Source organism: Notechis scutatus, chromosome 8 (genome assembly GCF_049901735.1).
Source record: "Notechis scutatus isolate UNSWTSFEM ecotype Mainland chromosome 8, rNotScu1.2, whole genome shotgun sequence".
In the NCBI taxonomy this organism is placed as follows: Eukaryota; Metazoa; Chordata; class Lepidosauria; order Squamata; family Elapidae; genus Notechis; species Notechis scutatus.
The window spans coordinates 8658759-8721357 of NC_142016.1; the positions used below are offsets into that span (position 1 = coordinate 8658759).

The 62599-nt window shown below is 42.1% G+C and overlaps 2 protein-coding genes across 2 annotated transcripts in view; one reads left to right on the forward strand and one right to left on the reverse strand.

The window, feature by feature from the left end:
- The first annotated feature begins 2812 nt into the window (after positions 1 to 2812).
- Positions 2813 to 28025, forward strand: PSMB2 (proteasome 20S subunit beta 2). Its single transcript, XM_026680672.2, has 6 exons — positions 2813 to 2984; positions 4904 to 5026; positions 5879 to 5949; positions 23670 to 23832; positions 25734 to 25783; positions 27814 to 28025. The coding sequence occupies exons 1-6, from the start codon at positions 2894 to 2896 to the stop codon at positions 27919 to 27921; spliced, it is 606 nt and encodes a 201-aa protein (XP_026536457.1). The 5' UTR covers positions 2813 to 2893; the 3' UTR covers positions 27922 to 28025.
- Positions 28026 to 33930: 5905 nt separating this feature from the next.
- Positions 33931 to 62599, reverse strand: part of TFAP2E (transcription factor AP-2 epsilon) — a 79371-nt gene continuing 50702 nt past the window's right edge. The window contains 4 exon segments of the mRNA XM_026680670.2: positions 33931 to 35627; positions 40305 to 40446; positions 50205 to 50323; positions 51190 to 51418. Of these exon segments, the coding sequence (XP_026536455.2) occupies positions 35339 to 35627; positions 40305 to 40446; positions 50205 to 50323; positions 51190 to 51418 (779 nt within the window). The 3' untranslated portion in view covers positions 33931 to 35338.

The following is a 62599-nucleotide window of genomic DNA, read 5'->3' on the forward strand; positions in this document are numbered from 1 at the left end:
ATTTTGACCATTTGTTGTCTGTTTGACAGGAATGCTTCTATCCAATTATGCTGTCATGCCCCTGGTGGAGACTGACTCTGAGGAAGAGGAGGAACAGCCAACAGGGAGTGGGAGTGTGACTCCAGAGGTGGCGGAGGAGGCTGGGGAAGGGGAGAGGCCGGCTGAGCAGTCAGAGGAGGATCCAGGCCCATCCCCTATCCATCCTAGGTTATGCAGAGAGGAGAGGATCAGGGAAAAGTGAGGTCTACTCAAGAGGAGATTACCATGATCCTCCTCGTGGCTTGCAGGTGGGAGTTATGTAAATAAGTTTGCAACTGCGCAGTTAGAATTTGCAGGAGTCAATTTAGTGTTCACCTTGAAAGAGGTTTATCTTTGCTGGCGTTCTTCCCATGGACTTTTCTAGGTTATTTTCCTGGAGTTTATGATTAGTTGTATTGGCTTGCTTCGGAACTCTCATCAATGTGGTTTGTTTTGGTTTTCTGTTTGCCTCATTATTTACTTTTGTGACTTTAAACTGTGCCTAATAAAACAGTGAAGTTAAGTTGAAGGCCTTACCAGACTTTAATATATGTTTTGGGTTTTGGGTTATTTTGAGAGACTACAGGTCATCGCATATGCAGGTGTCCAGAGATACCATAAGATTTTAGTTTTAGGAGTAGTTTGTCGTGTATCAATCAAAGGCTTCACAGAAGTCTATGTAGATTGCATCTGTTGCTTTGCCCTGATCGAGTTGTGTAGTCTATATGTTTTTGCAGTGTAAGAGTTGCAGATTACAGGATAGTATTTTTCTGAAACCAAATTGTTTATTAGAGAGTAGGTTATTTGTCTCTAAGTGGAGGATAATGGATTGGTTAATAATTGTTTCCATGACTTTACAGGTGACGCAGCATAAAGAGATTGGTCTGTAATGTTCAACTAGGCTGGGGTCTCCCTTTTTGAAGATGGGAATGACTATGGCTTGTGACCATAGTTTTGGCAAGGAGCTGGTCCTGAAAGATTTTTCAGAGATTATGCTTAGAAGTTCAGCTATGGCAGTGGATAGCTTTTTAAAGAAGTAGGCACATATTCCGTCCGGTCCAATAGATAGAGATGGTTTTAGATTGCGTAGTTCTTTTTCAACATTGTCTTCTATAAAATCGATATGTATTAGATCATTGTAGTTGTCTGTGGTTCGACTAGGAAATACTGGGCATGATCCATTGCTGTTTACAAATACTGAGCCAAAGAATGTGTTAAAGAGGTTGGCTTTAATGGTGTCATCGTTGCAGTCTTTACCATTAAGTCCTTTCAGGGGTGGGATGGACCTTGAGTCTTTTAGTTTGTTGTTTACAAAATTGTAGAAAGCGTGGGTAGAATTGGTGCATAGAAGGTTTTCCTCTTGTTTAATGTGATAATTGGTGCATTCAGTCTTTATCTGGTGGCATAAATTTTTGTATCGGCTTTTGAAGTTGGCAATGTGACCAGATTTGTTTTTCCACCAAAGTGATTTCTTTTTGGATTGAAGCTTCCTTATTGTTATGGGTAATCTGCTTTTTCTGGTTTTTGGAGTTGTTATTGGTACATATAGTTTGATGACTCTTTTGACTTAAAGTAAAAATATGTTGTAATGGTCTTCTACAGTATTGCATCCAGTGAATAGAAGTTGCCAATCAAGAGATGAGAGATCATTGTCTATAAGATCATAGTTGCCTTTTTTGAAGTTATAATTGGGGATCCCGTCATTATGATGATTTTTGTGAGGACATATGTTGAGACAAAAGTCAATCATGTGTGGTCATGTTGTGGTCACTGTGTGGAAAAGAGTTCTTTAATTTGTATTCCATAAATTGAATTCAAACTATTGCAGAAGATGAGATCAAGGCAGTTGTTAAGTCTAGTATTGTTGGTTACTAGTTGTGTAGGCCAGTGTTTCTCACTTAAGCTTAGCAAAATATGTGGACTTCGATTCTCAGAATTCTCCAGTCAGCATTGTGGAAATGGAAATCTACTCATCTTAAAGTTGGCAAGGTTGGCTTAGAAGTTTTTCAGACGTTGCAAATAGCCTAATAGTTCAAACATTTAACGCAACCTTGTTTCTGTTTTGGTCTAATAATGCTTGTAGTCCAAATGTTGGCAATGGTATTTTCATTTCTGAAAGCTTTCAGGCATGAAATGTCACTGAGATCTTTGGCGTCTTTTATGCTGTCCCTTCTTTCCTAGCATAATAAGAAATTTTGAATGCGAATGTTCTGTTTGCATTCATACAGGAGCTGCAGGACAAAAGGTGGGAGAAAGTGTCCACAAAGCCAAAACGATGGTAGTATAAAAATGGTATGGTTGCATCTTGACTTCTTTGATGCTGTAGTGCAGGAGTCCCCAAACTTAGCAACAAAAGATTTGTGGACTTCAACTCCCAGAATTCTCCAGCCAGGTATAAGGACTTATAACGGCTATGCTGGCTGGAGAATTCTGGGAGTTGAAGTCCACAAGTCTTAAAGTTGCTAAGTTTGGGGACCTCTGCTGTAGTGTTATGTACGAATGACCCCTTGGGACACAGAAGAGCCATACATAGCCAGGGGAACAGGCAGAGCCAGCTGAGCCCACAGGAATTATAGGCCTGGGAAACATCTCAGAAGGGGACCCTCCCGAGTTTCTTGGCCTAGAAAAGTGAAGGGGCAGCCAGGTGCTTTCAGATGTTATTAAGGGAGGCGGAAGAGAAGCCGCTCTGGGCGTCACTAGAATAACAATTGAGGGAGGACAGAGAAGATCTGTCCACGTGACCTCCACGGGAACCATAGAGTCTAGGCCTGATCTCGCGGGACGTGCCCGTGACGTCACTTCTCCGCGCCGTGGCGCCCCGGCTTCTCGCTGTGTCACCGAGGCTCGCAATTCGGTTTCGGTTACTCGGGCGGCCATGGAGTACCTCATCGGCATCCAAGGGCCCGACTTCGTGCTGGTGGCCGCCGATACCATCGCGGCTTCCAGTATCGTTCACATGAAGCGCGGTCAGTCTCCGGGTTTTACTTAGGCGGGCGGCGGCGGCGCTGGGGACCGTTTGGATGACCCCCGTGTGGTCCCGTGGTGGGGTGGGTGGGGTGGGGGGTGAAGGCGAGCCAGGGTGCTGTTGAGGGCGTGGGGCCTCCTTTACGTTCCTCTCGCGGCCGTTTGCAAGACGACGCTCTTGGAAAGGGCCGGAGGATCGCGCTGGCTCCAGGAGGATCCAGTGGAAGTCGAAGGGGGAAAAATACGTTTTTGGATCCGAGCTCCTGGGAAGAAGCTGCCAGTTAGAGTAGGCTAAAACAGTGAGGGCCTGGCCTTTTCTAAATTCCTTTTTCTAAATTCCTGAATTCAAATGGGTTTTCAATTTCATTGTACACGTGTTGTGCACTGACAATAAACGTTTGATGGGTTGATAAATTCCCCTTCTCGCCTATTGATCCCAGAATGTATGAGAGGACATCGGTGACATTTCAAGAGGTTTGGAAAGTTGGTGGGGACACAGAGAGTTTGGTTTGGGGGAGCCTCGTAACAAAATGGAAGTCGGGGGGCGGGGACGGAACAAGAGGCAATAAATTTGTATGAAACTGATTGTTTTGTACTGGATTAAAACATCAAACTCTTTATTTATATAATAATTTATATGGCTGCCCAATTCAGTGACTCTTGGCGGCTTGCAGAGATTAAACCAATATAAAAATAAAATAAATAAAATAAAAATAAAATATAAAATAAAATAAAATAAAATAAAATAAAAAGCAAGAAACCGTCACCCCCTGGTGACAACAGTCAATCAAATAAGCTATTTGGTGGACTCCATGGCACACTGGGTTCCCCATTATTGTATTATTATTGGATTTCTGAAATATGTAGGACAATCTGGTGCACCTTACAGATAAATATTAACATAGTGGAGCATACTATGCTCTTGAGTGAAAATGTATGTGTGGGTCCACCCCCATATACTAAACTTGGTTACTAAATTGTGTTCTGGATTTGCCATGCAGTTTGCAGGGTGCAAAAGCACACTATATTAAGATATAAAAAGAAAAATTGTCAAGCTTTGCATGTTGTGCAAATAAAGCCATTAGGTTTGCAAGTGACTGGACTAAACATGTATGCATAGCTGTAGAATTAAGTTTTTTAAAATATTCTGTGATTGTATGTTTTCAATTGTATTTTTAAACATTTTTGTTAGCTCCCTTGAACATTTAATGCATTAAGCATATTGTAGAATTGTCAACAGATCGGTCATCTGCACCTTTGTTTTTAAATTTTAAATATTTTTACATTACAAAAGCTTAAATATCAATGGTTATTGGAGAACAAAAATCTAAACAAATTGGTTACTTTTTGGCTCTTCAGTCATAAGTAGGGCTTTCTAATTTTATTTCAGATAATGGAAAGTTAAACGCTGTGGAATTAATTGGAAGAATAATTATTCCCCTTCCTTTTTGTTTCTCAGTTTGAAAACTTCATACTTAAACCTTGACTTAAAACCAGTAACTTAGTGACTGTTCAAAATTATAACGGCACTTGAAAAAGTTATTTATGACTGTTTTTTTTCACACTTATGAACGTTGCAGCATCCCCATAGTCATGTAATGAAAATTTGGGCACTTGACAACTGGCATGTATTTAGGACGGTTACAGTGTCTTTTGACCTAATCATCTTTTGTGACCTTCTGATAAGCAAAGTCAATGAGGAAGACAGATTCACTTAACTGTGTTACTAACTTAACAACTGTAGTGATTCACTTAACTGTGGCAAGAAAGGTTGTAAAATGGAGCAAAACTCACTGATCTTGCTTAGTAGTGGAAATTTTGGGCTCAATTGTGGTCGTAACTCAAGGACTACCTGTATCTGATTAATCTTTTTTTCTGACACTGGTGCCTGTTCTTCTTTTCTTCCTCTGTAATGTTAAAGATCATGACAAGATGTTCAAGATGAGTGAGAAAATCTTGCTACTGTGTGTTGGGGAGGCTGGCGATACTGTACAATTTGCAGAATACATCCAGAAAAATGTCCAGCTTTATAAGATGAGGAATGGTGAGTGATGCAGCTGAGTCTCTATGAAAAGTAGCCAATAAGAAACGAGGGTTCCATACTACAACTGATCTAGGTGTTCATGTCTTCAAGTACTGTTCAGGGTAGGATTTCCTCCATTCATTCACATATTTATGTCCTTATCTCAGTTACTAGACACTTTTGTTTTTCCACCTGTGGTAAACAGTATTTAAGCTGAGTGCTAGAACTGCTGTTAGTTTCTTGTGCTTGTGCTCTTGGGAAGTTTCTTAGGTCCAGTTTGCATATTCAGATTTACAGGAGCGTATCTAATGAAAAGGGCTTTCATTAAAAATGCCTCTTATATTTGAAGTAAATACAACCACTCTGATTTCAGAAATTAATGTGAGAATAATAGCTTCAAGTATTCCCCATAACATAAATGGATTTTTTAAAATCCATCTTAATTTATTTGTGTATCATATGAGTGATACATTTTAGAAGTTCTATAAAGCAGTTGACATATTTGATTGACTATAATTATATGTTTGATAAGAATTTTCTCTTGACTTTATATAATTCTAGTTTATAGATTTCTAGCTTTGTCCCCATGTCTATACACAGTTTTTGTAAGCACAGAGTTTGAATACAAGCATAGATATATTTAGATATTGCAAGAGTATTTATTAATAAGGCTTCAGAGGTTTAGGGTACAAAACTGTTAGTCATTTTTCTGTGCATCCACTTGTTCACAAAAAAAATTGAAGTTGAAGCTATCTTATTTTAGTACTTATTGTTTTATACTATAAAATTTAGTTGAAGCAGTTGCTTCCAATGAGTCTAGAATGAATTTCCAGGTAGCTCTAAGACATGATTGTGTTACTGTTTTAACAATAGGATATGAGTTGTCTCCAACTGCTGCTGCCAACTTCACACGCCGAAATCTGGCTGATTACTTACGGAGCAGGGTAAGCCAGTCAGCTTTTATGGGCTGTTTAGGTTTGGAGGTATTGTGTGTTTTCCCCAAGTCTTATGGTAAGGGAATGTAATGGAACTTGCAGGTGTGTCAATTTCATCATTTCCTGATAAGATTATTTATATTTCATATTCCTAAATTGCCCATCTCCCTCACAAAGGGGCTGTGGATGGTGTACAACATAATGTAACCAATAAATAAAATATATAAACAGCAAAAATAAAATAAAAGTAGGATTAAAACTTAAAATTGTACAATAATGACAAACATCAAAAGAGGTGAAAATTCTAATGATGGTTATTACTGGGAAACAGTTCGTGATTCATGCTCTCTCTCTCCTTCAAGATAAAAGGTTAATCTGAAAACAATTTCAAGTATAGGAAGAAGTAGGGAGCATGTTAGGTCAGAAGTCAACTGCCCAATCTATTTAGAGATTCACTTTAGTTGGAGGATTTGTCCCCTTTTTCCCCCCCTCCACTTTTCCCATGCCCGGCCCTACATTGTTGGTGATCTTTCTATGAGGATAATTTCTGTGAATTATACAGGTGGCTGCCAAGGAAGAGGGTTCCTCCTGTAACTTTATCTTAAGATTCAACTGTTCATTTCTTGCAATTGTGTCACTGCTTGAAGGAAACTGTCTACAACCTGGTGCCTCCCCAATACATTGAATTTCAGTTTCCATAATCCAACAACCTGGGTAATTAAAACTGGCTTTAGTCTTTTAATATTCCATGATTCTTTGTAATAGCTATGGGTCATTTTCCAAACGACACTTCCTGCTTCAGTAGGATCCTGAGGATATTGCAGTTAAAAGTGGAAATTGACAACAAATAACTACCGTATGGCTGAGGTCATCTGTGAGAGATTGTGGGAAGACTTGAATGGTAACAGAAGGTATGTTAGATATTAACCACCAATTCCAGTTCCAGAGGGCACCACCTTAGAGAAGTTTGTGTGAACAGGATTAAGGTAACGAACGGATGGCCTATTTCAAATCAGATTGCTGTTTATAATCCAGTGTATTACGAATGGCTTCCCACCTGAGATCTGAGTGATCTTACCTTTTTCGCCTTCTCTTTAGCCTTGTGAAGGCCTGTCTCTCCTCTTGAGCATTGGAATAGTTGAACAGGCCGGCTGCTTAGTACCTGGGGAGAAGGGTATTCACTTGTTTTTTATGGATTGTTGTGAGCCTCCTAGAATAATAAGAGATAGGCAGCCTTATAATTTGTGTAAATAAATAGTTTGTAAGGAACCATAACAAAAAGTAAAGTCCGAGGTTTCTGTATACTTAAAGAAGCTGAACAAAAATGTATAAGTCTGGAATTTGGGTTTTGCCTCATTTATTCTGATGCGCTAATTGTTAGGAGTATGAGCCAAAATTGTCAAAATCAGGTTCTGGTTCAGGGACTGGTTCAGTACATTTATAGTTCTCAAAGCAAATGAGGTCTTTGTATGGGCTCTTTGATTAGCATGGGGCTAAAATGCAGCCATTGTAGTATTGGAGGATCCCAAGGCATAGTTGCCACAATTGAAATTGTGCTCTGAATACTAGAAACTATGGATAGTTCTAAACCAGTGTTACTCAAACTTGGCAACTTTAAGAAGTGTGGTCTGCAACTCCCAGAACTCCCAGGAGCGTAAGAATTCTGGGTCTTAAAATTTCACATATCTTAAAAGTTGCCACATTTGAAAAATACTTTCTAAACCATGAAATAAGCAGGGAGTCTCCTCCATTATATATGGAAGATGATGAAACATCTTAAGTTCAAACCTGGTTTATTTGCTGCAATATCCATCTGAAAGATGACTGAATCTTGCAAGGCTAACACCTCCTTAAATAGGAAAGAACAGTCCTTGCACTGCAGATTAAGTCAGAAAGTGGCTTTCTAAACTTCCTGAACAGCGTATGGTGGGGATATGATTCAAACCATCATGAGCTTGCAGCAACTACAAAACACCTGTTCTGAGCCAGGCTATAGAAAGACAAAGAAAGCATTTATGTCCACTTTCCTCCTTCCCCTAAGTTCCTTGATCCAGCATTTTTGTACCAGCTGCTTCTGATATGGTTGGTGTACTATCCCCCCTTTTAAGAAAAATAAATACAAGCATGTGCGTACTCATGACTAAATGCTTCAGGGCAGAAAAAACTAAATAAAATATGGAAATTGCCTATGATTAGCCTCATGTTTAGAAATGGTGGTTGTTTTTTTTACGGGAGGGAGGGGCCATGGCTCTATGGAGAGGATGATTCTGAGGCAAGCAGTAGGGCCCAGGTTAAACTTTTGTCATCTTACAGGTGAAATCTCAGACTCGATCAGAATAAACCAGCCTGTGTACTAGATCTACTGAGTGTCGATTCCAATAATTGTCAGTCATCCATTTGTGGAGGAAATCAGCTAGATCAGCAGTCTCAATTTAGCAGTGTCCAGTGTTTGTGTTCTTGTTCAGGCTTGTGAATTTTTAATTTGGAATGAGTTGCAAAATCTCCCTGGTCATTACTTAGTTGCAGATCAGGTTCCTGTGCATCCATAAGTTACTTTCAGCAGATTCAAAGCAATGGCTGCAGTAAAATGAACATGAAACAGATCCTGCTTTGCAACAGTACAACAGTAGATGCTTCATACTGATATCTCTCAAAGGCTACTGTCACTCTATGCCTTCCTTGGAAGCCTCATTGGTTTGTTTTAGCCAGTGTAGCTGTGATGACCCGGCATGTACCACAAATATAACAAAAACCAAAACGTAAAGAAAGGTCCTTTAATGCCTTCAACTTGGCTTTACTGTTCAATTGTTCACAGTTGGAGATTAAACTATTTTCAAAATAACGTTCCAAACAAAAGAAATACAGTTCAAATTCAAATATCAGATAACGAAACAAAAACCAAAAACAAACCGCACGGAAGAAAGTTCCACCACAGACCAGGATAATTAATTACAAACTTCAAGAAGATAACCAGGTACAGTCCGTTGGAAGAATGCCAACCAAGATAAACCTCATCCAGGAAAAAAAAACACTTATCTCCAGCATTTGCTAGCAGGCAGATCCAAACTCTTATGCAGATCTCACATCTGCAACCCATGAAGAGGATCATGGCCCTCTTAGCCTGAGTAGACCACATTTTTCCCTGATCCTCTCCTCCCTGCGTGCCCTAGGATGGATAAGGGATGGGCCTGGGTCCTCCTCTGACTGCTCAGCCGGCCTCTGCCCTTCCCCAGTCTCCTCTACAACTTCTGGAGACACCCTTCCACTCCCTGTCGGCTGTTCCTCCTCTCCTTCAGAGTCAATCTCCACCACTCTAGCACTCTAATGTGCCATAATGTGTTTCCTTGCATGCACCTCTATTCTCAGATTGAAATGATCCCACCTAAAAAAACTTGATCATTTCAAGGGGGTAAAAACCATCGGGTTGGAAGCATTGAAACGTTCCATGCCCAGAACATGGCAGTTTGGAAGCAGCAGAATGACAGAACATGGAAGTAGAGTGAAAAAGACACATGCTTGTAAATGGTCTTTTCATTGGCAACTCAGCCAAATTATGTTCTTTGCATTGAAGCAAGGATATGCCACATCTTCCAAGGTGGAATTAATCTAGTTATATATAGACCATCATTGTTCCAGGGGGTACACCTCGCTTGTAAGTTAGAACCTTGCCTTGCCCACAGTAACCCTTGCCTTCCCAAGAAACCAACGTGTGGCAGGCATCTAGCCATCAAAATGTTGCCTATTCCTGCACAATTGGTACATTATGAGATTATTTTTTTTCATTCATGATGCCATCTATTTTCTCCTCTCTCAAGCTGTTCTAACATCTGTCTTTTTCACCTGCACATCTGTGCATTTTATTGTTGCTTCATTGGCATTTATGTTCTTCCCCCTCATAGCCCAAGCTAGCCCTGGCACATTGATTGATTGATTTAACTTACTGTATTTCCAGTTTATCTTTGAATATATTGTGTCTCTTAATTTTTATCTGTGTGGAGTTGAAGGAATGGGCAAGCTATAGCAAAGCATGAAACATTTGGGATGGTCTGCTTAGTAAGTTTCCATGGGTCATTTTGATTAATTATTTATGGTTTGTTTGTTTTGTACACCTCCCAGAATCACATAGTTTGAGTTGGGTGGCCATATGGATTGCATGCGTGCATGCATAGATATATGAATAGACAAATAATTTTGTCAAGAGCTTCACTATGCCATCTTGCTTTTGCTGTTATAAGACTTCTTTTCAAAACCAGCACTTGCAAAGCAAAACATAATCCCCACCCCCAACTACACACTAACAACCTCAAATAACAGAAAGAAATTAAACCATAAAAATGCTGAAATAAGGCCTCGACTTCTCAATAAAATCAGTAGATTCTGTTTAATTTCTTTCTGAAGACAAGCTAATACAATAAAATAGAGCAGTATTGTTTGGTGTAAAAACTGAACAAGAAGCTTAAAATAAATACGGTAATATAATAGATATTGTGTCAGATCCTTGTATCTGTCATTTCTTCAGTGGAAGAAGAAAAGGGGAGGGGAGGCTGATAAAGAAATCCTTTCTTGATGTAACCTGAATATATTTAATCTTATATCGAATTTGTATAACCCACACATGATACGATGGAGGGAAAAAAGCCAGATGGCCAGAACTATCACCTCTGAGAGGCACAACCAGGAGATGAGAAGGTCATAAAAACTCCACAGTGAGATTGTACTTTGGGAATCTCTTGAATAGTTCGTTCTAACAAGAGGGGTGGGGAGGAATTAACATACTGGCTTTTGTTTCACTAAATACACATCGAGATAAGGAGAGGGGTTCTAAACTCTCTTATGTATCCCTGTGTGGCTGAGAGACCTCAGACGCTGCTTTGAACTCCTACAGGAATTGTCTCATCTCAATAAAGAATTCCTCTGTGATACGTTTGGATACGTTTTCAGAAGTTCATTCTAGTTGAGTGAATGGGAAAAGTTCTGTAGCCTGACATATTGTAAGAAGATGGTCTTTGTGTGTGTGTGTGTTTCGGCAGAATCTCATCTGCCATCATCAGGCTTCTGTATAGTGTTCATCTGTGAGTCTATACAGTATACAGAAGCCTGATGATGGCAGATGAGATTCTGCAAACTTTCTACAACTTTAAAAGCACAACTACAATGACGTGGGAAAATACCCGAGCAAAGCTGAATGCCATACATGTAAGTACCATGAAAACTTAAGAAAACACATACACACACACACACACACATATATATATATACACACATATATATATATATATATATATATATATATATATATATATACACACACATATATATACATATACACACATACACACATATATATATATATATACACATATATACATATATACACACACACACACACAGCACACATCAAAATCTGGCAACCCCCAGAATCAGTTTTCTTAGTCATTTTGCAATCAGAACACAGCCTCCCCCAAAAATCTATGTTTAACCCTATTGACTTTCTTATATATTTCTTGACCCTCCATCACTGTGAGAATAGAGCTGAAGACAGAAGCACAATGGTGATGAATGAGTACTTGCAAGCTGCTTCTGATGACTGCCAGCTGCCAGCAGTTCGGCAATTCAAGATCTCACCAGCTATACGTTATATGATTCACACACATGCATATACATATACACACACACGGTATATATATATATAATATGTATATATATATGTATATATATGACTACTGTACACACACACACACAAAATCTGGGTGTGTCAGAATAGTTTTCTTAGTCATTTTGCAAGAAACTGCCTCCTTTAAAAAAACCTATGTTTTTCTCTTTCATTCTGTTGAAATAGTTATGGTTGAGATATATTGTTAATTGATCACCAGTTATCTAATGTCCTTTCATTGTGATCAGCTTTTCCATGAGGCTCAGAGGCAGAGAGGGAAGAAGGTTTGCCAGCTGGAATGGCATGGCAAACTGGCCAATCTTTATTTCTGACTGAGGTCCACTTCCTATTCAGCCTTGCAGAAGTCAGGTTTGTAGAATCATAGATTCCGAAGGGCAGTTTAGGCCATTGAATCTAGCCCATTGCTCAGCATTGGAATCCGAATTAAGACATCTAAGGCAGTGACTGTTTAGCATCTCCTTGAACATAGACATAGTTTTCAAGCTCACTACCTTGGGCCAATCTAGTGCTTTGCACTGTTTCCTACAGTCATTCCCTGGCCTGAACAAACCATGGTTTGCCACCCTCATATTAGGGTTGGAACTTTTATTTGACCAGAACTGCCGTTTTCATAACTCAGGGGGAGAACTGGAGCATATGAGGGGAGGAGGTAGACATGTGCAAGTGTGAAGGTCATTTGCTGCTGATTGATCTGGACTGTGCAATAGAGGCATCGCTCAGCTCACACTTGCTTCTGCCTTTAACTGAAAGGTAAATGTATCTTTCTTAAAATCTAATCTGCAAATTGGATTGTTAGCAATCCCTTTTACCAAAGCCTGTGGTTAAGGCCAAAAACCATTTTAATTTCTACTTAACAATGGTTAAATATCAATTACATCCTTGAGTTTAAGTTTCCTAATAGTTTTTTTTTTTAAAATTTGTTTCTGTTTAACTCTAATTTTTCTGCAGAATAATACTTTCATTTTGGGAAACCGGCTTGTCATTTGACTTGGAGTTTTGATTTTCAAATGAACACCAACCTGGTCATTTTTTTTCCTGCTGTTATATATTCTGCAGGTTATCTTTCTCCTCCTCCTGCTCCTCAGGTCTTAAGAAAAGGAGGATCAAGAAAGGAATATTCTACAAACCTCCTCTTCCTCCTCCTCCTCCTCCTCCTCCTCCTCCTCTGTAAGGAAGATCTCCACTTCTCCCCTTTCACCCCTCCCCCCCTGCAAGGATGTGTCTGCATACAATTACTGGTCTTTTCCCCAATGTGCTGCCGGCTGCCTGTTTTCACGGCCTTGCAGGTTCTCGTGACCTTTGGAGCAGATGGTCCAGGTGACACCGGCTTGGAGCATCTTCACTAACGAAGGCAATTTAACATGCCACTTGGCAAAGCCGGACTATCAGGATGTGACATGGTGAGACCGTGCCTCCTTCCTCTGCATGCCAGGTCCCTGGAGGCCTGGTCCTGCCTCTTGCTCTCCCTCCCCTCCTTCCACGCCTGAGTTTGCCTTCTAGCTTACCTGCTCCAGATGGGCTACGCAGCAGGGAGGACACTGGCAGAAGCAGATGTGTTTGTTTACCGGAGATGAAATGTGGCGCTCTTGCAGATGGCAGGGCCCTCCAGCAAACGGTGCACTTTGACACCACAGTCATGCCACTTGGTGCATCGGAGAGGGACCTGCCTTCTTCCTCTTTCAGCATTGCCCCGCATTGCATTCTGAATAAAAGGAAAATCCTGATTGGCACTTGATGGCACTGGAGAATCCTACTTTTTTAAAAAAAAAAAATCTTCCAATCTCTACAATATATTTTAGGAAGGAGAGTCACTGCAATGGCTTGACAAAGTTTGTAGACAGTCTAAGGTTAAAGTTTGGGTGTAAAGACTTGGGTGTAATCTAGCTGTTGGTTATATATAAAGTCATGTTATGGCCAATGTTATTTTCAGTTTATTTTCTAATGATTCAGAATTTAAAAATGTTGGTTTTGGGAGCTTGTGGGAGGGTGATAATGACAACTTACTAGGTTAACATTTATCTGCCATAATTCCTAAGGTTTTTTTCTTTGTAAGTCATATGAAATCCTTCTAATGTATTTGGCAGCCCTAAAGATGACAGGGGAAATGCAGTTTTCCTCGGAGTTTTGATTCTGTTGGAGGTGTTACTTAGAAGTCTGACAATATTTCTTCTAAGTGACCAGATATAAGTCAAGGCAGTTCTTGATTTCTGACTGGTCACTTAGGTGAACCCAAATTTGAAGTTCCAAAAGCGGTCTCCTCCTGGTCACATGATCCCTTTTGGGACATTTTGCAACCAGCCCGCCTTTGTAGCCGTTTGCAGCACCCCTGGCCATGTGACCGCGATTTACATTGTTGTTTTGCCAGAAACTGGCATTTACATCCACTTACCAACAAAAAGTGCCCATTCTAGACAATGGGTTTTCTTAATGACTGGCATAAAAATTGTCACAAAATCAGGCTGGTCCCACAAGTGCCTCGACTTACAATCGTGGTGATATTCTAAGGAAATTCCAGCTCCATTATGGCCATAGGCCTACATGCATAGATAGATAAAGTCTGAATATGAAATTGCACAAAAGCCGAGAACATACCCATGCATGGAAGGGACTTCATGGTAGAACTGGTGCTGATCATTCCCAGTGTCTGGATATGCCCAGTAATTTACTGCTCGGACCTTTCCCTGTCAAGTGATTCTAATTGCAAGATGCATTAAAAGGGAATCCTTTCATTTGGTCTAAAGCAAGGGTGTCCAACCTTGGCAACTTTAAGACTTGTGGACTTCAACTCCCAGAATTCCTCAGCCAGCTTTGCTGGCTGAGGAATTCTGGGAGTTGAAGTCCACAAGTCTTAAAGTTGCCAAGGTTGGACACCCCTGGTCTAAAGGCTGAGATGTCAGAAGAGCAATGCTATGTTTTTGTACACACCCATGAAATCTCATGTTAGGGTAAAGCGGTGATATCTAGAATTAAAACTGTAACATGCAGTCTTAGAAAATAGATATCCTAGAGCCAAACTGGTTTGCGAATCCACATGTGGTTTCATTGATTTTGTTGGGAACTAGTTGAGCATTACACCTGCATGCACCTTTTGCTTATCAATAACTCCCATCATATTTCATCCTGCAGGGGTTGGTGAATGTGTACGTATATGTGTGGGTGTATGTAAAGGGATCTAAATGTTGTCATGATTTTCATTTGCTGTGCCTAATAGCTTTGTAGGACCAGGTAAGCTTTCCTTTTCAGCAGATTCTCTCTTTATAAACTTGGAATAAACAAATGAAAAGTTCCTTTGCAAATCTTTCCATGTGAATGACTGGGAAATGCTCCAAATGTTTGTTTTTTTTCCCCAATGACTTTCCACATTTGCTGTAAAATGAGGAGAATGAAAGAAGTTGTATTCTTGGAACCAGGACATTGAGATTTCACCCACATCGATCTATTTTCCAGATATGAAAATGGCAATTTTTCCAATTTGGCATCCTCTGCCCCAGCTTGATTGATCTCTTGTTGCCTTGAATTTCCTTCTCTGTGAATTCATATTTTACACGCTGTGAACACTTGCATTTTCCATGTGTGAGCAAATGTTTCTTATTTATAGTATTTTGTTTTGTGGTTTGTAATTCTCCCTCGACTTTAGCCATGTTGGTTTTGACTGATGGGAGTTGGAGCCCTTCTAGGGGGTGGGTTTAGAGCCCTCTGAAGATACTTGGATAGTCTGCTATCTTGGCTAATAATCAACGGGAGACTCATGGTTTAGGCCAATGCTCTCATGCCCTACTTGGGAATTTCTGGGGCAGCTCTTTGTGGCCTCTGAAATGGATTGGGGTTTAATTGAGCCTGACAGTTTTTGAGCTAAAATGTCAAAGCACATTGCTGGTCCTTTTTTATAAGATGCATAAGTTTGATAGGGCAATCTGTTTCATGTTACAGCTTCCCTCAAAATATGTTGGGTGCCCTCATTCGTTTCACAAAATCCCACATTCTAGCTTGCTTTAAAATTCAGAGGAGCATCAGAGCTTGGTGGCTCTTTCTCCAAATTTTTAATTTTCAAGAGCTGTATTAGTGAAATGACAAAATAAAGAAAAAAAAGTCACATTTTTGAGAGAGAGAGAGAGAGAGGGAAAAGAAAGCAGTTTTTTTTCAGGCAAAAAAAATTTGACCTTTCAGTGACAACAATTCATTTCTTCCCCTCCTCCCCCCTTGAAACTTGCCTTTGAGCTCTTGCAGTATCTTCAAGATAATTTTCCTGGTGAGATGCTCCCTGCTCAGACCCACTTCCTCTGGCCTGATATTCTCCAGATACGTTGGACAGGATTCTATGTGTTCCTTGTGAATGCCCAGGCTGATTAGTAATTCTGGACGCTATGCTCTTTTTTAGTGTAACTTTATTAAGCCTTTTAATATAAAAACTAAACAAAAACTAATATTTAGAAGAAAAAAAAGGAAGGAAGAAAAAAAAAAAGCCAACTAATTGTAAAAAGCCAATTTTTACAGCAGTTATTAGTTTATGTAAGATTATTATATGCAGAAAAGAAAAGAAACAAGCTTATTTTTAATCCTTTTGGAGGATGTTTGATTGAGTATTTAAAGCGATGAGTGAAGATAAAGTCAATAGAATATAGATAAAGAAGATAAAATTAAGCCATCAGTATTAATAAAGTTAAGTCTTTTCCCTTCATTCATTGTGCATCAGCTTATGGTGGCTGAATTCATTGGCTTTTCTGTACATTCTGTCTTAATGTTCTTGAATTTTCTTTTTCCATTGCCATTTCTCCTAGTTATGTATAATATAATATAATATAATATAATATAATATAATATAATATAATATAATATAATATAATATATAATATAATATAATGATATTATATTATATTATATTATATTATATTATATTATATTATATTATATTATATTATATTATATTATATTATATTATATTATATTATATTATATTATATTATATTATATATGAAGCCATCAGTATTAATAAAGTTAAGTCTTTTCTCCTTCATTCATTGTGCATCAGCTTATGGTGGGCTGAATCTCATTGGCTTTTCTGTACATTCTGTCTTAATGTTCTTGAATTTTCTTTTTTCCATAAATTGCCATTTCCTCCTAGATTATGTATAATATAATATATATATATAATTATATGATACTAAGTGTTCCTATCAAAAAAAATTAAGACCCATAAGGTACTTCTCTCTGCTCTTAATGCTATTCTTTTATCTGTTCCTTTTCTCAGTCCTTAAGTAATTTTTCAATAGCTGTTTTCTACTTGGGAGCTTATGCTGTATGGATTTCAGCTGCCTTACTCTTTCTGGGTTGTTTGCTTGCCAATTCATGAACCATGTTTCTTTTAGATTCCCACAAGACAAATGCTAACTTTCCCACAATCTAGCATGTTGCAAATATTAAGCAAATTGTCAGTCCTCCCAAGTAAGCCAAACAGGAAACAACGACCATAAGAGTCAATTCTACTTTGTTGTAAGGCTGCATTAGGAGAATCTTGCAAGTCTGAAAATACAAATCTCCCACCATCTCCTTAACAGTCTGATCCATGAAGATGGGGCCTTCCTAGGTTTCTTTTTTGGCCTGTTGTTCACTTGGCAGCACCTCTTCCCCCTGGTCCCTCAAGGTCCTCCCCACATCCCTTTACACAACTTTTAGAGGGTTAGAGTCAAGGGTCATGCTTGGTTTTGCAGTTATGTCCCAGGAGCTAAAAAATAGACAAGACCAGGGAATAGAAAAAATGTGGCTGAAAGCAAAATGATATTAAATATATTTATGTTTATGGTAAAATTAATTATATGCAGTTAATATAATTACAGTATAATAGAAGTGATTTCCCCATGTTTGGACTTAGAATTCAGTGCCTACTTTTTGAAGAGCTGTCAGGCCACACTTGAAGGTTTTGCTAGACCTTGGACGTGCTTGTGTGAGTGATGTGTGTGTTTATGCATGCATATGGATGTGAACCTATACTCCACAACAGATTCATTCTGGCTGGCTCTTGTATGGTATTGAGAAGATATTCAGGAATTCTACGTTTATAGATGATACAGAAACTTGAGTACCTATGAACACCTGTAACCAAGGGACTGAAGCAAAGAAATTGATAATCTGTGGGCATCTCATCAGCTAGAGCAGGGGTTACCAACCTTTTGGACCTCAGGGACCACCAACCTCATAATTTTAAATCCCGTGGACCAGAGACCCTGGGAAAATGCCCCCAAAAGTCTGCAGGAAAATTCCCCACCCCATTTTTTTACCAATCGATCATTCTTTATTTGGGATTGCAGGATACCGTCTCCAGCTCTGTTCTCAGGGTGGGGGAGAGAGAGAGAGAGAGAGACTTTGGGCTTCATGCAAGAGAAGCAGCAGAAGTCCTTCTTTCTCTCCCCCAAATTCTGCCAGAAATGAGTCTTTGCTGGCGCAGCCTCTTGGAGCAGGAGGCCTTGCAGGGTCCCAAAGACTCATTTCTGGCAGAGTTTGGGGGAGAGAAAGAAACACTTTTGCTGCTTTCCTTGCGTGCAGCCAAAAGCAGAAGAAGAAAGAAGCGGGAAGAAGCAGCCTGGTGGCCAGGTGAGGCACGTGGGGTGAGTGGGGCAAGTTCCCCCCCCCCCGCCCTTTCCCCCCTCCCCTCACTACCTCATGTTGTTTGCAATGCAAGTGACGCAAACCTTGTGTTCCCGCAGGCCAGGTGGGCGGCGCAGCCTTGTGTTCCCGCGCAACCTGGATTAATTGCTTTGGGGGGTGCTTTGGGGTGACATTTTTCCACCAAAATTTTCTCGCGGACCACCACTGGTCCCCAGCCCACTGCTTGGTGACCACTGAGCTACAGCAGCGGTTGCCAGCTGGTGGGTCACGAGAAAATTTTGGTCGGCTGCAGAGAAATCTCACCCCTAGAGCACCCCCCCCAATGCAATTAATCCAGGCTGTGCAAAAATACAAGGCTGCGCCGCCCCCATGGCCCACGGGAACCCTCCCCATTCACTCACTCCTTATCTGGCAAACTTGCCTGCTAAATTGCTATTTTTCCTTTTTCCGACCTCAGGTGTTCTGCTGTGCCGGGAGATTTAGGTTAGCTAGGAAGCAGGAAATGGTTGGATTTCTTGCTTTCTAGCTAGTCTTTAGATCTTCGGCTCTGCTTTTAAGCACAGCTGAACCTCCCTTAGGACTGAAGGTTCTATTATTCAGTGCAGACTCACAGCAAGCAAATTTGAGAGACTGAGCTAGCCGATGGCAGATAGATAGATCACTGAATGATTCTGTGAGCAACTCAATCTGCCTGCCGGCTTTACCTGATTTTGGATAAAATTTGCTCTTTTTTTATAAAAAAATAATATTTTCATACATGGTGTTAATTTTGTGATTTTGCTTGCAAGCAAATTTTATGTGACAGACTGAGCTAGCCGATGGCAGATAGATAGATCACTGAATGATTCTGTGAGCAACTCAATCTGCCTGCCGGCTTTACCTGATTTTGGATAAAATTTGCTCTTTTTTTATAAAAATAATATTTTCATACATGGTGTTAATTTTGTGATTTTGCTTGCAAGCAAATTTTATGTGACAGACTGAGCTAGCCGATGGCAGACAGATAGATTTCTGAATGACTCTGTGATTCTGGGAGCAACTCAATTTGCCTGCCTGCTTTGCCTGATTTTGGGTAAAAGTTGCTCTTTTTTTAATAAAAAAATTCAATATGTATATTATTTATAATATTTACATACAAGCCATGCCCAGCCAGTCACATGACCACCAAGCTACACCCACATATTAGGCCACGCCCACAGAACCGGTTAGTGGTTCCCTGGGATTTAAAATTGTGAGTCTGGTGGTCCCTGAGGTCCAAAAGGTTGGCGACCCCTGAGCTAGAGGAGGCTTTTACGTGCTCTGCATGTCCCAAGGCACACATGGTATATAGTTAATGTGTCATCGCAAATCCAGAGAGTTTTTATTTAAGTTGGTCCTTGATGGTTTTGCACAATGAATCATTTGAGTCCCTGGAAACCGAGTGGGATCTGCATCTGTTTGGAAATGCAGTTTCCTACCAAATACAAATTAGGAGTTCTGCATTTTCTTGGGTCCTTGTCTTCCTATTTATCTCTGAGAATGCAAAGGGGACTGTTGAGGTTGCATAAAGAATTGCAGGGTGCCATCCCTCTCTTTCTCAACGCAGGCATTACTCTTCCCCAGCCAAATGTAGCTTCTTACAAAGCATTTAATTATAGGTGGCTCAGCCTGGCCTGGGTCCAAAGGCAGGTTATCAGCTCCTGGCTGATTGTCCACGCTTGGTGGGATGCCTTCCTCGCACCCTTATTCCCTTTTCTTCCTCTCGCTTGCGACTTTGGCTTCCGCCAGATGTCGGATGCCAGCCTCTCCCCCCCCCACCCCCCATCGTTTGTCACCAATTTTGCTGTGTGTGTTGGTGGTGTAGTTTGTCACCACTGTTCCTTCCAGTTGTAAATGTTGAAGGATGTCACGCTCTTTCTAATCACTGTTGTTATTTTAAATCAGAATAATGGGGTTGAGATTGCAGTCCCTTCCCCCATTTTTCCAGCCTTGTACTGACATTATTTCTACATACTCTGCCTGAATCTTCCCTTTTAACCTGCCTGCCCACACGTGAAGCTTTCCTAATTGCCCTTTAAAAAATTACCAATCGCTGTAATTATAACTTGTAATTATAAAATCTAAAGTGGATCTGGATGTTTGTTGCTAGGGTTCACAGTTTACAGGCAGGTAGCAATATTTAATTGAGGTTTCAGTTGTTACTCGGCTACAACACCCTGAGGACCAGCTATATTTTTTTCCCAGCAAGTCAACATGTACCCACCTTGTCAGCACAGGCAGACCAGATGTCAGGTGCAGGAAGTCAGGAACCAGGATAGAAATTGAAAAGTTTTATTTCGTGCTACCTATACACAAGGATCTGAAGTACTAGCACAATGGCCCCCAATCTTTTGGGCACCAGGAACTGGTTCCACAGGAACTTTTCCCGGCGCCTGGAGGGGCCTGGTTTTGCGTGCTGCCTACATACCGCGGATGGGGCTTCGCTGGTTTGCAACAGCCCAGTTGCTGGTATGTCATGGATCAGTGCCGGTCCATGGACCGGGGGTTAGGGACCCCTGTCCTAACGGTCAAGCAGTTAAGAGTCAATGGACTGTTAAGGGGGGATGGGCTTCGATCTCTTACAGGGGCGTAAAGACTCTAAACTGATGATGCCTTCGATCCCACCTTCGGGCTTAGCCTGGTCGTCTCCTCCATCAGAAGCAAGTAAATAAGGCTCAGGCCAAGGGTACAGGGGAACAGCAGGGAGCTTCCATAGCTAGATAATCTAGATTTATATAACCTTTCCTCAAGTAGTATATATTGTTTTGATCAATTATCTTTTCTTCCTCTCCAGGCTAAATCTTCCTTCCTTACTTTACAACAAGTTACCTCTTGGTGGGCTTTGCACTGTAGTCTGAATAAGGCTTTGAAGGGGAAGGCTGGCATTCTTCTCCAGCCTTGTGTCTTCCAACTATCAAATCCCACATCTCCCCAACAGGCATGGCCACCCTTGCTAAGGAATTATTACTCCATAGGCCTACACAATGGATCTGGGTGCCTTGTCCCCAGTTTGTCTCCAGGGAATGTCACAAATGTTGCTCTTGTAATCTCTCTCTTTTACTTTGGGATATCCCATTTTTCCATTCAAGAAAGGTAGATAAAGTTGCTGAACATGTAGTTGAAAACAAAACACTAAAACAATTAAAATTAAGCAACCCCCCAAAGCAAAAGGCATGCAATTCCCCCCCTAAAAATATGTCAAATGATTTGCTTTCAAACGTGCACCTTAGCTTTTTTCCCAAAGTTGAGAGTAAAATTCGGGGAGCACCCTACCCTCATCTCCCATGCCTCAACCCAATTAAATGTTGAAATTCATGACTCCTTTGAAAATGCTTTAGCAGTAGAAGTTCCTGCCTGGACAGATTCAGAAGGAGACAAGTTATTTACAAATTTATGGGGCTTGTTGCATATATTTGTTGTGCAATGTGCTACGATGCTGTGGTGCATTGCACCAGAGCTGCTAGTGTGTAGCATCTCTACCTGTATCCGACTTAGCAACAAGACCAGGGGTAAATTAAAGTTATGATTAGCATCAAATGAGAGCAGAAGGTAGTTTGGGGGCAGCTTCTGTCCTAAAGTGCAGCTCTCCGTGGCTGTACTGCTCCCTGCAAACCAGGGGAAAAGTGAAAAGAGACACAAGAAAGAACTTGGGAGTGCCTTCTGCAGTCCCCTGTACCCAACCAGCTTTCCCAATCAAGTTGCTGCACAGCTGCCTGGCTCTAATTAGCTTGCGCATCATTTATGTATGTATGCTTTGACATCTGACACAGACACGGCTCAAAGTTGGCATCTAGAAGCCATGTTTGTGGTCCGGAACTTGATTCGCCAATTACAGTAGAACTTTGGGTTGACGGCTTCTAGATGTGCAAGATGCTTAGGTGTATAGAAAGGAGTGTTAACACGGGCTAATTAATGCCATGACTGAGGAGCAGCTTTTAGTCCCAAACCCTTCTTACATTTTCCCATATTTCTTTCTAAAAATAATATCTTATCAGCAGAGTCTGATTGTTTAATAATATCTTAAAAGGAATGGATCCTGCTGGGTAGAGGTAAGAAGCCTGTAGCCCATGGAGTCTGATCACACTCCCAAATTTCATGGGGCAATTGGTGAAAGTTGGCCAATTTCCTTCTTTTTTTTCGGGAGGAAAAAAAAAATCCATTTATAAGTCTTCCATTGATCTTCCATTTTACCTTTTATAAGAGGGGGTGATGGAGATCCCAACACATTTATCCCAAAATGGAGATGGGGGAGACCTGGAGCAATCATCAAAGTGATAAAACTTTTCCTACCCAGCCTTATTTCTGGGGAACGATCCCTTTTTAAAAAGCTTTTTCCTCCAGTCACCTTGCTAGAAATGGCCGTCGTTGTGTTTATTACCACAAAGATGAATCTTAATCATTTCTGAGTTTTAGGTTTAAATGAGGAAATCTCGCTGCTCCTTTTCTGTGACTGAGGTTCGAAATATTGTTGATGTTATGCCATTGTAGGTGTCCGCTGCTTCAACCATTTTGGCTTCTTTGGGGGAAAATGAATAAAATTATATAATGTCCCACTATGGTTAAAACAGGAGTTCTCTTCCCCAAACAGATGTCTTGGCCTTCAGTTCCCATAATTAGGTGATCTGGACAGGAACAGGGTGTGAAAGGTTGATGTTGAGCCTTGTCTGCCTTTATGTATTGTTTTAAGGGAAGGCTTGCTACCTACTAGTCAGTTTTGAACTCCTGGCACTTGCTTAAACTAGCCCCTGCAATTTTCTTGCCACAATTTCAAAAGTGGTTCGCCTTTGCCTACTTTTTATTAGGGGAGAGAGAAAGAGAGAGAGAGAAAGGCCCAGAGTCACCCAGCTGGTTTGTGCCTAAGGCACGGTTAGAACACAGATCTCCCCAATTCTACCCCAAATTGGCTGTTTGCGTTTATTAACTAGCAATTCAACTTTCTCCCTTCGTGAGCAACGATGGATTACAAATAAATACCCCATCTTGAAACCTGGAAACACCCCCCAAAATTTCTACTGATCAGGGATGTACTGATCTGGGGTGTTCAGCATCCCAGAAGGGCTGAAATATTAAACATATGACAACTAACTTAACATAAATTAATTGGTATCAAGTTTAATTTTGTCCAATCCAGTCCACTTTATGGAGTGTCAACATTCAAATGCCAAGTTCAGCTTTTAACTTGAAAATTGGGGTGTACCCGATCCTTACAGCTTGCTGATCTCTGAAGGTGTTGTGTTGGGTACTATATACTATATACTTATATACTATAAGGATGGCAATCACAGATCTAACTCTGTGAGTTCCTATCAGTGTTAATGCGATTCATTCTTTTCCAGTCTTAACTTTCCCAGATAATTGGGGTTATATCACACATTATCTCAAGCCAACATGATTTATTGATACATACACATCCTTCCCCTTGGTTTTCTTGCAGACTCCTTATCATGTCAACCTCCTCCTCGCTGGCTACGATGAACATGATGGTCCTGCCCTTTATTACATGGATTATCTTGCTTCTTTAGCTAAAGTTCCCTTTGCAGCCCATGGCTATGGGGCATTTCTCACGCTCAGCATTCTTGACCGCTACTATAAACCAGGTGAGTTTGACAAATGTGAAGCAGGGCACTTGTGGAAACATGGAGGTTTCATCTTTATGAAGCAAATTTTTATCCATTGAGATTTGCAGAAGGCCGGTTTGGCATTGTGTAAGCCAGATATTAGCAATCAGAAGTTAGGCACATGGAGCTCACCAACTTTTCTGGGCATTTAGAAGCAGAGTTGCCTTGGACTGTGAGATGGGCAGTACATAAATTTAATAATAATAAATCTAACACACTATAACGCTTCTCAAAATCTGTAGAGAATGTTCTATAGACTTTGGTAATGTGATATCCTCCCCATTTCTCCAAATAATTTTTGTAGGTTCCAGATTATTAATGCACATTTGTTTTAAAAAATCAGAGATGGTTTGCTTATATCCTGCCTTTATTATTACATTATAAGTAAGACGGCAAACATATACATCACACCTTCCTCCTCTTGTTTTCCCCACAACAACCATCCTATGAGGTGTATTAGTCTTGAGTGGGAGGAACTGGCTCAAAGTCACCCATCTGGCTTCCATGGCTAAGGCGGGACTTGAACTCATAGCCTCCTGCTTTCTAGCTCAGTGCCTTACCCATTAGACCTGTGATGGTGAACCTGTGGCACACAGAGCCATTTGTGCTGGTGTGCGAGCCACAGGCAAACTTACCTCACTGCGCATGCGTGCACCTCACAGCTGTTTTTTTTTTTTTCCCCGGTTGGTTTGAGGCCTTTTTCAGCCTCCCAGAGGCTTGGAAAAAACCTCTGCAAGGCTTTTCAGGACGAATTATAGGCCTGTTTTGTCACTTCCTCTAATACCGGAAGTGACAAAACGGGCCTATAATTCGGCCTGAAAAGCCCTGCAGAGGTTTTTTCCAAGCCTCTGGGAGGCCGAAAAAGCCACAAACCAGTCGAAAAATCAGCTGTGAGGTGCAGTGCAGGTAAGGGGGTGGGGATTGCCTGCGCAGGGGGCGTGGGGGCCACGCCTTGCATTCTGGGTGCTGGCATGCAAGTGCGTGCGCAAAGTTGGGCACAGGAGCCCCCAAAGGTTTAGCCACCACTGCACTAGACCAAACTGGCTCTGGTTTCAACCCAAGCTGTGTTGGTTACCCTTGGCTCTTCTGTTGAAATGAGTATGAAAAGTTTGCTCAAACCAACCGGCGTCCTGCAGAATTCAAGTGGGGTAGACGTCCAGCTAATTCAGTCTGCAGAAAGCATATTCAAAAAGACAATTGTGTATGCCAAGCTTGGCCTTTCTTTTCAGCTGTTTTAAGGTGTTCTTGGCTGCCTTTTCCTTCCGGCAGCTCCACTGCTCCCTGTGATGGAGCGGAATTATGCCCTGCCCCCTCCCCCCTCCCCACTCCGCCCGCCTTCTCCCATATTTTTGTCACACTTCGTTGTTCTCAGCATGGGCGAAGCTTTCTTCTGAAATGCAAGAATAGCTGAGGCACTCTGCACACGTGCCACTTCCATTGTGAAACCCCAACGCCTAACAGGGAGCGAAGCACTAAAAGTCTGCGGAGGAACACCTCCTCGCTCCCTTGAGGGATTCGCAGCCAAGCATGGACCAGATGGAGCTAATTTAAAGCCATAATAAGCTCAAGAAGGCCGAGGTGCCCAGTCTCTCCAAGCCCCTGGCCGTGGGAGGCAGAATTCTGCCGGGTTTTCCATTAATGCAGAACAAATCGATTTTGGACGGCTCGTTGGGCCACAGAGCTGGGGCACAGGTGATCCTCCTTACATGTGGAATGAGTTTTCTCCAAGCTGGGAACGGGACTCCGGTTCCTTTGTGCATGCACTGAAAGGCTGTTCGAACTTCATGAAAGAGTTTTTTTTTTTTTGGAGGGTGGGGAGGGGGTTCCGAGACTCGGCCACTAATTAAAGCGGTCTGCCGGGGTCTCCTTCCTTCCTTCAGGTATCACCCGTGAAGAAGCAATAGAAGTTCTCAAGAAATGTCTGGAGGAGGTGAGTGACCTGACTCAGCCCAGGAAACCAATGCAGTATTTGCTTCCTTTTGTTTAGCCAGCACTGTTTGCCTCTCTTCTGCTGCTGGGAATTCTCATCCCCCCCCCCACATTCCCCCCCCCGGGAAAAAATATTCCTGCCAATAGGAGGAATCTCTCTAAGGCAGCCAGATGTGGAATTGGCTACCAGAGAAGAAACTATTTTTTTCCTCCTGATCTTCATTTTCTTCGTGTCTTCCAGATTCCAAACTCCACGTTTTCTTTTTAAAAAGAGGAAAAAGAAACAGATCTTGCTACATTTCGTGTTAATTGCCCGCCCCTCGGCCTCTTCTGGCCAAGAGTTTTGTCTGTTTCATTCTCGTATTCAGTGATTGTTATCATTTTCACTAAAAATGGGAAAGATGGAAATCAGTGCACACTTAATAAGCAGGATTTGGGGAAGGTTGATCATGAGAAGATCCCGGTCTAGCCAAATACAACCTTTTTAATGCTGTTTCGAGAGAGGATGGAATGAGAAACTATTTACCTTTATTTACCTTTATTTTGTTTTTATGCTGCCCGTTGCTATGTGACATTGCTAAGAATCAGCATTCTCTGGCTGAAGGTGAAATTTTCTGGTTGCTATTGAAAGCTTCCTAAAATGCCATCATGACTAGGAAAATCCCAGCTGCCTTCTCAATATAAAACTGTCACTCTTTTTTCTTTCTTGCATATTTTGTTAATCAGTGCATTAAACATTTTCTCATAGTATACGCTGACGAATCTGGTGGTTGATGTACCAGTTCTTTACTCTGATACAAAAGGAGCTTGCCATGTTAAAATTGCCCTTTTCTTTTCTGATCCCTTTGATCCACCTCAGTGTATAAATCAGTTTCTCTGCCGGTTATACCGTCTATTGAGAATCTGGCAACTTTCAAATGTGTGGACTTCAACTCCCAGAATTCCTCAGCAGCCATGGGAGTTGAAGCCCACAGATCTAAAAGTTGCCAAGGCTGAGAAGCACTGACCTACACACTACCAAATTTAGAAAGTGAAGTCACCTTGTTCAGTTTCAAATGGTGCATCATTCCTCCATCTGAAAAGGCGTAAGTTCCTTGTTCTTGCACCATCAACACTGCAGAGAGGACAGTACATCATTCCCCTGCATTTAATATAACTTGCAGGATTACATTTTGACCGCAGGGCATTAAAGATGCACCTGGAATGAAATTCTCTGTGTTGGGTGCCATAACTCCTCCAGCATTCATAAGAGGAGGCTGAGTTTGTTTTATGATGATGATCAATGCTGCTTAAATGAAATTTTCAATGTGCTTTTCTTAATTTGTGAGGATATGAAACCTGGACCCTTTTCTGGATTCATTCCCCGGATAGGTTCAAGCTGACTTTAACTTCACAGATGCTCAAATATGGACCATACAAGTATGCTGTTGGTGAAATATGAAATAAGGCCTTCTTTTCTTAAAAAGATCCAGTGAAAATGCCACAACAGCTGTTCAGATGGGCAATCTGTTGATGATCACTGATTTATCAGACCTCTCTTTTTTGCAAGTTCTTAGTCCTGCTGAGATTTGCAGGCCCAGAAATCAGTGGTGTGTGATTTTTCATTTAAAAACCCTCGATTCTGTATAAAGGATGGCTCTTTGACTCACGCATTCATTGCACTCCCCTGTGAATGTTTTACGGGCCTCTGTTTAAAAGAACAGCAACTTTCCTTGACTGAGCATGCTCCAGATATCTTGGGACAGCAACTCCCAGAATTCCCAGCCTTAGTTGGGGATGCCGGTAGGAAACATCGGTTCTCCTCTCCATCTTTGCCATTTGATTCTAACCTTGTGAATTTCTTAACTGTCAAAGCAAGGATGGAGGGCAGTTTTAATAGATGGGTTTACTGCCGAGGGGTGTGTGTGTGTGTGTGTGTTAGGGCATCAGTGGGGCAAAGAAGCTGAAAGGGGCTCCTGAGCAACCATAAGACAGATCTTAACCTGATTTGCTGCCAATGCTGAACCAAACGGGTTTCTCTCCCTCTCACAGATCCAAAAACGCTTCATCTTGAACTTGCCTTCTTTCAACGCCCGGTTTATCGATAAAGATGGTATCCACGAAGTGACCAATGTCCCGCTCCTGAAATCGGTGGCCTGAGTGTCATCTTCTTTTTGCAGTGTCCGATCTCCTTTTTGTACTTGTTGGAAAACCAGAACATCTTTATTTCTGTTTCCAAATGCAAATAAAGATTTAATCTTTCATGGTGCTTTCCCACTCCCTACTTTTTAGCTACTTTTGTAAGGTTTTTTTAAAAATGGTTTCTCAGGCAGGGGTTAGATCAATCTGTGTCTGTGAGAGAGGGAGGGAGGGAGGGAGAGGGAGAGCTATTGGCTTACCTCTGGTTGCCAATAAAGTTTTTTTAAAAAAATAAATTTTAAAAGAACTTTAAATTTTAAAAAATCCATTTAACAGCGGATTAAGTTTCCATGAAATAAAAGTGAACAAAGCTCGCTTATTTAAATTGGTTCGTATCTCCCATAAAAGCCTTGTTTTAACAAACTACAATTGCTTGGGTTCAAACACAGAGTTACCCTTTGTAGCTACACATATTCTGTGAACTCAACAACAGAAGCAGGCACTGATCCATCTGGCTCACCGTTGCCCCTAAAATTAGTCAGCAACTTCAAAATGGGTGGACTTCAGCTCCCAGAATTTCCCAGCCAATTCTGGGAGTTAAAAGCTACACGTCTTAAAATTGCTGAGGTTGAAAAACACGAATACATACTGTAGTACGTTACTGAACAACATTAGACATTGAGGCTAAGTTGACAGAAAATGCTGTACTATTGGTTTTTGGTACTTTTTATAAACCCAGCCATTGTCTTGGGGTGTCTGAGTCCTGTCTATCTATCTGTCTATCGTCCATCCATCCATCCCTTTTACGTAGTCATCCTTCAGCAAAAGCAACTCTCAGTGGCATACTTAGTGAACACACTAAACTTAAGGTTTTCATTGTAAGTCAGCATTTTCCATCTTCAGTTGCTTGGCCTTGAAAGTGTGACAACATTCTTGTTGTCCTTTTCTCTTTCTATTCACTGTCAGGAAATGCTTGTAGTCATAGTCTCAACATATCTCAAGGGTGGCTGCTGATAGAACTCTGGCAGTTCTTCCTGAAGGAAAAACAGCGAAAATGACCCATTTCCAATGCTGTTAGTTTCCTACCCCTTTCACCTTGAATTAATGTCGCTCCTTTAATCGGCCTTTTAATTAATTTCACCACAGATCCCGGTGGCTTTCTGGGTATTTTGTCATCAGCCAGAAGTCACAGATGCTTGGATGACACTAGAGTCTTTTGGTCATGGTGTCTGTTCATTAAATATCGGGCAGAAAATGTATTTAACAGAGCTTCAAGTCAAGATGATCTTTGTTGCGGATCAGAGGAAAGCAAAAAGAAAATCCATGCACGTTTTTTTGAAGTAAACATGTGTTGCACAGAGAATTGCCACTGTTAAATTGGATAGGCACCCTGTATGTGTATAAATGTGTGTGTTTGTTTCATAGCTGGTCCTTCCCTACAGGCAGGTGATAGTTTTATGTATATTAATGATTTCACCCCCAAACAGCCTGGTGGAGTTGGATTAGAATGGAACATATGTTTTGCCTCAGGGCAACGGACCAACTACGAAATCCCCTCTGACTCTATAGATATGGGGATATGTTACGCTGGAAAAAGGCAGGGTTGCAAGTTCGGGGGGATTAAAAAAAAAAGTTCTTGCTACAAGGTGCAGACAAAGAACTGCCCAGTTCTCCCAAGCCATTTATGTAAATATAACACCATTTTATTTTACTTTATCCTATTATTTTTGAACGGGAAAAAAAAATCAAGCTTCAAGTTATACTTGGTTTTTTTATTAAGACCTTTCTCTTCCATTCTCCTGTTCGAGTCAACCTTTTTTGTGTGCGTGTTTGAACAAAAAGAAACGGCTAGAGGCAAAATACAGGAAATAAATAACTGCCATTTGTAATTGAACTTAGCTGTATGTGCAGCAGAAGCTTTCCCACTCCCGAGATTTCCAGAAGGAGCAATTGGCAAAATTGGACCTGAGCAAAAAAGAATAAAGTTTATGTGTTTATTTTAAATGTATGTGCCACTCGTCTTACTTTGTAAAGCAACTCTTAAAGTTGAGCTTGTGTGTGTTTTGAAGTTTTGGACATACCTTTCAGAAGCTGAGAAGGGCAGTTCATAGCATTTCAGTGGTACCATCTCAACATCCACCCTCTGTGGACACCCTTGTCCCACTTGCTAATTTTCCTGGGAAGGTGCCTTTACTCCCGACAGTAGCAAAAAGCCCTTAAAACTAGAAGCTGTTGAGAATCTGATGCTGTCTGTCGTCTTTTTACAACCACTTCAATTCCTGGACATCAGATCTCATAGTTTAACAAAGTATTAAATTGGCTGACCAACCTTGGCAACTTCAGCTCCTAGACATCCCCAGCCAGCCATAGTGTTAGTTAAAGGAGAAAAATCTTGCTGTTGGTCTTGGATTGCAATTTCCGCACACTGCATATTTTAAAACACTGCACTTCTCTAATGGTCTCCTTTGGCCATCTTTGCAAAAAAAAATTGATTCATCTTTCCCCTTCATCTGCAATATTGAATGTTCCTAATGTGCTCCGTGACAATATTATCTTCATTCCCGTTCTTAATAAATCGGGCCTACTTCTCCTCTGCAAAGCTCCCTTCTCTGGCAGATCAATTTGCATTTACATATCGGAAAAAATGGGTCGCAGTGGCTCAGTGGCTCAAGATGCTGAGCTTGTTGATCAGAAAGGTCGGCAGTTTGGCGGTTCGAATCCCTAGCGCCGCATAACGGAGCGAGCTCCCGTTACTTGTCCCAGCTTCTGCCAACCACTGTACTTTGCATTGTGGGAAAGGGAAGCTGCCAATTTAGAACACCATCCCTGTGGAGGGATCCTCTTGAACTCCTGATATGGCTTATTCTGTTTTTCCCCCACCCTGCCTAGCTGGGTGTTACCAGCCACAGGGATCCACTTTGGCTTGTTGGGAAAGGACTTCTCACCATACAACCTCTGCACGGAGTCCTCATCTGACAACACTTCATGACCATTTAAAGCAGGGGTGTCCAACCTTGGCAACTTTAAGACTTGTGGACTTCAACTCTCAGAATTCTGGGAGTTGAAGTCCACAAGTCTTAAAGTTGCCACGGTTGGACACCCCTGATTTAAAGTGACAAGAGAACCTGAAAAATTTGAAGTTCTGATAACCACCCATGGTCAAGGAACTCCATTTTGGGTGCTAATGGCTACCAGCCCACATCTGCAGCGTCCCATGGTGACATGATCACCATTTACAACACCTAGTTTCTGGTAAAAAAACAAAACAAAACTGCCCATAGAAAATAATGGGTTCACTTAACCACTGCTGCATAAAAAGGTCATAAAGGCAGTATCATGTGACTACCTGAGCCTCCAAGTCGCGACAGTCATTAAGTGCTTAATGACGGTCATGACTTGGAGGCTCAATTACAGTTGTAACTCAAGGACTATGTGTAGTTCAGAAGAAAGTTCAAAACTACAGTCCTGAAACAGGAACCTCAGGATAAAATATGTTCTTCCTTTTTTGCATTGTGGGGTGAATTTGGTTGTTAGGACACCACGGGATTAAAAAAAATACAGCTGAGATCTTTTTTTAATGTTGTACAACCGTGAGTTAAAAAGTGCAAGAGAAATGTCCTTTATTGATGAAAACTGATTGTTCAAGGAAGCAGTGTGTTGAATAACCCAAACCTGCCCTGCAAATTAGCCCCCTCTCCCCAGCCCTCTGCTCTTCCCCCCCCCCACCCCCCTGGCCACAGACCTGCTCTGGATTCCAGGTCAGGAAAGTTTTTCGATACAGAGGCTGAAACAAGCCTTGTCCAAATCTTTCTTAATGAAATTAGCCACTCCGGAAGTGGCAAATACTTGTAATCCCAGAATGGCCCTTTTTATTTTAAAACAAGAAGAGTGGGGGGGGGGGAAGACAACCCTCGCATTGACATTCAAGAGTTTCCTCCCTTCCTCTGGACAGCTGGCTCCAGTTAAGCTACATGAATGCATTTATTGGATAACTACTTAATAGCACATTAGCGCTGGACCAAATGGCTCAGAACGTCATTTTCCATTTTTGAAGATGGCTCCATTTGCTGCAATGCCTAACAGAGATTGAGGGTAGCGGGAGGCGTCACAACTAGGATCAGAACACGCTGATGGGACAAGGGGAGAACCAGCAGAGGAAGCTGGCTGTCTTCTAAACCAACCATCTGGGTTTGCACAGCATGTGACCATGGGTTGTGTGCATATGCGCTTCCTCACCTAGACGTCACACATTCAACTGAGCCGTGCTCAGCCTCAGCACATTGTGAGAATAATTATAATATATATATACCGAAAGCATTTACACCAAGACAAATTCCTTGTGTGTTCAATCACACTTGGCCAATAAAGAATTCTATTCTAAATCCATACCAGATAATCTTCAACTCACAACTGTAATGGAGCCTGCCTATTACAGTCATAAAGTCATAAAATGACTCACCCTTGTGACCAGATTTTGATGACCTTTTTTTGGGTAGGGGTTGTTAAGTGAACCTATTGTTTTCTATGGAGTGTTTCTGCTGACAGTCAAAAGTAGATGCTGGGTTTTTTTGGCAAAAATGTCGTAAATTGTGGTCATGTGACTGCGGGACGCTGCAAAGTAACTCTATAATGATTCATTTCAATAATTTAATTTTTTTAGCAGCGTTATGCCAGCATCTTATTGTTGCATTTAATTTTAACTGTATTCCTAATGGACGGATTATCCTCATTTAGCACCCACAGTTGGGACTGGCAACTTGGGCATTAAGTGAAGTGGTTACTAGTGAAACTGTGACTGTGCTTACAATCTTCAGCTTTCTTTTGCTTTGTGGACTTGCAAAGGTCGTAAATGCCAGGATTGCTTTCTTTATTCATCTCTGGCATAACTGCAAATGGTCACTAAATGGGGCAATCACCAAATGAGAGCTCACCTGTACTCTGACATTTACTTGTACTGTATTTATACTCCCATCATTTCTGTTCCACACTACAGCACAATAGCTGTCTTCTGTGTTTAATACTAAAGTGCATAACTGTTTTGAGGAGAAGCCTCATTTTGCTTGGAAAAATGATGGTGTTTTAGACGATTCCTGTAGAGGAGAGGAGAAGAAGACAGGGAGGGAGGAGGAGAGGGAAGGAAGGAGAGAAGGAGGAGGAGAAGGACAGGGAGGGAGGGAGGAGAGGGAAGGAAGGAAAGGAAGGTCTGACGAAGGGGGAGGGAGGGAGAGAGGAGGGAAGGAAGAAGAGGAAGAGGGAGAGGAGGGAGAAGGAAGAGAGAAGAGGAGGGAAAGAAAGGGAGGGAGGGAGGAGAGGGAAGGAAGGAAAGGAAGGTAGAAGAAAAGAGAGGGAAGGGAAAGGGAGAGGGAAGGAAGAAGGAAGGGAAAGAGGGAGGGAGGAGAGGGAAGGAAGGAGAGAAGGAGGAGGGAGGGAAGGAAGAAGAAAGGGAGGGAAGAGAGGGAAGGAGAAGGAAGGAAAGGGAGAGGAGAAGAGAGGAAAAGAGGGAAGAAAGGGGGAGAGGAAAGGAAGAAGGAAGGGAAAGAGGGAGGGAGGGAGGGAGGAAGAGAGGGAGGAAGGAAAGGAAGGAAGGATGGATCGATGGATCAATCTAGCTTCTGGCACTCCTGTTCCTGTTGGCACAATGGCTAATGGCAAAGGTCTTTGTTTTGGTCCCCATCACAAAGCAGCTCAGGTCCCTGCGGAGCTTTTATATTAGGCCAATCTAGGTTGTATTGGGGAAGTTGTGACTCAGCACTTTTACAATTCCATTAGGAACGAGCCAGACAAACCCCGAGGGCCGCCTACAACAACCCTTCCCATCACTATTTTGCATTGATGTCCCTGGGATCTTTCCCAGCCTCACGGGCTGAATTGTATCAATGCAACGTGTCACCGTTATTAAGTAGGAAATGCCGTGTACAGCTGCTGTGTAAGCCTTAGACTAGGCTTAAAACTTCAGGCAAAAGCCGGAATCACTCCCTTCCACCTCGCACCATTCTCTGCCATAATAAAATACAGGTCTGGAGATGGTGGTAAATAAAAAGAGATTTTATTCAGATAATAACGGTGACATTTTTGTTGGGCGGAATTCATACATCTATTGCAGCTTTTCCAGAGAAACCACAGGAAGTACAAAAGGCAGAAGTGGGGGAGAGGGGAATTCCAAATGTGCTGAAATGCCTCTTAATTTATGTGCATTGCAAACTCTAATCCATGCTCCCCTGTGTGCGTTCCAAAACCTCATCCCCGAAAATGGCAAGGACTGACTTTCCTTTTCATAATGGGGAAGAAAAAAAACAACCACCCTAAAGGTCCCAACTTAAAGTCATTTTAAATAATGCACACTGGACATGTTAAAACTTTTTTTATTTATTTAATTACACATAAATAAATATATACAGATTTTATTATAGTTCCGTTTGGCCTCTCCTTCAAGGGCTAGTCTTGTGCTTCAGATCAATTATTAATTTATGGTTCCATTATTTAACATTAATAGCATTATGAATGTTTCAGAACTTGGAAAGGGAGGCTGGGTTGGACGACCTCTCTCACCTGCAGAGAAACTGAAGTGACCCTTTGCGGGAAGAGAGAGTGGCTAAGAGCAGGGATGTTGTCCCCTTTCGTGTTGGGGTGGGGGCTACCAAGATGGCTCTATCAGCACCTTCACCATGAGGCCTCACTGCACCCCCAAAAAAATGGGTAAACAGAGTTGTACAACATTTCCCAAGATTGTATCCCTGGGATGTTTTCTTCGCCACAAAATTGTAGCAAAGGAAAGCCACGTCAAACTTTAGGAATTGTGATTTGTAAGATTGTGATGGAAAGAAGTGCTGATGGAGCCTTCTCTCTCTCTCTCTCTCTCTCTCTCTCTCTCTCTCTCTCTCTTGCAGGTGTCCAGGCCTGTTGCATGAGTCAAAAAAAAATCCAGTACTCTTTGACTCTAAACAGGCCTTGATTCTGAAAAGACCTTCTCTAGATTTTACCTGAAGGCCTCTTCGTCTCGGCTTGCTCCTTGGCAATGCTGCCTGGATAATCCCAACCTTTCTTTTCTGAGCATGGATTTTTTTTTTCCAAAGAAAGACATAAAATCATCAAAATAATTGCACATATAACCAGGCTTCCCAGTCTCTCCTATGGAAAAATCCAATGTGTCAACCCGAACCACTAACTAATTTCTTCCGGTGCTGAGGTTGGCTCGGCCTCTTCTTCTTCTTCTTCTTCTTCTTCTTCAATCTTCTCTTTTTCATCGACTCGATTTCAAAAATGCATTCGTCACAGTTTGGAAAACCTGGCAGGAGAGAGGTGGGTTGATCAATCTCCCTCCTCCCGCCCCCGCAACACTTCCAAGACTGTTGAAGGACCTTCCTGTCTCTCACATCCTGGAAATGAGAAGGAGCCCTCCGATGGGGGAGATGCAAAGGGTCACTGCCTGCGGACGGGGTCATTTCCGATGCTTAACATCCTTTTCTGAGGTTTTGGAGTCACCAGCCGAGTGGCCGTTGCCTGTGCTGTTCATGAACATTTTGTCAAGCCCTTTGAGGGACTCCACCAAGTAGTTCTGGAACGCGGTGAGAGCGGCGCAGATCGCCGGCCCTCCAAAACCATGGGTGATTAAACTGAAGTGCGTCAAGCAGCTCTGAACGCCAGGTTCCAAGATGAGGGTCGGGCGGCTGTTTCCCAGAGGGGAGCGATCTTGAGCCATCATATCAGCAAACTCTTTGCAGATTTGCCTGGAGTGAGAAAAAGGGAAATGAATGAGAATCAGAAGAGAGTTGGAAGGGACCTTGGAGGTCCTCTAGCCCAGGGGTCCCAAACCCCCGGGCCCCAGACCGGTACCGGTCCATGGAACATTTTCTACCGGGCCGCCGGATTGCTGGGCGCCGCCATCTTGTTTTGATGAGAAAGTGCTTCCGGTGAGCTTTTCCGGTTGGAAAGTAGCGTTTGGGTCCTGAAGGAATCTTCGCGCCTTAGTTTCATTGAAGGGTGTGTGTGGCTTCGAACAAAACTAAGGCGCGAGGATTCTTTCAGCACCCAAGGCAAGGCGAGCCGAGCGACCGTCCTGAAGCCGTCCCGAAGCCCATCGACAAAGGTACAAAGGAGGAGTTGAAGGTGGCGGGGAGAAGCGGGGGACGGCTGGCTGGCCAGTCGCTCGGCTCGCCTTGCCATGCATGCTGATGCCGGTACCGGGGCGTGGATCATTTTGTGATGCCGGTACCGGGCCGTGGCACAAAAAAGGTTGGGGGCCACTGCTCTAGCCCAGCCACCTGCACAAGCAGGAGACCCTGTACCCATGGTGGCAAACCTATGGCACACGTGCCACAGGTAGCATGCAGAGCCCTCTCTCTGGGCATGCACCCCATGGCCCCAGGTCAGCTTCGCCGTGTATGCGCACGCGCCTCCCACCGGCCAGTTGGTCTTGTCTTCAGGTCTCTGCCGTACATGCATGGGGGGTGGGTTTGTATGCATAGGGTGGTGGGGCGCATGCACTTTGGGCACTCAGTGGCGAAAAAGTTCACCGTCACTCAGGGGCGGGATTTAAATTTTTTAACAACCGATTCAGTGGGCATGGTTTAGTTGGTGGGCATGGCTTGGTGGTCATGTGACTGGCTGGGCGTGGCCAAGTCAACATCACTCACATCGAGGCACGCATCTCCTCGCCTGGCCTCTCATGACTGTGGGGATGGTGCAACAGTCGTAAGTGTGAAAAAGGGTCATAAATCACTTTTTTCAGTGCCATTGTAACTTTGAATGGTCACTCCACACAAGCAAAGGACCAGCAAAGGAGGGGGGGGGAAACTCCAGAGACGTTCCTGAGACAGGAAGTCTAGTCCTGCCAAGAACGTAATAAGGGTTAACGGAGAGGCAGTTTCTGCAAGCAACACCAGAATGTTTCCTTCCTGCCTTCCTTACAGGATTAGACCAGTAATTTCTTCTAACAACTGGTTCTCCAAACTGCTTAGAATGTTAACAACTGATTCTAGCGAATAGGTGCGAACCGGTAGAATCCCACCCCTGCCGTCACTGCCCTATACCATTTCAGACAAGTGCCGGTCCAGCTTTGTTTAAAAGCATCTAGTAATGAGGCACCTACAACTTCTGAAGGAAAGCTGTTCCTGGTCACTGTTAGTAAGTTTCTCCTTAGTTCCAGGTTGCTTCTCTCCTTGAACATTCATTGTTTCTTGTCCTGCCCTCAGGCGCTTTGGAAAATAAATGATATTTAAATATCATTTAAGATATTTAAATATATTAAATGGGATGTTTAAGGTGGGAAGAAGGGCACAGGTGATCTCGTACCCGACAAAGTTATGCTCATTTTGACGCCTTGCTGATACTCCTGCAGACCCCCCAGGTATAATTCCCTAACCTTTCCAAAGGATCTACAGGCTCTTTGCAAAGATTCTCTGTGCAGGTGGTCCTCGACTTACGACCACAACTGGGACTAGAATTTCCATTGCAACACAGTGAGACACATATGATTTTATCACCTTTTTGTTAAGCGAATCACTGCAACTGCTAAGTGAATCAGTGCAAATCTAGTTTCCCTTGTTGACTTTGCTTGTTAGAAGTTGGCTGGGAAGGTTGCAAATGGTGATCATGTGACCCCAGGATGCTGCAATGGTTGCAAGTGTAGGGACTGGTTGTAACTCACTTTTTTTCTGTGCTGGTGTAACTTTGAACACTTGTAAAACTAATGGTTACAGAATTGCAAAGTAACAGAATTGGAAGAGGCCTTGAAGGTCTTCTAGTCCAACCCCCTGCTTAAGGAGGAGACCCTATACCAGGAGCCTCCAACCGTGGCAACTTTAAGATTCGTAGAGAAGCTGTCGAGCGTGAACGAAAGCGTCCTAACGCCATCTTATTGGGTCTAGAGGACATCAATGACAATGATGATATCACAATTGTCCGCAACATCATCGGTGACTATCAAGCATCAACCATCTCCCCTGATGAAATACTTGACATTTCCCGCATTGGCCGAGAGCTCAAAAACAGAGACGGCTCTGTGGCCCCACGCTTCTGCAGGGTCATTTCCAAAAATGAATTAAGCAAACCTAAATTCATTTATACTATAAATTCACTCGCCAAAAACAACACCAACCATAAAAACCTCCGATCTCGTCCTAACCTAAACTTACAGCAATGTGCCCGCTCCCGTATACTATGCACAGAACTCAAAAATTGTCTAGACAATGGAGAGTAGGACCTGTACATTGATTACCATGCAGACTGTATCAAAAGAAAGTCACACAACCCACAACTCAGCATCCAACCCTACTTCAACCAATCCACCATCACCCAAGACTAGGCATGTACGCCCCCAACTACCTCAATTCCAACTACAACTGGCCTTAAATGCAAGCTACTCAATGCAAGAAGCCTTGTAAATAAAATACCTGAATTTCTCCTCTTACTAAATACGGCTAAATTCGACATCATATTTGTCTGTGAAATATGCCTCAACGCATCTCTCCCTGACTCCATTACCTCAGTAAGAGACTATCATGTTTACCGATCTGATCATGAAATCCATAGAGGAGGTGGTGTTGCTGTCTTCTATAAAAGCTGGCTGAGGAACTCTGGGAGTTGAAGTCCGCAAGTCTTAAAGTTGCCAAGGTTGGAGACCCCTGCCCTATACCATTCCAGACAAATGGGTGTCCCATCTCTTTTTAAAAACCTTCAGTGAGCCACAACTTTTGGAGGCAAGTCGTTCCACAGATTAATTGTTCTCACTGTCAGGAAATTTCTCCTTGGTATTAACACATAATCCTTCCTTTTGCAATTGTTCAGTATTTGCTACATCCTTCTAATAGTAATAGCATAATTATTGAGCAAAGATCCTCTTTCAAAGTCTGATCTTATCCTCTAACATTCACTTTAGACATGTTAAATAAAAATACGTATAACAATATTGTCCCCTATTTCTAATTTTTTCCTTTATTCTAATTTTTAATACAGCCTTTTTTTTTTAGATAAAAATCCTTCCTATCCATCATCTCTCATCCTCTTGGAAATTCCACTTCTTCTCTTTTTGACTTGCCTCCCATACTCCTTCCTTTTTGAATTTATATTTATATTTATTTCGTTTTAGTTTAGTTTACTTTATTGTCATTGCACCTCGTACAATGAAATCAAACAAAATCAAACACCATCTTCAGTGCACATCATGACCATGAAAATAAACACAAACGTACATCCTTCACACTCCACACATTGAACTGAAACCCCCAACATTGCACCAACACTACATTATACAACAGAATTCAAAAGAGTTACTGCCCTGGGATAGAAGCTGTTTTTCAGTCTATTTGTCCTTGTTTTTATTATCCTATACCGTCTGCCAGAGGGTAATAGTTCGAAAAAAGGGTGCCCAGGATGAGATGGATGTTTAATAATGTTTTGAACTTTTCTTAGGGCAGCAGGAGCTATAAAGCTCTTCCAAAGAGGGGAGAGGGCAACCAATGATCTTCTGGGAAATGACATTAACCCTCTGGAGTGCTTTCCTATCTGCCACGGTGCAATTGGCAAACCATACAGAGGTGCAGCAAGTTAAAATGCTCTCTGGTGCAGCGGTAGAAGGTCACCAGCAGTTTTTCATTCAGTTGCTGTTTCCTGAGAAGTCTCAGGTAGTATAATCTTTATCTGTAGCAATACTATTTTTGTACCAAAATGAATGATAATCAGATCCTACACTATCCATGAAATGATACTGGTGTATGTTTAAAAAAAAACTTTACAGGGAAAAAAAGGAAATTTCTCCTTAAGCTAAACTGGATCTCTCTTTGATAAGCTGCATCCATTACTTCTTGTCCACTTGATTGTAGTATTAGGTGGAATACCACCTATACTTTTAATGATCAGTGCAATGGAGAAGTCTGTATATTTATAATTTGCCACCTGCAACTACTCCTAACCCTTCAATGAAATATTTCCAATATTTTACAAAGGTGTTTTATAATATAAAATAAATTTAAATAAAAATAAAAAGGGGGTACAGGAAAGCATTGACTTCTGACTCTTTCCAGTACAGTACAGTGAAATAGTAACTAGATTTACAGCCTCAACTTTTTGCATTACATTTAGTTACTATATACCATTTCTACACTTATGCAATTATTCTTCAAACTAAAGTCTATATATTCCTTTCCCTCTCCCCTATTTTCCATATGAAAAAAAGCAAGAGCAATTTCCCAATGGAAACAGACCTGAATAAAACAGTTTAATTTTCACCAAATCCACTTTTCCCCATCCATCTTTTTTCCATTGTGAGAAATAATACAGCTTTCTATTAACACTTATTGGATTTTCTGCACTGCCATCGTGCATAATTGCAAAAACGTGTGCGTTATCCTTCAAGCCGACTTTCATGCTCGCTTGTCTTCCACCACAGGTGGGATCCTATTACTTACTTGGTTGCTAAAAGCATGTTTTTCCGGGCGTGGAGCTCGCTGGGATCCGAGTGCTGGCGGCAGAGATATTCTGCTGCTGCCTTGGCTGGGAACTCTGTTTCGCACACATAACCGAAGTCTCGAGCAAGATGAACAGCCTCCCCTGGAAAATTAGAGCACCCATAAGAAGGAAAATCAAGCTGGGATGGTACAGGTAGTAGTCTCAACGTATGACCACAATTGGGGCCAGAATTTCCATTGCTAAGTGAGTTTTGCCTCATTTTACGACCTTTCTTGCCACAGTCCTTAAGTGAATCACTGCAGCTTTTAAGTTAGTAATAGGTTGTTAAATGAATCTAGCTTTTTGACTTTGCTGACTTTGACTTGGCTTGCCAGAAAGTGATTTACATGACCCTGGGACATTGCAACCATCATAAAGACATGACAGTTGTCAAGCATCCAAATTTGGATCCTGTGAGCATAGGGATGGTGCAAGGGTCATAAGTCACTTTTTTCAGTGCCATTGAAACAGAATAACAGAGTTGGAGGGGACCTTGGAGGTCTTCTAGTCCAACCCCCTGCTCAGGCAGGAGACCCTACACATCATTTCAGACACAATGGCTGTCCAGTCTCTTTGTCAACTCTGAAGCAAACCCAGCTGAAGCCTCATAGTTGCCACGAATTTTGAAGCGGGGAAAGGGAGCGGGAAGTAAATAGACTGGCTAACGGTGAAAACAATTTCTTATGGGAACCAAGGTCATCCCAACAGGTGGCAGTTGAAGGAGGAGAGGAAGGACCAAGCAACCTACCAGCTACTTTCATTGGACAAGGTGACTGGGTGACATCTGGGGAGGGAAATATTTGCCGTTTTAATTACCGTAGGCACTAAAACCGTGGGAACTTTTAGAGCTGGTTTTCACTAGCTGTGCCAATATGATGTATCCAATAAACATGTTCTTTGAGGAATCTACTTGCCTCAGAGTTCTGCTTTTGGCGGATTGTTACTCTTCTTAAAAGCCTCCAGTGATGGAGTAACCACAACTTCTGAATGCAAGTTCCAATTCAAACAGTCACTAAATGAATGGTTGTAAGTTGGAGGACTACCTGTAGCCATTTGCTGCATTTGAACCAATTATCTGATTAGATCAACTGTACAGCATCAGCATCTTAGACTTAAGTGTGAGAGGAGCCACGGTGTTTCATAAACTGCCACTACAGCATCTCATTGCCTCGCCCAGCCCAGTGGGATCCAGAGGGATTGGAGACTGGGCCATAATCACCGACTGCACTAAAAGGAACTCTTGTCATAAGAATAGGAGGCATGTCAAGGTGACATGACCCAGGTCTTTGCTTGTTATGTCACAAGGCAAGCACAAAAGGAGTGGGGAATTGACAACACAACTCACTTGGTCATTCCCTCCCCTTCTGTAAGGGTCCATCTGGCCAGAGTGACTGGGAGCTGCAGTGGCCCAAACCCACTCAGTCACAAAATAAGCTAACCAAGGTTTATACTAAGTCAGTGAATACAGCTGCTGTGGTTTTAACCAACCTGGTTAAATGCAGAAGACACATTGGTTAGACTGGACAAATATCTTTTTAAAAAAAAAAAAAAAAAACTTTTTAAACCTGGTTTTTGGGAGGTTGTGTTAGAATTATGTTGGTTGTTTAGCTTTGTGTTTTACAATAATTGTGTATGCTGCTCAAAGCCCTAGGCATGAAATAAGCAGTTATTTAAATTATTATGTATGTATTTATTATTAGAGTTCTAATGCTGCCCATCTTGCCAAGACAACTCTAAGTGGCTAAATAAATAAATTTAATTAGATTAGAGAACCAGATAAATCAATAAACGAATAAGATGCTACCAGATGCCGTGTCATTTTTTTTTTTTTTTTGCCACAGACTAACATAGCTTTTGGGTAATCATCTTGGATAAAGTGGGCTGCATAAACACAGCCCATCATTCTAAAAAGCAGAGCAAGTTGTCAAGAGTTGATGGGGTGCATCTCTTCAAATTATGTCCCGTGGGGGGAAGGGCAAGAAAAATAGGGCCACCACCACAGAGCCATCAGGACGTAGAATTGTGGGGAGAACAGGAAGGGAAGACAAAGGAGAAGATTACACAGCTATTCTTAGGATTGGAAAAGGATAATTTGGTTTTAATTTTCCATCAGCTTTCAGTGCTGTTATTGTTGTTGCCAAATTAATGCAAAAGACAATACTGTAATTGCATTGAAGCTTTTTATGCTATTATTTTTACAGTATTTATAATTCACTTCATTATTTTTGTTTTACTATATTATACTATTTGTATGTTATTTTATTAATCTTTTTTTTTCACTTTATATATCAAAATTTTACTTTGTTTTATGATGGCATTATTTTATTATATTTGCATGTAATAATAATTATTAATATTTTTCCATTATGTTGCATTATTTTATTTTTATTTGATTACTTGTACTCTACAAAGGAAAAATGCGTAGGCCGATGTGATCTTTGTCGCAAGTGTAGTAGTTATGGATTTATATATATATAGGTAGTAGTCCTTGAGTTATGTCCTATGCTTGTAATACTTGACAGTTGTAAAGCAGGCCAGTCATGTGACTGATCCAATTATACCTTTTTTTTGTGGCGGTCGTTACATGAATCGTTGTGATTGTTAAGCGAGCCAATGTGACCATTGGGACTTCAAATATGGGTTGTAAGAACCTTCCAGGTAGGTCTGCTTGGAACCTCAAATAGCCACTAAGCGACTGGTTATAAGTTGAGGAATACATGTGTGTGTTTGTGTAGGTACTGTATATGTATATAGTATGTGTGCGTAGGTATTCGTGTGTGGGTGTTGTATTTCTATCTCACATTTCCTTCAATTGATCCAGGTGGTATACAGTATAGATCAGTGCACAGGTGGTATTCAGCAGGTTCTGACCAGTTCTGGAGAACTGGTAACGGAAAGTTTGAGTAGTTCAGAGAACCGGCAAATCCCACCTCTGATTGGAGATTTTACAATATCCTTCTCTTGCCACACTCACCAAGCCACACCCACAGAACCGGTAGTAAAAAAAATTTGAATCCCACTACTGGATCAGTGGTTCTCAACCTATGGTCTGAGGACTCCTGTGTGTTCTGACCTAGCTTTGTCAAACTTAATAAAACACAAGCTGATTTTAAAAATAAAACTATTTTAATGCAACACTGGGAATTACTTGCATTCCCAGCCAAAATTCATTATACACCGTTCCTCCAGATAAGAGCACGCTTTTCAGTGCTTCAGAATGCTGCCAAGAAACAGAAGTCCAATTAAGGCTAACATCAACCAACCCAAAAACCTAGAAAAAAACCGACCAGAGTACCGAGCTTCAAGAAGTACTCAGAGATTACTGAACTGCTTTGCTTCCTGCAAAGCTTTTCGTCATTGAGGTCTGACTTTTATCCCTGATGGGAGGGGCAATCACCTCCCAGCCCTACTCCCGAGTCGCCCCTTTTGTTTCAGCTGCTCTCGCCTTCTAGCAGTTCTGCACATACGCGCCCTGGGAACAGGCTCCCTGGGGTCCTTTGCCTCGCTGCTGCCAGACTCCGAAGGCAACACCCCACGCTCAGACGGTCCTGGCCCCATCCCTGCATCGGATGCAGGACCCTCGTCCAAGTCCTCGCCAGACTCCCTGACTGGTCCCCATTCTTCCTCACTGTCCAATATCTCTTCAATCCACACTGGCTGCCGGCAAAGCACAACACTGGGTGGCCCTGATGTCATTACAGAGGGTCCATGAAGACTTGAAAAAAAAAAGTTAGGATTTAAATCTTGAGTTAGGTCTTGGGGGGTCCATGGCCAGAAAAGGTATTTAGGGAGGTCATCCGTGGTGAAGAACAGGTTGAGAATCACTGGCATGGCGTATTCCCACTTCCACTTTATCCCTTACAACAGCCTTGTGAGGTAGGCTGGACTGAGTAAAGTGATGTCTCCAGGGGGTCTTTCCTGGTGTGGTTGGACTTGAACTGATCTCCCCCAGATCTCTGGCCGCCCTCTGACATCGGCTGCCTTTCTTCTGAGATTGATAGGCATTGGCCCGTATAACCATGAGGGCTGGAACCTTGTAGGATTTGATAGCCGATTCTTCTCAGAAGGACTGACGGAGAGGCCCAGGCCTCACACTGAGGTAGACAGCGAGGCCAGCAAGTAGGTTAACACATTATAGGATGGATGGCTTAACCCGCACAGCAGGGGGAGGAGGGAAGATGAATTAACTCTGTCTGTGTAACCTGAGTTCGAGAGCTGGGGTGTGATCGATCGCCCATCCGCTCCGATTACTTCCACGGCCATGCCTGAAGCTGGATCAATTTTCACCAAGGCAGGGGCATTTGCACAGAATGATGGATCCCCCTTCCTGACTGCAGTCGCTCCAAGGAGATCGGGAGCTTTGCTGTGCAGAAAATGTCCTCTGCCTTTTTTCTTACTGGATTGCAAAGATTTCGTCTGAAAATGGGAATTTGGGGGAAAATTTTCCTGGATCCTGCCCTCTGGGGTGCCCTGTGGGAACGCCCAGTGTTTCATTCCACCATGGTCTCTGTGTTATCAAATGATCAATTCGACTTGCAGGTTCATCAAAGAAGTGAATTGGAGGCAGCCTTGAATCCAACTCATTTCTCAGTTGCAGGGATCCAAATGGGAACAGACTCTCCAGCTTTCCTTCGGACCCTTATGACAAGCAAACCTTCTCGGGGCATTTAAATAAGTTTTATCTGTTTTATTAGCTTGTTCAATTCAGTTTTTATTCTTCTTTATTTAATCTAGACTTTTGGGAAGGGCGAGTGGGTGGGGGGAGGATTGTTAACACTTAACAGGAATGCAAACAGGCCAGGCTGCTTTTCCCAAAAGAAGGCCATTCCACGAACCTAAGATTTGGCGGTGCTTCAGATCTAGCAAAGCCTTTCCGAAAAACCAAACAAACAAACAAAAGCCGATGGAGATTCTCAGTCATCCAGATCATGGCTGTCCCCAAAGTGCTTTTTTTTTTTCAAGAGACAATAGGGAATTTTTTTGTTTGTTTTTCCTTGGAAGACATTTCACTTCTCATCCAAGAAACTTCTTCTTCTTTTTTGGGACAAACAAACAAAAGGAAACAAGAGGAAATGCTGGGCCAGAACAGGAGACCCTGGTTTGCATGCTGGGATGTTTAAGCAGCAATGCAAAATTGTGATCTCGTCTATTTCAATGTCCTTCGTTGGAAAAGCTGGGGCAGCAAATAGGAGACATTTATGATGCCAACCCCCTGGAAGGCCTGGAAGTGCTAAATAGGGGGTGGAAATCCTCCAGCCCACCCACCCACCCTCAATGCCCTTTCCTAGACTTCATTTACCCTGAAGAGCCCTGCAAATAGAGGGTTGCCGTTGAAGAAGTCCTCAAAGGAAGGGCCATGCTTTGTGGGGTAGGACTTATTGTCCTTGGGCAAACAAGCTATCATCTGTCATTTACACTGACCGCCCCCTGATCGGCAGTCAATGACAGCTCCCAGCTGTCTGGGCTGAGCCCGAATTGCTTGTTTCCCTGCCCTCCTCCTCCTCCTCCTCCATCTCCTCCTCTTCTCATGGAAATAAACCATTCAGGAGCCTCCAGTCCCAAAGCTGCCTTTACGAACCACCTCAGCCTCCTGCAACACCCCCGTTTCATCTGCTGCCAACAAAAGCCAAGGGTCTTCCTTCTGTCCTTCTCCAGCAGCTGCCTTTCCATCACAATAGACCGCGGAACGGAGACCATCCCCAATGCAAGGAGGGCCTTTCTACCCATCGTGACGTTTCGCATCGAAGCCGTCCAGGTGACAAGAACTCCTCTGATGGGCAGTTGGTGACAAGCCGAGAAATCTTGCAGCCTTTTCTTTCCCCCTCACCGGTTCTCCCTCAATCCGGTCAAATCGCCTTCGCCTTCCAAGAAGAAAACCTTGGTGAATTGTCCAAGGGAAGGAAGCAGCGTGAGGCTCTTGTACGTACAGGCGGTCCTCGATTTGCAACCGTTCATTTCATGACCGTTCACGGTTACAACTGGAAAAAAAAACCTGACTTAGGGACCACTTTTCACACTTAGGACCGTTGTAGCATCCCCTGGTCAAAATTCAGATGCTTGGCAACTGGCTCGTCTTTATGACGGTCGCGGTGTGATCCCCTTTAGCGACCTTCTGGCAAGCAAAAGTCCATGGGGAGGTCAGATTCACTTAGTAACTGCAGAGATTCACTTAACAACCGTGGCAAGAAAGGTTGTAAAATGGGGCAAAGCTCACTTAGCGACATCGATTTGAGGCTCAGTTGTGGGGTTGCAAGTCACGGACTGCCTGTATTTCAAGAGAAATATCACTTTCACTGCATCATCCTCTGTCCAACCCCTTTCCTCCTCCTCCTCCTCCTCCTCCTCCTCCTCCTCCCGGCTTTTCATTGCTCCAAGTATTTGCTGCCTTCCTGCTCTCCATTTACTCCTGTTCAAGTGTTGGGAAAGCCACCTGGGGCGTCACGCTCCGGTTGCAAAGCGTAAGCGTAGGCAGCCAGAGAGGCTTCCTTGATGGAAAGCAGCACTCTCCAAAACAATTACCTTCAGAAGTTGTGGGGGCTTCCATCACAGGAGGCTTTCAAGAAGACATTGGACTGCCAGTCGTCCAGTGGTGGGATTCAATTTTTGTTACTACCGGTTCTGTGGGCGTGGCTTGGTGGGCATGGCAGGGGGAAGGATACTGCAAAATCCCCATTCTCTCCCCACCCCACTGACCTGCTTTCCAGCTCCCTTCTCCTGTGCAGGGCAACCAAAGAAGACCCAGCCAATCAGCTGGGACTCGATGGGAGGTGGAGAATAGATGGGGGCGGGGCCAGTCAGAGGTGGTATTGGCCGGTTCTCCGAACTACTCAAAATTTCCGCTACCGGTTCTCCAGAACTGCTCAGAACCTGCTGAATGCCACCTCTGCATTTGTCAGAAATGATGTAGGGTCTCCTGCTTGGGGGAGGCGGGGTTGGACTAGATGACCTACAAGGGTCCCTTCCAACTCTATTAATCTAATCTAACTGCAATGATCAGACCTTACCACTTGACTTGCAGTCAGAATTTCCATTATTAAGCGAGGCAGTTGTTTAAATGAATCTCATCCAATTTTTCTCTGTGTCGGTTATTAAGCGAATCACTACATTTGTTAAATGAATCAAGCAGTCGTTAAGCGCACCTGGCTTCCCCCATTGACTCTGCCTGGCGGAAGCCGGCTGGGAAGGTTGTAAAAGCTTATCACGTGACCTAGGGATGCTGCAAAGAACATAAACACACGCCGGTTGCCAAGCGTCCAAATGTTGATCATGTGACTGTGGGGATGCTGTGATAGTCATCAGTGATGGGACTGGTTATAAATCCTCTCACACGGCCATTGTAATCTCCAATGGCCACTAAGTGAATGGTTGTAAGTTGAGGATTACCTATACTAGCTAATCAGCGCAAACAACACTGCCAAGAGAAATTTGGAAGAACTCTTCAAGCTTCCCACAAACAAAGTAGAAAGCCAGAGGCACAGAAAAGAATGACAGACTTGGAAGGGACCTTGGAGATCTACTAGTCCAACCCTCTGCTCAAGCAGGAAACCCTAAAGCAGGGGTCCCCAACCACCGGCCCCCAGACCAGTACCGGTCCGTGGATCATTTTGTACCGGGCTGCAAAGAATGGAAGTAGGGCCTACTTTGCTTGGGCGCCGCCATCTTGTTTCGATGGTGCTTGAGAAAGTGCTTCCGGGTGAGCTTGTCGGTCATCAGTTGGAAAGTGGCGTTTGGGTGCTGAAGGAATCCTCGCACCTTAGTTTCGTCGAAGAGGGGGGCGGCTTCGAACAAAGAGCCGTCCCGATGGCGGTGGAGTCTCGCGTTACTCAGGAGGAGATTAAGAAAGAGCCCGAAAAGCCCATCGACCGCGAGAAGGTACAAAGGAGGAGTTGAAGGTAGCGGGGAGAAGTGGGGGACGGCTGGCTGGTCGCTTGGCTCGCCTTGCCTTGGTCGTGTGTGCTGATGCTGGTACCGGTCCGTGGATCATTTTGTACTGGGCCGTGGTACAAAAAAGGTTGGGGACCACTGTCCTAAAGCATTTCAGACAATGGTTGTCCAATCTCTTCTTAAAAACCTCCAGTGATGGAGCACCCACCCCTTCCACTGATTAATCATTCTCACTGTCAGGAAATTTCCCTTTAATTCTAGGTTCCTTCCCTCCTTGATAAATTTCCACCCATGGCTCCTTGTCCTGCCTTCAGGTGCTTTGGAGAACAGGTTGACCATCTCTTCTTTGTGGCAGCCCATTAGATATTTGGAAGACCATTATCATGTCACCTCTAGTCCTTCTTTTCATTAAACTAGACATACACATTTTCCATGAATATTAAGGTCAAAGATATTCCCTTTTTCACAGTCTGTTTGAGCTGTTTAATCACAATGATTTCCTGATACTCTTTTCCTGATACAGGCTGTCCTTTGAGGCCCATTTCTCTTCATGGCAATACCATGGTGTGCAGGAGAAGACAGGTCCAGACTGCAGTGGTTTTGCATTGAGATGTCCACTAGAGGTCTTTGATACCCTTGCTTTCCCCTCTGTCCTCCTTATGCTCTGGACCAGGAGTCGCCAACCTTTTGGACCTCAGGGACCACCAAACTCATCATTTTAAATCCCGCGGACCAGAGACCCTGGGAAAATCACCCAAAAAGTCTGCAGGAAAATTCCCCACCCCGTTTTCCTACCGATCGATCATTCTTTATTTGGGATTGCAGGATACCATCTCCAGCTCCGTTCTCAGGGGGAGAGAGAGAGAGAGACTTTTGGTTTCATGCAAGGAAAGCAGCAGAAGCAGCAGAAGTATTTCTTTCTCTCCCCCAAATTCTGCCAGAAATGAGTCTTTGTCTGCGCAGCCCCTTGGAGCAGGAGGCCTTGCAGGGTCCCAAAGACTCATTTCTGGTGGAGTTTGGGGGAGAGAAAGAAGCCAAAAGCAGAAGAAAAAAGAAGCGGAAAGAAGCAGCCCGGGGGCCAGGCGAGGCACATGGGGTGAGTGGGGCAAGTTCCCCCCTCCTCCCTTTCCCCCCTCCCCTCAATACCTCGTGTTGTTCGCAATGCAAGTGACGCAAACCTTGTGTTCCCACGGGCCATGTGTGCAGTGCAGCCTTGTGTTCCCGCGCAGCCTGGATTAATTGTTTCGGGGGCGACATTTCTCTGTGGACCACCAAAATTTTCTCAACGAGCACCAGTGGTCCCCAGCTCATTGGTTGGCAACCACTGCTCTGGACTGTAATTCTCACAGTTGATTGTCAGTGTTCCTACAAGCCCGAGGCTAATGGGAATGAAAGTCCAAAACTTCTGGAGACCACCAAATTGCCTGTCCCTGTGATTAATGATTTTGGGTTAAGATGTGTGAAGGACTCTGCTCTATATCAACACTGCTAATTGCATCCATCTCTGAGAACTTGTCTCTGTAACATGTTGCATTCTTAGGGGACACTGTTACACATGCTCTGCATTGGTGGCACCTGCAGTGGTAGGGCAACAGGACTCAGGTGAGTGTATTGCATGCATGTTTTATTTGGGAAAAATAATGCAAATTCTGCCTCATGGATTGCAGTTTTCCTGTTATTTCCTCACAAAGCCCAGTAGAAATTATGCCTCCATTTCATCAATGTTTGGCTGTCAGATTGTGGGAAATAAACAACCAGCAGGCAGTAGGCTATAGATGGCTCACTCTTGCGTTAAGGAGATGGTGATGGCTCAACCCCAAAATAAGCATCAAACTTTGAACTGAACTGAAATAATCTCCTTTTTTAATCCTCTATCCAGGGTTTTCTGTGGAATGCAGTCCAAAAAGACAAGATGTTTTAAATCCCTACACAACCCCAAAAGAACACCTTGCCAGGCCAAACACGAATAACCTTACCTTCCACCAGGGACGTTAACAAGGTGACATTTGCTGCTTTGCGCCTTCCAGCTGGTAGATTTAACCCTATCTTCTCCAACCTTTCTCTTAAACATCTTCCACCATTTTTAGATTTTGCCCTAAAACAGGAAAGTAGAAAAATGAAACAATCTGAATGGGATTTAAAAAAAACAAACAAACTAAGGAACCCTTAATTTCCAAAATCTGATCTCCAACAATTCTAGGAAAAGTCATAGGACTATTTGTAAATTTTGCAATTAAAATGTAGTAGGGATTCATGGTAACAACTTCTTATATGCATCAAAATTAATATAAAAAACACATACAGATGGTCCTTGCTTAACTTCTCCCTTAGCAACCATTCAAAATTACACCAAACCACCGGAGGGCTACTTATTCTGTGGACTTACTAATGACTGTGGACTTACGAATGACCCCGACCCTGTGGTCATGTGATCACATTTTTGGCACTTGGTAATCAGCTCTCATACACATCTTCTGGCAATGTCACATGGTTATGTGACTGCAATTTTTGGTATTTCTTGCCAATTTCTGGTGTTTATTTCCAGTTTCCAGCAAAAAAAAAATGCCTACCGAGTCAAATGAATCCATTTAACAATTCTGACCTTGACTAAATGACTGCGGAGTTCACTTAATGACCATGATGTTTGCTTAATGACCACTGCAAAAAAAGGTTGTACAATCAAGCATGGTCATGTGACTCAGTGACAGATGCCACAACTTGTGACTGTAATTCCGGGTTCAATTACGGTTGTAAGTCTAGGACTACCCATATAGTTGTTTGTAAACCTGGGGTCAATTTGTTCTGGGTAAGATTTTACCAAGGTACTTTGGCTGACCAGCTCTCTTATTTATTTTTTCATTACTTTTTTATTCAGTTCATATGGCGCCCATCTCAAATTCACGACTATAAAAAACAGATCCAGTTTAACAAACTAAACAAACGGATGGTGTGAATTCCTACCGCCGAAGGACACCACCAAGGAGAGACGCGTTGAGGCATTCCGGGGGTGAGAGCCTCCTCTGAACTTCGCCGACTGTCACTTTGTACTTGGAGGTGGAGCTGAGGAGGGACAATCGCCCAGGAACAGAGCAGAAGACTTCGCTTGGATTGGTCACCCCTCCTATCAGGGTGTCCTTGTTCATGGTCAGGGAAGAGATGGTGGTCCCGTTAGCCTTCGAAGGGATGGGCACTAGAAGATCAGAACAAACGAAGAATGAAGGAGCTACAAAGAAGCATGGGTCGATTTAGGATTAAGCAGCCATTCTGTAATAACACAGCCAGGGAATAAGAATCCTAAACAGGGCACTAGACCAGATTTAATGAGAACAAAATCATTCCAATCCATCAAAGTTTTTGTCAGCAGTCTTTAAGATGTTCAGAGTCTCACCTTTGTCTTGTTTAATGTTGAAAAAAAGAACATGGGAAAGACGAGTGCTAACTAGTAAGAGCAAAGACAAAGAGTAATACCTTTTCAGCATAAAATAAACTTCTAAAAGAGATTGTCCAAAGCTGAGAAAGGAGACACATATGGCAGAGAAGTCGTGTCTAATATAAGATCATTTCCTCTAGTAACAAATTCTATTAGTGTTATAGCAGAATGAGTGGATTTTTGGGGAACATATTCCAATAATATTTATCAATCCCAATCAACTCATTTGCTGTTTACCAATTTCTGAGAGTTGGAACAATATTAGTCCTCCAGTTGTGGATGGATTGCAATTCTCATGAGCTTATCATTGTCTGGTCTGGTCAACAGGGGTATCCACAGGTGTGGCACTTGTGGCTACCATCTTGACTTTTTTTAGCGTGGCCTGTGGACATCCCTGGAGCTGAAGGAGATTGACATCCTAGAACAAACTTCAATTAATACTATTTCTCATCTTTAACCTACATAGATGGACATGCCAGTGTGGGCGAAATGCACCATTCCTATGTTCTGGTGGCTCGTATGGGAGTTAAATGACATGGATGTAATTTACATCAAAATAGGATTTGGGGACAAAAGTCCAGGGTCTCTAAGAAGAATGATCTGGTGCAGAGGAGGGCAACTATGGTTGCTTTATGACCTATGGACTTCAACTCCCAAAATTCCTGAGCCAAAATGGAGTTGAAGTTGAAGTCCAAAGGTTCATAAAGGGGCCCTAGTTGCCCACCCTGACTTGCAGGGTTTTCCAATACGGCAGGTCACCTTGTTACTATTTGTAAGAAAGTAAAAAAATATACAGCTAATCCTCAACTTGCAATCACAATTGATTTCCAAACTTATGTCATTAAGCAATAGAATAGAATTCTTTATTGGCCAAGTGTGATTGGACACACAAGGAATTTGTCTTGGTGCAAATGCTCTCAGTATACATAAGAGGAAAGATACATCGTCAAGAGTCAAGAATCATCAGGTACAACACTTAATAGGGTACAATAAGCAATCAAATCATACTAGGAAACAGTCAATATAAATCGTAAGGATACAAGCGACAAAGTTATAGTCATACAGTCACAAGTGGGAGGGGATGGGTGATAAGGAGTGATGAGAAGATTAACAGTAATAGTAGTGCAGACTTTGTAATAGTTGAACAGTGTTGAGGGAATCAATGTAGTCATTATGTGAGTTGTACCTGATTTTATGACTGTTTTACCATGGCTGTTTAGAAATCACAATCATTATGTGAATCCAGTCCCCCCTCCCACTGCTGTAACTTTGTCAGAGACCAGTTGGGAAGGACACAAATCTGCAAAGCCTACAAGTGACCTTTTTCAGCACCGTCTAACTTTGAATAGTTGCTAAACAACTGGTCGTAAGTTAAGGATGACCTGTACATTACTGTACACTGAACAACGGTCTCATAAAACAAACTGAGAATATGACATTTCTTAACCACATAGGAGGTGTATGTAGGGGGCTGAAGCTTTTTATCCTTACTTTGTGGGGGCCATGAAGCAACAACGGCAGTTACAAAACTTGAGTGGAGAGGAAGTGGAGAAAGGTCTGGCATATGTTGGTGTGAACCAGAAGGATGAGAATAGCAATTAGATTGCTCAACTTCCACACCTGCCAAGGCACCACAGGCTATGAACTCAATTCACTCAAATCGCCAAGCTAATTCCTGAATATGAATGGCTTGACTTAATCTGAACAGATCTCGTTTGGACTACAGGAACTCAACCATCCCCATTGGCATCCATGGTAGCAACTTAGTACAAGCGTTGGACTCGGACAAGGGAAGCCCAGGATCAAATTGCACACTTTGGGCCAAGGCCACCCCAATGTATCTCACAGGGCTTATGTGGGATGAAATGATGGGCAGCCTGCATAGGCTTCTTTGAAAAGAAAAATACAATATACACGACAAATGAATAAGTCCAAGGGGTTCTTATTATTTAGTTCCTGGCCAAAACTCTCTAAGAACCATCAAAGAAACACCAAGAACACTCTCACCAACACTAGTATATAAAAATAAGAGCAAATCCCACTCTCTTCTAGCTCTGATGATATTACCTAGTTTGGTAATTAAACATCTGCAAGAAAACTACAAACTCAGAGAGCGCTAAGGACCCCATAGCACTCTTAAAACTTTTTGCTATGCTATTAAACTTTGGAACATCCAGTTCTACAAATCCTCTCTTTTGATTAAAAAAAAAAACAGAGAAAAGAGAAAACTTCCTCACTTGTAAAATTTGTTTTGACAAGATCAGGAACAAAAGTTGTTTTCCTCTACATCAGTGTTTCTCAAACTTGCCAAGTTGTCTTCAACTTCCACAGTTCCCTAGCCAGCATGAGAAATTCTGGGAGTTGAAACCCACTCCTTTTAAGTGGCCAAGTTTGAGAAACACAGCTCTACTATGTCATATATGGTACGTGATGCCTGGGAACGTACAATCAGTTGTACAAAAACAACTTACATAACTTAGCGTTCTTACACAGCAAAGGATAGATGTCTGATTAAGTGGTGTGACCCATTTTGCAGCCAATAAAATGCATCATTGTGAATTCATAAACACGTCATGAATAGTGAAGTATGAATTAAGAATTTAGACAGTGCCCACGTCACGTGGCTTGCCAACCAGGATTGATTATATGAATGGTAGAGAAGGTTTCCAAAGCAACCCCCATTTTGTGTGTGTGTGGGGGGGGGAATCAGAACTAATATTTCCACATTGGCTCAGACTAGAATGAAGAAATTTGACAGCTATGGTTTGCCTCCCTTTCTAATTTTTTGTTCTAAGCTCATTGCATCCTCTTTCAGTTTGTTTTTTTAAAGCAAGCACTACAGACAATCCTCAACTTATAACCATTCATTTGGTCACCGTTCAAAGTTACGATAGCACTTTAAAAAGTGACATGCAACTGTTCCTTGCACTTATGACTTTCACAGCATCTCCACAATTACATGATCAAAATTCAGGCGCTTGGCAACTAGCATGTATTTACAATGGTTGCAGCATGCTAGGATCATGTGATTGTCACTTGTGACCTTCCCAGCTGGCTTAAGCCTCACTGAACTGCAGTGATTCACTTAACAACCATGGCAAAAAGGTCGTAAAATTGGGTGTGATTCACTTAACAACCGCCTTGCTTAGGAACCAAAATTCTTGCTTCAGTTGTAGGATTGAGGATTAGATCATTGTTAGGTCATTCTATGCATATTTCTTTTAACATTCCCATTTGGTTTGCAATTTTGCCTAATATACAGTTTTTGCCAAAAAATAATAATAATAATGCCATAGAGTCATACACTTTTGTACATGGTTTTCAGGTGAATTTGGGGAGATATTTCCCTGGTACGTTTTGATTTTTTTTAATTGACAAGCTGCACTAAAAAAATCTTGTAATGCTTTTTGCTTGTTTCATGATTTTTAAAAGATCCATTAAAGTAAAACCAACCTTATTTGTCATTTACAACTTCAATAAAATACAATATTTTAATAACTCAATTTATCTTAACACATGCATATTTCCTTGATGTATAGATCCTGATGCTTTGCACATTTATAAATATGAATTTTCCCCTTCTTTAAACTGGATGAAGACCCGACTCTTGGTTTCAATTACAACCTAATTCTTTAATCAATTTGGGTGTTTAAGATTTTAGTAGCTACTTTGGCTACTGGTTTATTGCTTGTTCTTTCAGTTACTATGAGCCCAGTTCAAATTGGGTTTATATGCAGTCCAGATTACAACAATACCTTATTATATTTGTAACTGATATAATTCTTTTAATTCACAGCAGATAGAATCCAGCAGCCAGCAGTTTTTTGAAAGCTGAGGAAACTTTTGCTATGGCATTTTTGGTAGTTTCTGAAACAGGTGTTGATTTATGAATCTGCCCCATGTTTTAAATATATTCTGAATAGACATGTTTTGAATTATCTGTAAACACATGTGTTTAATAATAGTATGTCTCCTTCTGGATTAAATCTATGCCTTGGCATATGTCAAGGATGTTCTCTTTTGACTTTTGATTTTAATAGTTCTTGCTGAAACTATCAGGAATCCTAAAATTATTAAAAAGCTCATAATGGTGGGTCATAACATTGGAACTTTCTAGGAGACTTCATTTCAGATCTCTAATTAATCATTGTGGAAAAAATGAAATATTATCAGTATTATTAAGCAGGATATTGGGTTAGATTGCAATGACTGTTACAACTGTTAATTGATAAAATCTTTATAATCTGTCTCACAAATAACCTGTATCAGCATAACTAACCAGTCTTCTCTTCCCTTCTCCCCTTTTGCCAATTTAAATTCTACATCAGAGTCGACAATCCATGCCTCTGATGAAGTGAACCTGTATCTTTTAATAAGATTTTGTTAGTCTGAAAAGCTGTTGCCAAATTCCTTCAGATCTATAACAGGAAAAGCAAATGATAACATTCTTTTATATGTGAATGGTATGTTGTGTTTTATAGAGATTTATGTTTATGCTTCGTTTACCTGGAAATAGTTTTCTAGAAACTCTCACAAGTGGTAATTTTTACCACGTATTATATAGGGACACAACAGAAAGTAGATAAACAAGATGATTAAAATGTCTCAAAGGTGCTTTTTCCAGAGGTAACTGGACTTTCTGGTTTTTCTTTGAAAGAGTTTCACTTCTCATCCAAGAAGCTTCTTGGATGAGAAGTGAAACGTCTTCAAAGAAAAACCAGAAAGTCCAGTTACCTCTGGAAAAAGCACCTTTGGGACAACTATGACCTGGATGACTGAGAATCTCCACAGACATTAAGCTGATTTAAAAAATTTAGTCAACTAATTTAGTAAAATTTAGTTAGTGATTTGAGCTTTAGGTTGCATTGTGATGCTTCGTTTACCTGGGTATAGATGCCTAAAAATTCTCACAACTGGCAAATTTCACAATGTATTAAATAAGGATGCAACGGAAACAAGAAAAAGTTGATTAAAATTATCTTAGTGAAATCATTCAGTTAGCGATTTGAGGTTTAGGTTGTGTTTTGAAGCTTTTGGTTACCTGAGTATAGATTCCTAGAAACTGCCACAAATGGAAATTTGGCAATATATTAAATAGACGCACAATGGACAGAAGATAAACAATAGTTGGTAAAGCCGTATCAGGATTAGGGTTAATTGGGCTTTTGATAATCTCATTATTTTGGATCAACTTTGTCCTGATAGAGCTGTTTTAAAATGTTTGTAGAACTTAGAACTGATTTTGATTTCTCTGAGAATTCTTCTTGCTATATTAGTAAAGTCCCTTTTATTCAGATAGTTTTGCTTTGATCTCATTCTGAAATCCCCTGGCTTTTTGATGGTTCCTAAAGCAGTGGTTTTTTTCTTAAGAAGTTGGAGGAAGTTATGGGATTGATATGAACTCTTTCCCTGAAGAGCCTTTGGAAAAACAACATTCTGTTTTTTATTAAAGCAGTAGAAGGTTGTTTTAAAGAATAGGAAAGTAATTTCCTTTTATCTTAAGGGAGGTTAACACAGCAGAAAAATCTGTTCACATATTCTGGATATCCAAGGGAATGTTTAATAAGGGTTATTGCTTATTGGAGATGCAATTCAGGAATTGAAATATTAATTCACATGGTCTGGACTTATTTTTGTATACCACATTCAGGGTTGAAATGTATAGGATTATGAATATTGATGTAGTCTCATTGTGTTCCTTTTCCGTTGTTTATTTTATGGTACCATTATTTTACTCCTGTTTACACTCCTTTCATTTTCTTCCTTTTTATTATTGTAACAGATAGAGTAGCTCCACAGAGAGTTGGTGGCAAATAAAACAACAAAATAATGAGGATGATTTTTAGATTAATTGTACATAAAGGGAACCTGTATTTTGTGGGCTAGCTTCCCTGTATCTAAATTTCAGATATTGTGATTGTTTTGTGCACAGGTATGGTTAAAATAATTATTATTCAAAATTTGAAGGACAAATCTACACACTGATTTGCAGCCGCAACATACATACAGTCGGTCAAAATTTGAATTGACCAAAGAGCCCAGGAAAGGATCAAATTTTTGGAGTTATTTTGTTTTTGAGATAGTCTTTTTCTTTGCTCTCCTAATTATAACATAATGTTTCATTAACTGTAGTGTGCAATTCCCCCCCGCTAAATGGTTTGATGCTATAAAAAGATGTTTTTTAAAAAGAGTCTATTTGGTGTTCTCTCTCTCTCTCTCTCTCTCTCTCCCTCTCCCCCTCTCTTTCCCCCTCCCTCTCTCTCTCTCTCTCCCTCCCCTCTCCCTCCCCCTCTCTCTTTCTCTTTCTCTCCCTCCCTCTCTCCCCCTCCCCTCCCTCCCCCTTCTCTCCCACACCCACACACAGGTACATTTGGGGATGTGAGGATCAATTGAAGAGAGCTACACAAAATCTGTCTCTTGCCAGGTTTTGTAACCCTGTTTATTCCTTTTGGCTTTGATGGTGTTTTGGGTTTGTCCTTGTTTAATTACAGATGTTTTTATGCATGGGTTAAGTTAAGCAACAATATTGGATTGAAATGGATGGAAAGATGGAGTATAAATATTTTAAATACATAAACCTAATACATTCTAATGTATTAAAACCTATGTAAGAAGATGTGGGTGCTGCAGAGGAGCACTAAGATGATTGTGGAGAAGGAATTTGATATTAGCAAAACATGAAGGTAGCCAGGGAAAAGAGGAAAGCTTCAGAAACAAACTCAGTTTGTCCCGCCTTGATTCTCTTTGGTTTACTTCATTCCATGCCAAAACAAGGCCAGTTGGACACCAAGACTAAGGATCCACTTATTCGTGAGTTTCTTTTGAATCCCGGCATAAACCATGTGGGGTAGAATTTAATTTCAAAGCAACAGATAATGTGTCTTGTCAATTGTTTTGACAAATGGAATTTATAGGGAGATTCCTTATGATTAATGCAATTTCTAGGCAGATGTATTTGAGGGAAGATTCAAATTATGTCGTGTGTCGTCCCCCCCCCCCGCCCCCGCCCCCGCCCCCCGTGTAGCTATTAGATAGGTCATAGCAAGTCAAGAAAACCTGTTTGACTGCTTTGAAGTTTATTGGCCTTGGAAAAGTGCAATTGAAACCTTTCAGTCGCCTTTGCTTACCTTGTTCTAAAACTCCTTCCTTATTCATTTTTAATAGTCTAATCATTATGCATGAATTATTCTGAATGAATTATCATTATGCATGCCTTATTCTGCCAGTTTAACATATGTATGATGTACTTCATAACTTACACATTTCCTGCAATGGAAGTAAAGCAATCCAGATCTAATCGAATCGAGTCAGCAGCTTATTTCCAGCAACCAAACGGGCAATGGCAGGGAAATACTGTCACAGAGCTCATGACATCACTGTACAAATGACACCAATTTCTATTATTTGTTCGTTGCATGATTCATGCCGTTTGCATGAGGATATCATGACATGTGTGATGTCATTGTGGCTTCTGTTAGTTTTTTAGGATCTGTAGAAGAGGCTGAGCTGGAAAGTGGGCTTAAACATGTCATCAGTTTGGAATCGTTGCATTGTCTCAAAAGACCTAAATCCAGCCTCTATGAATTCTGTTGACCTTTATCTAGCACCAGTTTAGCTTTGACCATTAGATGACAACATTATCCTATGATCGTATTATGATGCAGTTAATAAACTTTTTCTGTGCTCTGAACTCAGTGAATATTCCTCGTTATTTGCTCCATGCTCCTAGTTCTTAAAAATAATATCCACTGATGGATAGTGATGGCAACGGTAGGTCCTAGTTTTAGTCTTGACCTGCCACCTATAGAAGACAACCAGTTTTGCTATCTCAACAGTCCTCCTGATTCCATCAAAGGATCTCACTTCTCTTCCAAAGAGTTGGTTTGAGATGAAGGCATAGATGTATTGCTTGCTAAGAAATATATATATATTTGCCTTTATTTATTTATTTATTTTTATTAAATATTTTTATTGTTTTGTATCACAAATTCCATTTCTATATTGAACAGTGTGTTTTCTAGGTAGTAAGGGTGTCCACAGGAACGGCTTGGTTCTTATAGCCTGGCTTCTATTTGGAAAGGAAATTTACATCTTTGATAGCCTTTCTGCCTAAAAAATATTATTCTATATTTTAGATTTGTTTTGTTTTGTACATTCTATACCACAGAGAGAGAGGGAGGGAAGGGGGAAGAGCCATTTTGGTGTAGTGATTAAAGCCCCAGGCTAGAAACCTGGGGATGGTGAATTCTAGTCTCCCCTTGGGCATGAAATCAGCTGGGTGACCTTAGGCCCAGTCACTCTCTTTCAGCCCTAGGCAGCAAGCACAATGGCAAATCACTTCCGAAACTTTGCCAAGAAAACTGTAGGACTAGTCAGGGCATTTGCCAGGAGTCAACACTGCCTCAAAGGCACAAAAAAAGCGCTCCTCCTCTCTCTTTCTCTCTCACACACTTTATATAACACAATTTCACTTTTTATATCTCGTACGTACTCTACCTCAAGGTAAACATTTCCCCTATCCACTCGTGTCTTGACTCGGGGTGGGTGGGGGGAGTTTGATCATCTCCAACATAGCTATACGCTGAGGCGCACGGAACGCTGTTACCTTCCCATTGAAGTGGTACCTATTTATATACTCGCATGTGTATGTTTTCGAACTATTAGGTGGGTAGGAGCTGGTGCAGGAATGGAGCTCATCCTGACATGCAGTGCTCAGGTCTCGAACCCAGGCTGTCAGCTTTCCATCTGGCAAGCTTAGCATGTTTGCCACAATTCATCACGCCCCCCACCCCTGCACGGTACATATATTCAGCTTTTCATTTTTACAATTTTTAATGTTTTACATTTGATATTACTTCCTAATGACTGAATCCTATCCCTTTACAATAAGCTGATCGTTGTAAAAAGGGTAAAGGAGTCCATGTAGGTTTTACTCCATTAGTTGTTGCTGATTGTAGGGGACGTGCTCATCTCCATTTCAAAGCCATTGAGCCAGCACTGCCCAAAGACATTTCCGCTGTCATGTGGTCAGCATGACGTCACAGAGCTCTGTTACCTTCCCACCAAAGTGGTACCTCTTTATCTACTTGCATTTATATGCTTTGGAACTGCTAGGTAGGCCAGAGCTGGCATGAGGACAGGAGCTCACCCTGTCGTATGGAGCTCAGCTCTCAAACCTGGGCTGCCGGCTTTCCATCCAACAAGCGCAGAGTCTTACCTGCTGAGTCACCATGCCCCCCTCACCAATCTATGACCATAATAGAAATAAATTTGATTTGATTTGATTGTACCCTGAAGGATGGGAAGACAAGTATCTTTGGAGCCGTGGCCTCTCTTCAGCCAGCTCAGGGGCAGATGAGGTGCCAGCCCCTGCACCGCTCTGATAGGGCAGCAGATGAAAGAGCTGCATAGAGCCACTTAGGAATATACATATCAGATATTTTTTTTCCATCCGTTTCTATCTAGCAGCTTAACATGGTTTCTACTCTGCTGCTGCTTCCCTAAGCAAATTTTGGGTGCCAGGCAGCTTTCTCCCCAAATCTAGTCTGTGAAGGGATCCTAAAACACTGCACAAATCCATCGCACAAAGTTGCACGGGAGATGCCAGCTGCTGTTTCACAAAATGGCTGCTTTGGGGCGATTGGGAACAAAGCAGCAGCAACAGGAGATGACGAAAGAATTATTGGGGGTGGGGTGGGGATGGAGGGGGCCAAAGAGAAACAGCCTTTCTTCCACTTGCTATCCTTTTTGAGTTTTAAACTGGGTTTGGGAGTTTATTCTAAAAACAAAGCTGAAAAGTGTGGGATGTATACTTTATCAATAATGTATGTAAATAGATGCACATATAAATACACCCCCCCAAAAAAAAGGCTACACTGGACTGCAGTTTTCCCTCTTAATTGGGGCGTCCCTTGCCACCATCATGGGGGGAGATAGAAAATAGGGAAGGATTCATGAAAAAAGGTCTATTATCCCACACAGGCCGCTTTTCCTACCGTTAAACCAACATTTCTCAAACGGCTGGAGAATTCTGGAAGATGAAGTCCAAGCATCTTAAAGTTGGCAAGGGTTGCGAAACACCCGCCTTAAACCAGACATCAGAGCTGAAGAAGCTTCTTGGATGAGAAGCGAAACATCTTCAGAGGGGAAAAAACAAGGAAGCCCAGTTGCCTCCCGTGGCAACCATGACCTGGATGACTGAGAATCTCTACAGACCTTTAGCTATGCAATTTGGGATAAACTCCCTTTGAATGGTGAGGGAGCAGGAATGGATTTCCAGGGGGGCGGAAAAATTGCAGACTACAGGAACAGGGTACACTACTCAGGTGACCCTGAGGACACAGAAAAACCTCCAAATGTCTCAATGACCCTCTAAAAAGGATGCAAATGACCAGCTGTCTGCAAGGAATATCAATCCTTCCGTTCCCCACCATCCTGTCAGAGCTGAAGAAGCTTCTTGGATGAGAAGCGAAATGTCTTCAAAGAAAAAACAAGAAAGTCCAGTTGCCTTCTGAAAAGGCAAATTTGGGGCTGCCAAAACAGGGCATGTGCATTGAAAAGAATTGGGGTTTCAATTGCTTAGCTGCAGCTGCTGTTTTGGCATATATTTTTTTAGCCCCCACGCAGCCTCTCTCTGCTCCCAAGCAGCCCAGAGTTCACATGCTCTCTTTTTGCTAGCATGGAAGGTATTTATGGCAAGGTCTGCAGAGGTCAATGGCCTCGGCCATATTTCAGCCTGTCCTCTGTAATTTCTCCTTTTCCCTGAAGGGTTTTTGCTTCTGTTTTTCTCAAATTTGCTCTCCTTATCTGGAAGCTGTAATCTGAGGTTGTGACCGAAAGAGCTGAAGCCTCCTCTTTTGAAGTGGGAAGGTAACACCGTTTCCTGCATCCCTCAAATATCTCAGGTGCTTGGGGAAGAGTGGGGGGTAGGTGGGAGAAGGG

Excerpts from the sequence above, each read along its gene's own strand:
- PSMB2 (XM_026680672.2), top strand. The coding sequence starts at position 2,894 with ATGGAGTACCTCATCGGCATCCAAGGGCCCGACTTCGTGCTGGTGGCC. Across the intron at positions 2,985-4,903 it reads TATCGTTCACATGAAGCGCG|ATCATGACAAGATGTTCAAG; the intron begins GTCAGTCTCCGG and ends GTAATGTTAAAG. Across the intron at positions 23,833-25,733 it reads TGACCGCTACTATAAACCAG|GTATCACCCGTGAAGAAGCA; the intron begins GTGAGTTTGACA and ends TCCTTCCTTCAG.